General features: G+C 38.8%; 5 protein-coding genes across 9 annotated transcripts in view; 3 read left to right on the top strand and 2 right to left on the bottom strand.

The window, feature by feature from the left end:
* LOC148734842 (uncharacterized) overlaps positions 1-1719 on the top strand; it is a 2641-nt gene extending 922 nt beyond the window's left edge. Inside the window, exons 2-3 of the mRNA XM_088753217.1 lie at positions 147-244; positions 1012-1719. Of these exons, the coding sequence (XP_088609343.1) occupies positions 163-244; positions 1012-1460 (531 nt within the window). The 5' untranslated portion in view covers positions 147-162 and the 3' untranslated portion in view covers positions 1461-1719. The remainder of the gene's footprint in view (positions 1-146; positions 245-1011) is intronic.
* The window catches only part of LOC148734841 (uncharacterized), an 11496-nt gene extending 5051 nt beyond the window's left edge, over positions 1-6445 (bottom strand). Inside the window, exons 1-4 of one of the 3 annotated variants that reach the window (XM_088753218.1) lie at positions 6291-6444; positions 4332-4420; positions 2412-2568; positions 317-1380 (exon numbers count right to left, since the gene is read on the bottom strand). In XM_088753218.1, coding sequence (XP_088609344.1) covers positions 2464-2568; positions 4332-4420; positions 6291-6348 — 252 coding nt within the window. In that variant the 5' untranslated portion in view covers positions 6349-6444 and the 3' untranslated portion in view covers positions 317-1380; positions 2412-2463. Of the gene's footprint in view, positions 1-316; positions 1381-1412; positions 2215-2411; positions 2569-4331; positions 4421-6290 lie in introns of those variants that run through there. The other 2 variants (XM_088753219.1, XM_088753221.1) reach the window with 2 other exon arrangements.
* A 1526-nt stretch (positions 6446-7971) lies between these two features.
* On the bottom strand, positions 7972-8814 carry LOC111343143 (forkhead box protein D2-like). The gene has a single exon (XM_022950299.2). The coding sequence runs from the start codon at positions 8789-8791 to the stop codon at positions 8192-8194; it is 600 nt and encodes a 199-aa protein (XP_022806034.1). The 5' UTR covers positions 8792-8814; the 3' UTR covers positions 7972-8191.
* A 6788-nt stretch (positions 8815-15602) lies between these two features.
* On the top strand, positions 15603-30797 carry LOC111342821 (nose resistant to fluoxetine protein 6). The gene is made up of 15 exons (XM_088753216.1): positions 15603-15885; positions 17899-18059; positions 18827-18905; positions 19769-19868; positions 20324-20595; positions 21298-21471; positions 22134-22227; positions 23750-23842; positions 24635-24803; positions 25495-25574; positions 26729-26851; positions 27281-27422; positions 28143-28353; positions 29162-29304; positions 29943-30797. Exons 1-15 carry the CDS (start codon positions 15663-15665, stop codon positions 30069-30071), a joined length of 2193 nt encoding a protein of 730 aa, XP_088609342.1. The 5' UTR covers positions 15603-15662; the 3' UTR covers positions 30072-30797.
* A 5722-nt stretch (positions 30798-36519) lies between these two features.
* Positions 36520-69005, top strand: LOC148734840 (uncharacterized). Of its 3 annotated transcripts, none has more exons than XM_088754017.1 (36): positions 36520-36646; positions 39007-39171; positions 39587-39677; positions 39922-40160; positions 40835-41191; positions 41536-41858; positions 42367-42505; positions 44601-44914; positions 45291-45429; positions 47135-47460; positions 47877-48015; positions 48874-49199; positions 49662-49800; positions 50159-50490; positions 51260-51398; positions 51984-52309; positions 52529-52667; positions 53072-53397; positions 53697-53835; positions 54279-54604; positions 55112-55250; positions 55513-55838; positions 57014-57152; positions 59613-59944; positions 60088-60226; positions 60826-61154; positions 61467-61605; positions 61975-62300; positions 62607-62745; positions 62959-63284; positions 63624-63762; positions 64397-64498; positions 65744-65831; positions 66006-66047; positions 66455-66502; positions 68169-69005. In XM_088754017.1, the coding sequence occupies exons 1-36, from the start codon at positions 36589-36591 to the stop codon at positions 68200-68202; spliced, it is 7269 nt and encodes a 2422-aa protein (XP_088610143.1). In that variant the 5' UTR covers positions 36520-36588; the 3' UTR covers positions 68203-69005. The 3 variants fall into 3 exon arrangements, with proteins under 3 accessions (XP_088610143.1, XP_088610144.1, XP_088610142.1); XM_088754018.1 differs by lacking the exon at positions 68169-69005 and adding an exon at positions 67778-68154 and having other exon boundaries at positions 61975-62234; XM_088754016.1 differs by lacking the exon at positions 68169-69005 and adding an exon at positions 67778-68154.
* Positions 69006-71376: the final 2371 nt, after the last annotated feature.

Below are 71376 nucleotides of genomic sequence, written 5' to 3'. Positions count from 1 at the left end.
TGCTTGCCTGATTTGCGAGGAAGCCGTCACAAGGTTTTTGGGTAGAAAGCAAGAGTTTGTTATAGATTGACAAGCACTGAACCATGTGATAATGGACCGTGTCAGTCCACTAAAAATCCTACTTTGTCTTCTTGTCTTCTTTATAGTGATCCAAGCTTATTAATGAAGAATATCGCGTGGTGTATGACCGTTTTGGTCTCATGCATTCTAATAATTGCATCGAGCTCACGGCAGACTGATCATGGTAAGTGACAACGCAAAATGCTGCTTCTTTTCCTTGAATTCGAATGAAAACAATAACAGCCTGCCAACTGGCAATGATTATTCAAGAGTTTTAATGGCAAGACCTTGTTTCTAGAAACAGATCACAATGTATGCCTAAGATTAGTTAGCACTGAAATGACAAACGCAACACTGGTTACTACAAACAATAAGGGTCTCCATGAAAAGTTATGAAAAAAAGATCTAGGCCATTTTGCTACGTTAAAATGCTACTAATTGTAAAATACTGCCTTTCTTATAAATTGTTTTGAGGTCTATTGCAGTGACAGATATTCACTACGCTTACATTGATAGCACCAATTTTTTTGACGACAGGTGGAGTAGCAAGGGGTTTAGAGAAAACGAAACATACTTTTAGTTTTGTTAGTCGCCACAAAGTAACAATCGATATGCTCATTAGTATTCGTTGGTACTCGTTGGAGCAAGCTTTGTTTTTTTAAAAAATTTCAGAATCAAAACAGCAATTCTCTCTTTCAGTTCTTGCACATTTCCCTGTTAAGTTGGTAGAATTTGGGGTTACATCAACATAACACCATCTGGCTGATACGTTTATCTAACGCCGTCAACTTTTTACCGCACAATATACAGCAAGAGGGATAAAAGTTTAGAAAATTCACTTGCAGGAGTTCGAAGGCTGTCTTCTGCTCAGCTTTGGTACAAATCACATGTATGACTTTTTCTTATTTAACTTCGACTTTGTCCTGGACTGATCAAAGCTATTATTTGCAGAATTAAATGCTGGCGAGAAGATCGCAATTCGTGTTTTCAACCACAATTATCGAGCAACTGTGAATGATGTCCTCAGAAAACTGGAGACAGCACAACTCCAACGCAGGGGTTTCACCAGAACAGTCATCAACGAAACCGTCACAACAGCGGATGAAAGACCTGTTATTTCCACGGTACTTCACTTTTACAAAAAAATTCCCTGCAGGCAGTTGATGTACGTTGAGGAAGAGGTGCGGAGACTTTGGCCCGAGGCTTGGGGAGAGGAAGTTTCTAGACGCGTTGTCTCCGCCGCTACGCGAGCGATGCTTTTTGGCGGAAAAATATGCACGGCTGGCATAGAGGTTCATTTGCCGCCACGCGGAGATTGTGCTGCGAAAAGGGAGAAACGAGGCAGTAAAAAGTGTGAAAGATGGTGTCTATTTTGCTTCAGTGCTAATGCCGAAAACTGACACAATAGCAATTTATACTTATTTTTATAATTTAAATTTTACAGTTTTTTTTTTTTTTTTTTTTTTTTTTTTTTTTTTGCAGTTCAAGCGGATGTAAACTTAAAATAGAATTAATATTTAAATGAAGTGTCCTTACTGATAAAAACATTTCGTTGGCGGCAAGATGTTATGTTTAAGAAGAGAAGATTCGAATTATCAGCTAACTGTTAAAATATGTAAAAATATGGGAAGCAAAATAAATAAATAAAATTGAAACTGATTTAAATCTAGAGAAAATAAAGAAGACAAACTTCCCGATGTTCGTTGAAAGCATGGAAAGAAGAATCTCTAGTATTTTGGAAGTAAGAGAAATGACATTTTAGAGAACCGGGGATTCATTAAGTTTCACCGGCAACAAAGAAATATGAACTATCTACCTTGGATTATTAAAAAAGAATATCCTGCAACTGGGGAACTTACACTGCAGCATATAAGATAATGGAAAATGGTAATCTTGGTCATTTTGGGTTACATATAGGACGTTGTTGAATTGGTAGCATGAGACGTAGCATTGTTTTACTTTCAGGCTACAGCAATCCTGTTGAATTATGACTTGTTTCAAAAAAAAAAAGAAAGAAAAAAAAAAAGCTCTCTTTACGTCCCTCAGCCAATTGTTCAGTGCAGCAAAAAACAGGAACATTTAGTGGTTACAGGCAAGTTAGTATCACTGATAACAGACAGACGGAGTTCCTCTTCCGAAGAGAATCCTCCTTACCTATTTCAAGAAACAGAAATACAGTGTATCAGATCTCCCAGGGTTGATGTTCAGTACATGAAGCTCACAAGTTTGCATATCAATTGTTTTGGTGGAGAAAGAATGGCAGCTGCATATAGAGGGATGATCTCAGAAGTAAAACCTTCAGTCAATATTGGAGATCAAGACTATTAGATTGATCAAATCAGGTCATGTACCTTTCTCTTGAAATCCAACCAGCTACTACAAGTCAGTTTCCTCCTGCTCTTGTCAGCTGTGGTGGCTTTTGACTTTGCTACCAGCATATACAGTGTAAAACACAAAGTACAGTGACACAAGGACAGCAAGGATGACAAGTAGATATAATAGAACAATCTATAAAAGGGGAGACAGAGGAAAAAGAATGAGGCAATAAATTCCTGTGCAAGCTAAAGAAAAATAGAGTGTTGGTTTTGAATATAAAATTATTTGGGTACACAATTTAGCAAGGAGAGGATCTTTAATAACAGAGGGTCCTTATTAGGAATACTGTACGTGTGGTGAACTCTCACCATTTGGCTCAAAGTCAGTAACTAATCACCAGACAAATTCCTTAAAGCATAGCATGAAAGTATTAGGGGGAACCTTCTACGTCAAAGCACTCCATCTATGGTTAATTATTGTCAAAAAGTTTTGTATTATAACAAAGAAAGGAACAACAAAAACATCTGAAGGAAGATGGTAATATTAACAATATTGATGGTTCATATCTACCACGCCAGTGAATAGTCTTTTTTGCATATGTTGATTGGTTAGTTCAAAAGTGAATGGCAAGTGTACTACCCTGTTCACCTCTGAGCACCCAGTGAGATAAAATCATGCATCAAGAGTACATCAATTGATTAATATTTCAATATTATCTCTTCCACTGAAGTAAATAACTAAAATAGGATTTCTAAAAAAATTAAGAGTCGATGTTATTGACATGAAAAAATCATAATGCAACTACATAATGCAACTCTACTCAAATTAAGTAATAATAATAATAATAATAATAATAATAGCTTGTATTTATATAGCACTCATATTTTAAACTCATGGCACTCTACAACACTATACGGGGGACTTTACCATACTGCTAAGCAGTAATACAATCAATTCAAGGCAAACAACAGATGCCCCCTCTCCCCCAATTCCCGGTAACCAGGCCATACCACATCACAGTAATCTCGTGAAGTGGGTTCTTTAACGTCCCCTGCCTAACCAAATTAACTAATTAATAGATGCAGGAGACGGAGCCTCCATTTATTCATCCCTATCCCAGAAGACTAGAATATCTAACCATTTTTTCATTGATGTTATAGAAAGGTAGCATATTCTCAATTATCTTAAGACCCTGAGTGTTGGTCCGGCCAGGGCTCGAACCCTTGACCTCCCGCACAACAGTCTGGCGCTTAACCAATTGAGCTAACCGGGAGGCGGTTAAGTGCAATTATCAATTTGTTACCATCATTGTGACTACAGGATTATCATTTAACCAGGAAACTCAGAGATAAAAAATTATAGTTAAAAAACATTTTAATAAGGACAGTGTTTCACTGTTAGCATAATATCATTATCAAGTCAAAAATAAAAATGATGAAACAAAGAAAGCTGATTATATAGACAGGTGATAATAAGAGATAATAACAATGATGTTTTTAAAAATATGAAGATAAAAATATATGGTCGTAAAAAGGGGGGAAAAAGTCTAAATCACCATTAATCAACACTGAATCAAGGCAAAGTTGTGAGTATGTATAGTGGTTTGGGACAATATTTTTGTCTCCCACGAGTACAAAAGTGTCAATGCCAGCAGCAAATTATGTATACAGAGTTAGCAGGGGTTTCAATTACTTGTCCCATAAGTAGCTACCAATGGCTTAATAGGTGGCTGTGCCCTGTAAGGAGCTGTTAACCCAAACACAAGAGCCTGCTTGCAGCCTAAACAGACGGTGGTATGAGGTCTTACAGGCAGCCTATTAAGCAACCCCTTAAGCTTCTTTATGCCAGGGTAAGCAGTTTTCTGACAAGTGACTTCAGTACGCTGTATACAGTTTTTCATTATTTTAAAGTTTCTTTAATTCATAAACACAACCCAAGGGAGAGTGTATATTCACCTGAATAGTTCCTCTGGAATTCCTATTCTGAGCTTTGTCACGAATTGATAGGGTCTTCTTCTTGCTGCGACCTTTAAACTCCTGTTTTCCTGGTTTAAAAATGACAGAAAATTAATGTTAAAAACTTGCAAAATAAAAAAGAGACAAATGACTGTATTGAAAATACCAACTATTGGTAATTAAAGACAGCTAGTTTCTGTAAAATTCGACCTACCACTAAAATAAACTACAAATTATCGTCAACAAGACCATCCTTTCATTCACTATTAAATGAAAAAACAATCAAACAAATACATTTACAAACAAACCAAAGAGCATTTGCAGACAGTGCAGTCCCACAGTGCTACTTGAGACTTTAAACACTGTCTTCTAAGATGATGAATTTCTTGATAAGGTTTGTTAGTTCTACCATAAGTTCATAACCTCCAATGACTACACTGAGAAGCACTGTATGATCTAATCTGGAGGCCTGTAAATTCTAAGACTAATGCAACTAGGATATGTAGCAGAAAGCAACATTTATAAAGCAGAAAATGTAAATAGCCATTAAAACTAGGGGGTTACCGGTAATATTTTGCATTGAGGAACAAATGATACACCAAAATGTCAGCACATCTATACTTTTTCAGTGCAGAAAGGGTTCATTTGAGCCTATAAAGAGTAATTTCGTGTTATACACACTGTGGCAAGGTGTATGACTCTGTCAAACTTGAGCATTTACTCATTCAGGGTACTTAGTGAAACAGTGAAACAATCACAGAGACACTGTCGAGCCTTTAGAGATCCAACATTATTAGATCTACCACAAGTTAAGACCAAATGTGGACAGACCTCGTTTAAGTTTTCGGCTGCCAGTGCCTGGAACAAACTGCCAAGAAAGATTCGCGAGCTCACAACACTCACACAATTTAAAGGTAGAACTTTCACTTACCTCGTAAACATGGACAGCGTAAATCATATTCATACAAGTTAAATGTAATTTTTATCTATAATTTATACATTTTAGATTTGTAATTGTAATTCTTATTGCTTGTCATTCTTTTTAACTGGTCACCGATTAATACCAGTCGATCTATATCTTGATCGACTGACCGGTTTCTTATTAGGATAAATAAAAGTTGAGTCAGTTTGCTAGACATAACGTCTCGTAGTCACGTTCGACGCACTAAAAACTACTATAAAACGAATACAAGAATTGTAAAAACGTGTAAAATGGTATATAAAAAGTCACTTGTAAAAATGTAGCGGAATTCCGCTACATTTTTACAAGTGACTTTTTATATACCATTTTACACGTTTTTACAATTCTTGTATTCGTTTTATAGTAGTTTTTAGTGCGTCGAACGTGACTACGAGACGTTATGTCTAGCAAACTGACTCAATTATCGAACACGTTCCTGGCCTCGGCCCACAAAATTTCATCATAAATAAAAGTTATTATTATTATTATTATTATTATTATTATTATTATTATTATTATTATTATTATTATTCTCATGACCTGCTTACTAAATAATGTATCAAAATTGAGAAGAAATTTTAAATAATAGGTATAATGATATAAACACGTAGATCAACCAAAAAAATAATAATCATAACTCTGCATTTGTTGGACGGGAGCCTCTAACGGTCCCTAATCCCGTGTTCGACGGTCCTGTCTGGGAATCAATTTTCCAAACAAAATGGCCCTTGCCAGCTTATGCAGAAACAACAAATAAAGCCAACGTTTGCGTTCAATTTTCACATACCAAAAGTGACCATGAAATAATCGAGAACTAAAAATTAAGAGGAAATAAATATGGTTCAGTGGACTACCGCAAGGCTCTCATAGAATGTAAACTTCTCTCGAGTGACCACCGCTCTGCCGTATCGTCCATATCGACGAGGAAGATGTAGAGGGTCAACTCACTTCTTGACAGTCATTGAAAAAAATCACGCAAACAAAGAAAGAAGCCTCACCAATTGTCTTTCTGAATTTTTCTACATCCGATCTTCCCTCGGTGTCTTTGCGCCCCATTACATTAGACCTGCATGATCGACTAAAATCAGGGTTGATTTCGATATTCTACTACTACCCTCAACGCGCACTTTTATTTATGTTACGTGACGTGTCAGCGTCATTCCCAGTCTCCTGCGCGGGAAGGAGAAATTCCCAATCCTGGGGAGAGGCAAGCTCTCGCTGAATTGGAATATTGACAGGTGAGTAATAATAAACAAGTGGTGACTTGTTAAGGAGGTTCAAGCATTGAAAATGGATGAAATTCCTCTAGTCAGCATCTAGATGAGGACGTCTTTTCGGTTTTCCCTTTCTTGATTGCATTCGTCAACGGGTCTGCTGTGTGGTTCTACCACTCTTTTTTTTAATATTTTCTTCGCATATTGTGTTGTAATATTCTCGACTTGGCTGGCTAAGATCGAAATGCCACAACCTTTAATATTTTTTTAGAATGAAAAGAAGGTGCAGACTCGTTGAAGTCACAGGCAGGTATCTGGTAAAATTAATCGGCAAATATGTGTTTTTGAAGGGGAAGAGTTGAAACCAGGTAGTCTGATCTAGTCTAGCATCTCATCTGTCTGTTTATTCATTTTTTAATTACCAGAAATAGGAAAAAATCCGCGTGATAAGCGATTTAAGTACTGAAAGAGCTTCAGCTCAGTTATATGTCCCCTGTAAAACTGCCTCAACCGGAAAAATCAGCTATGAAATAACAGTGGCAGTGTCAGAAAAATTCCATTTGTCATAGTTTGAGTCTGTTGAGCTTCAAAACTTCAAACAGTGCACATAAAAAGGATGGAAGAAATGGCGCCCAGAACCACGCAAGTCACTTTACTTAAGAACACGATCACATGCATTTAGAGTAGTGTGTCAAGTCAGACCAAGCAGTTTCCCTCAGCCTCGTGTCCTCCCTTTCTTGCCATCACTTAAAAAAAAGTCTTTCAGTAATCGATCGCAACTCGAGACTGTCGCACAGCCCTGTAGGGGAATGATGAAGTGCCACTCTAATAAGGTCTTTCTCGTGTTTATATTCGTTACAATAAGCATACGTATCACAAAGCGCGTATCTTTAGTGAGCTGTATCCAACCGTAACGATGATTGTTTTTTCTTTGGGAGTCATCAGCGGTAGCATCCAAAGATTAGCTTTTTGGCTTTTTCATCTTTAACAAATCACAACCTGAACAGAAAAAGAAGTGTGGTTTTCCGCTGGCTGGGGGACGAAAGAAGTGGAAAACGTTTTTCTCACACGCAGCTGGGAGAATGGGTTCAAGTGTGTGGGGGCTCTCCAGGTCACATGGCGTTTCAAGGTTCAGTTGTTTTGTTGCCTTCCGCCATTGCCTGACCTTCCCCACCCACCCTCTATATGTTTTTAGGGATATAGGATTTCAAGTAGTGCCTTAGTTCCAGTTATTCGTGCATGTCAGTCTTCTGTATCTAGGCTTAGTTTCGGCTGTTTTGTTCGTGTTGTAACCCCAATGGTTCATCGTGTTGATATAATAAAGGTCGGGCTGCATGGTCGGCTTGGCATGGCTCCCAGTTGTGTGTGAGAACAGATCTTCAAACTTGAGGCGCAGCTAGTGAAACGCATGACACTTCAAAGAGATCGATGTTCCGTTTGTTAAACATAATGCGAACACATACAGTATCGGTAAAGTTTCGTTTAATTTAAAAATGTGCTTTTACAGATTTAATAAAGTACCTTCGAAAACCCACTTACGCGCACCTGCGATTATTAAGCTTGAAAATAAAACTATTTGAAGTCTATTTAACATTCTTAGTTTGTTTAATGTCTGCTAACACGTTTTTTTTATACACGCTTACGAGTTTGTTTGTTGCCATTCAAGTATGGAGGTCCATAGATTCTTAATACATACAATGGTCCCAAGAAAAAAAGGGATGCTGCCTGTACGGAGCGCATCCGTTTATTGCCCGAGTGCCATGAAACATCCCTTCGCCATACGATAAAAGTGAGGGAGATGGCTCACAAAAGTGGCAATGGAAGACTTGACTGGGTGTTGAGAAATTATCATCTTCGAAGTACGGATGTCTCCTTTGCATTTCAAACCGCGGAGTCGGAGCTGGAGGGCGTCTTGTAAAATCTCCTTGACTAAACCTGGGCAAGAATTTGGGATGAATCCGCCAGTAGCAACCACCCTTGTTATAGGCAACCTCACCTCGCTGAAAACATTCCTGAAGCGACAGATTATGGCGGACTGTGTTCTTCCATCGCACTCTGTTTTCAGTAAATTCGGGATAGTTGTGTTGAATGAAGCTGTAGATCTCGGACAAGGTTTTCTGTCTTCTTGGTGATCTGAGAATAGCATTGGCAATAACCTCGACGTAGGACAAACGGCAGGAGTTTCCCTTTCCGGGCTTTTCCTTCTTCATTTGTGCCGGGTAGGATACCTTTTTTTCCTCTCCTGGTACACTTGTTGACCAGGGAGCAATTTCCCTTTGATTCATTTTTTGAGCGCACTTCGTGATTCCTTAACGTTGCAGTCTCCACTGGATTAATTCAAACTTCCAACAACCTTAGAACTCCCCTGCACTTTGGACGAAAAACAAAAGGGCCCCGCAGTGTCGTTAACAGTGTCAGCCATTAATCATCTGTAAATAACATTTTTGCTCTTAACAAAAAGTCGATCCATTTGAACAATGGAAAATATTAAAAATTAAAGATGTGTTTCTGCAATTACCTTTTAGCTGTAACAACAAAGCTCATTAATTTTGCATACCTTTGTTTAAAAACTTTCTTTCTTTGTCACATTTTATAGCACACTACGTATCTTACACCAAAGGACGGAGTTATTTTTAAATTATTTTTTATACGGTTTTGTTTTTGAAAACAGATGACACGCTTGGATCTTTCAGCTGCTCAGAACGGTGACGACGATCTAGCCAGTACATAAACTTCGTCGACTAACCCCCATAAACCTTTTAACCGCCAGGTGTCCATAACACCATTGTCGTGGAAAACATTAAAGCCTTTTAAGAACATCCAAAACAACCTGTAACGTGTCAACGGGCTACGCTCCTAAAAGAAATATAGGTTTACCTTTTGCTAGAGTTAACTTGTGGTGAATTTCCACTGTTTCCTGTTCTTTTATTAGCTGTACGCTCTTAGGATAAAATTGACACATGGCATGAAGAACATGTGGTAAAAGTTGAACCAAATCTAAGATCTTCAGCATTCACTTTCAAAAGCTGGTCATTTATACATTGTCCGTTTCTCTTTTTTTTTTCTCAACCCAAAAAATTGCAGGCCTGTTAAAGTGCGTGGCGCTATCCGGAGCCGAACTGATCCACGCTTTAGGAAGAACGTCCACATAAGTTCCCATAGATGAACTGATAATTTTAACTTTGAAATCTAAAAAATATATAAAAAATATATATATATCGAGATCCCGCGACATCTATTGTATTAGAGCATCGTCATCATCATAAATTTTATTTCATCTCGAATTTTAGAGTAGCTTGTTGGAGCTAATATCTTCGAGAAAACATAAAATGGATATATATGGATATATTCATACATATATATATATATAAGTTCCCGTAGATGAACTGATAATTTTAACTTTGTAATCTAAAAAATATATATATATCGAGATCCCGCGACATCTATTGTATTAGAGCATCATCATCATCATAAACTTTATTTCACCTCGAATTTTAGAGTAGCTTGTTGGAGCTAATATCTTCGAGAAAACATAAAATGGATATATATGGATATATTCATACATATATATATATATATATATGAGGCCCAGAAGGCCGAAACAGTACTGTCTGCAGTTATATATATATATATATATACAAGATCTAAAATACTAACTATACTAAAATGTACTAAAAATACACAGTATTTAGAAATATAATTATATAACATATCAGTAGAAATTAACAGAAAAGTGAAGATAAGTGATGTAACATATCAGTAGAAATTAACAGAAAAGTGAAGATAAGCGGGAGCGACTATAAAAAGATACGGCCTTGGATTATCTTTCTAAAGTCTTTAAATGCACTCATGCGGATATAGTCAGGCAGTGTATTCCATAGCTTAGCTGAGAAGTATGAAAATGAATTAAGGCCATAACTAGTTGTTCTAGGTTTTCTAGGTGACAGTATGTAATTACCGCGAAGATTATAAGAAGAGGACCGAAGTGAAAACATACCTCTCATATAAGCTGGAAAATGAGTGAAAAAACAGGCTCTTGTACAATAAAATAAGGAAATTCTGGATACGCCCATTACATAAGGAACTAGTGTTGACCTTAATCAGAAGGCTATCATATGGCGACAAGTAATCCCTAAGTGTAAATCTAAGTATTCTGCTCTTATTCAGCGCCTCTAGTTTATCCGTATTCCGCGCCCCACAAAGGTGCCAAACTGAGGAACAATAATTAAAATGCAGTAAAATGTAAGCTTTGTAAGGCGTAAGTAAGGTGTCTCTCAATATCAGTTTTCGAAAGCGTAACATAACAATGAATTGATTATTGATCTTTTTACATATGTTGGATATGTGACTAGAGAAATCGAGCTTATCATCTATTTCCAGTCCGAATATCTCTAATGTGTCCTTTACAGGGAAGGAAAAACTATAGTCCGTTTCGCCAAGAACGAGACCCTGATGCTTGCTCTCGTTGAATAACATCCCATTTTCCTGTTACCAATGATTGGCTAACTTGACATTGTGAGATATGCATGCGTCTACTGTCGCTGGGTCGACGTGGGAATAGTATATCTGATGATCATCGGCGTAAGCGTTCAGCCTGGCGCCCTTGACGTAAAACAAGAGATCGTTGATAAAGAAGTTAAATAGCATTGGACCTAACACACTCCCCCTGCGGGACCCCACTGTTCAACGCTTTTCCAGGCGGAGAAGGTGCCGCCTATCTTGACTCTCTGAGATCTACCAGAGAGATAGTTCCTGAGTAGAGCGCCACTCTTGTCATCCATACCGTAGGCCTTGAGCTTGGAAAGAAGGAGCGGTTACTGAATAACGTCAAACGCTTTGGAGAGGTCCATAGAGACCACCGCAACGAGCTCACCTCTGTCGCGCATCATCCTCCAATCTTCCGTCAGCCTTAGCAATGAGGTCTCACAACTATGAAGCTTCCTGTAAGCGCTAATGAAATCTGAAAGCATTTCGAGATAAAATTCATGCATCTGCTCTGCTAGAAGCTTTTCAAAAATATTGTTCAGAACGGGGAGCACAGTTACAGGCCTATAGTTAACCTTACAAAACTCGTCGTCTTTTTTGAACAAGGGAGTGACAGTGCCCATCTTCCAATTTGCAGGATAAGAGCAGTTTTCAATGGAATGGTTAAAAATGTTTGTGAGAGGCTCAGCAATAACAGATGCAGCGTGTTTGACCAGCCGTGGTGGGATCATATCGTGACAGGCGATATACGTACATTGATCTCTTTCAATAAGCTTTCAACCTGAGATTTGCTTGTGCGATGAAAACTGAAGCAAGCAGGTTCGTCTTTGCCCCTGTTTTCAAAGATTACTTTGATACTCAGATGATTAGCAAAATCATTGCCATAATCCTCTTCCTCTCTCAAAGGTACATTATCAGCGATGTGTACAAAGTGTTCGTTAAATAATTCGGCAATTTCCTTTTTGTCAGTAATAATTCTGTCCTTTTCCTTTGAGATAATATCCAAAAGGATAATCCAAAAGGATTATAGGAACGTAACTGTCCTTTAGTCGTGCTGATTTAGACGTTTGACGAACACTCAGACGTAAGACTGAATCCACGGCATGCCTTTCAATACATCTATGAATACTTAGAAGGTAATGATTGCACGGTACCCCTTAAAATCTTAAATATCGGAAAAAGTTGATTTTAAAATTTTAGCTTTAAAAATGACTGCAAACCGTGAAGCTCTGACTGACAGCGGCTTCTATACTATTGTCATTCTTTAGCAATGTTATTAAACAAGAAATACTGATAGCTTAGAAACTTCTAAAATCTAGGCATATATCCAGCGGCGACAGGTAAACCTTTCAAAGTACCCGGTGGGTAAATTGAAACGTCTACAATACTCAGAGCTTATAATTAAGCTTGAAAACTTGTAATTATTTTTATAAAATCGCTAGCGCGAACCTGGCATCCTTAACCATCCACGTCCCTGTTTTATCGATTCGTCTCTTTTCATCTTATATTTTTACAGTTCCGCCAAATCAGTGTTGTAAATTGGGATAACACTTCATGAAACATGTATACACCACACATGCGCAGTAAATGACTCACCCTTATGAGTACAAGAAATGGGTATATCGGGTACTTCTTTTCACCTGCAAGCGAGTTGGCGTCGTTGACAGTTTTTTTTTTTTTCAAAGAAAAGATAAGGGAATTGAAATCCTGGTTGATTCCGTTCTCCATTATCTGATTCCGAAAATCAACGCTTTCTTCATTTTTTTTTTTCTGTTGGTGGATATTTGAACAACTTTCAGTTAGAACACTCACATTCATCACCCACGTCCTCGATGTATAATGGTCTGATCGTCTTCATGTTCAATTCCTTCCAAGTATTTGATGTCAAAACAAGATACAATATCCTATTAGGGAAAGAAGTTAAGCTGTAGAGCAGCCTGAGCTCTGAATCTAAATAATGTATCAAATGTCGAATCCCTTATATCGTTATTTATAAAATTCATTCTCTTCTTTCTTCCGATGGCACAGGTCTTTTATCGCAGCGGTTGTTTTGAATTGTTACGAAATAATTTAATCTTGATTACGCGTTCCGTGTTTAGCAAAAAGTTTCATATTGTTAAGGAACGTTAACGAGGAGGGCATTGGGATTTGCGGTTTTGGCTATTTTTTAGTTCGGTTTTTCGGTTTTTGCGCCAAAAAACGTCGGTTTTTCGGTTTTGTTGTTCATTGCGTTTTGTGGATTTTCCGTTTTCAACATTTGTTTTTCGGTTTTCATCAAAATTTTTGACGAGTACTCGGATTTGGTATCCGATGCATGTGCTTTTTCGGTTTTTTCAGATTTTTCAGATTAAGGTTCCGGTCTTCGATCTGAGCAGCAGCTATACACCTCTGCTGATCTCAAATAGCCGCGAAACTTATATATGTTGCTCCACTTGTAACCATGATATCAGATCGATTAGGATTTTGACAACTGAGATGCGCAAATTTATCGGTTTAGATGGTTTTGCGTGCAGTTTTCGGTTTTGATCGAGTTTTTTCGCGGTTTTGCGGTTTCTAATAGACCCTGATGCCCCCCTCGTTAACGTTAAGCCATGCCATCCTTGAAAGTTTGTCTTAGATCTCCTTGTGGGTCCGCATCACAAGCAAAGCTTTCTTGGGACTCCTCTCACGTTGCACCATGGATGATTTTGTTCCTGTTTACTTGCTAATAATATACATGAAAAAATTGCTCAGTTCTGATTAGTTAAGATAAATACAGTTTTCAGGTAATTCAGTGCAGAAAAGGGTTAATTCAGCGCAAAGAAAGTAACAAACCAGACATTCTGATTGGTCAGAATGATTGATCAACGTCAATGTCAAGGTCAATGTCACTTTCAGGGTTTGAATCAATTATTTTTGCACGTGATGCACACGCTTTTCTTCTGCATGGTTATAAAAGCTACCTCGTATTTTTTCATGTATATTATTAATAGGTAATCACATGATTTTCTCGTGCAATTTGGAATAAATAAGCACTTGTAAATTTTTTCAAAGACCACAAATTGCACTCGCCCTACGGCCAATTTTGTTAGTCTTTGAAAAAATTTACTCGTGCTTATTTATTCCAAATTGCACTCGAAATCGTGTGATTACCATTACAAATTAAGGTGGAAGTCACGGATACAAAAATTGATTGATTGATCGAAACGCAGAATTTCCTGAAGAACAATAATAATTTAACGCATGACATCTTCTGACATAGCCAAAAATAACATGGCTCATCTGTTTTCTATGACTGTGCAAGATTGAGAAAGCTATCAATCAATCGCTTGTCGACTCTTCCAGAAATGTAATTGCTATTTTCAACTGAGTGTACGTTTTACTGAGACACTGTAAAATTCCGACTTTATCGCATCGTTGTGCATTTCTACATAAAATCAGAAAGTAATGATACTTCATTGTGCTTTTTGTTATTTTTCTTGCAATCGGTGTGTATAATATATCGTAATTTCAAACCTGTTGTGAACATACAAAAAGCTTTCTTGTTAGTTACCCTCTTTCTTGGCCTTTCCTCCTGTTACATTTTTCTTGCAGTTACATCATGCTTTCGAAACCCAACTGGGTCGAAAGCAAGCTGTTTGCATGTATTGATGTATTAATGAACTCTGTAGTGCCGTTGGCGCGTCGAGTTTTAGAAAGTATTTCAATACAAGGAGTGATGAATTTTCTTCATCTAGAGCGTGGTTCTGTGGTTGTACTACTTTGTACTGTAGGTTTTCCACCAGTTTTAGAGACCTTAGGGGGTGGGCTGGCTGCGGGGAGGTCAGGATTTTTTACAGCCCTAGAATTATCCTTTCGACTGACATACTGTATGAATAAAATTTGATCCAATAGTGTTTTAATTCAAATCGTCACCAAGAAAAGCTTTCAAAGTAGCTATCTTAGGGAGAAATTCACCACAGCATAATCCGAAGACGCCGCATTTAGAAAAGTTAAAACATCATCAAACATGATTCGAGAAAATAAATTTATTCCGTATGAAATAAATCGATTCAAAAACAGTAGAGGCGGACAGAGGCCAGTGCAGGTCAATGGCCCTATTCGACGCTAATTACAGTTATGTTCCTACTCATGGTTAAACGGTTAAGAAAGCTTAACAACAGAGAGCAAACCTCAACAAATAATTTCAATGTCAGGTTCTTGAATTTTAAACACCAAAATGGGAATTGATGGCATGACTGATTCATTTAAATTTCACCACCCCCATTCCACGGGCAATTTTTAAAATGATATCATACGTCGTACTATATATATATTGTGTGTATTTTCTAATGTATTACGCAAAATCGAGTAAGCAGACGCTTAGTCATTTCCTTCACCGGAAAAAGACTGAGTACCACTACGAGCACTAGTCTTTAAGGGAGGGGTGGGAGAGACAACCCAATCATACTCACTTTTAGCAGACATTTTCTTGAAAAAATCAATTATATTTTACATTCACGTAAGCATTTTTAAAATTAATCTGTCTTTTTGTAATAACTAGACATCCCTTTGGATTCAACACAGAATCAAAGGCATTGCCCAAATATGCCAACTTACCCTACCCTACAAGAAAGTAAACTTGGGCATGGGTAATTTAAAGTTCTGTGGCACTACCAAATCAGTACATTTCAGCTGATTAAAGGAACGACAATGGTTCCAGCTTTCCTTCTTGGACTCTGTCTCCTTTTACAAATTGGTTTCACGAGCTCTTTGCGAGCGAGCACTGTTCGTGAACTAAGCGGATTGTATTCGAAGACGAAGTATTATTCATCTTCGCTAAATGCTGGCGCGGACGCCGCCATACCTCCAAAAATCTCTGCTACATGTCAGAAAGCCGTTAGAAATCTCCGCTCTTCAGGGTTAATTGGAAAATGTAAGTGAGAAATCTACAACTATTGGAAAGGTCATATTCGTATAGAAAGTTGAAATTTATTTTCCCAAAATAAATCTAAAATACTTGCAAACGTATTTCAAAGAGTGCTTTTATGCGTAGCTAGAAATTAAAATTATAATGATTTTATTTCGTAACTCAATTTTAGGAAACTCTTTGGTATCGTTTTAAAGTGTTGTTTGAGCTTTATAGCGTTTTTCTGACACACTTTGGAGTCTTTGAGGACTTTTCGAAACTGCCGGCGAAAAAAATCATCTCATCCGAACCCCGCCATCTGTTAACTAATTATGTTAGGGACCGAAAACACAGCACAGTGATCAGCATCTTGGTGCTGGCATATGGTCGTGGTTTATTCAGTTTGATCGTTAGTTATGAGAAATTCTCCACACCAATTGCCATACACTTCTTGTGATTCCAAATCAAAGAATGTCAGGTGTCTAATCAACACTATTTAAACAATAGAGTGTTTCTGTCGAGGAACTATCGGCTGATAGTTGCCCCACGGAAATTTGATGTTCTTAAAACAAATAATTTTTATTTGCCCGAGAAGCGAAGCTTCGAAGGCAAATATGCTAGTTTTAAGAACATCAAATTTCCAAGGGGCAACTATCAGAGCGATAGTTCCGATACATAAACACTCTATTGTTTTTATTGTTCACCACTAAATTTTCTTTCGCGTCTACAGCTTGTCACATTAATGTCAATAATTCGCAATCATACATTGGCTAAATAATACTTATACCTGTCAGAATTGAAAAGTCACTGTTTTTCCAATCTACCTAACTTTGTGGCCATCAAACTATTTAAAACTTTTCATGGATGAGTACTATCAATCCAGGTATTTTCCACAGATGGGCACTATCACTCCGGGTATTTTCCGCAGGCGAGCACTATGGGCTGATAGTGTCTCTCCACGGATGAACACTATCGCATCACGTGATCGATTTAAACCAATAAGAACCGGAGAAAATTTAGTGGTGAACTATAACCTCCTACAGTAGTTGATAGTTTACTTTCTTCTCGTTGTCTTTCTGCTTGAAAATGTATTGCAACTATATGGAGAAATTCCCCTTTGGTCGCTCCTGGGAGTGAGAGAGCTGTTACGCCCTTAGCTTTAAGTCCAGAATAAGTACCCCAGCATATTTTGTTTGTAAGTTAATATTTCCAAGAAACTTGGTAACATAAAGATCAATTCTGATAATTAGTAATTCAACCCCTTCAGATGACTGGCATGTCCATAGCTGAGAGATTGTCCAAAACAATGTAAATGTGAAATTTTGGAGACAATCTCTCAGCCAAGGACATTATCCAGCAACATTTCTGCAGGCCAGAAGGGGTTTTATTTATTTTATAACCCTTCCACTAATTTTGGTATCACACATTGACAGCAAAGTTTGCTGACTTTTTTGTACCTTCCAAAACCGCATTTTGGATCAGCTTTTTTATCTCACCATCACTGAACTCCACAAAACAAGCTCATTTTTACTTCCATAACTGTAGAGTATTAGAGACAGAAAGGTGACACTCTTACACTGGTATTTTTCCACTTGCTTTGTTTCTTTTCAGTGGAAATAATCCATACAGGGACAAATATCAGAATAAACACAGCTAGTTTATTGCAGTAGTACATGAAAAAATTACTGGGAGGGTTATAATAAGCAATTGCTGGATGAGGGTGAGCATGATATCATTAGTTATCAATGCTGAGGTCTTAGTTTTCAGCTGAAGCCAAATGCTGAGGTGATAATTCATGACATCATGGGAAAACTAAATTTATTGTAAATATGGAAAAGAAGACACTTCTTTCTGAGTTCGTAAAAGTTTGAGAACACTACATGAACTAGGGGCTTGGAAACAATCAGCTGTTGCAGATATTAGATCATCATGTCTACTTCACACACTATTGAATGTAACTGTATGCTTTTGACGAATCAGAGTTTTCTTAGTAAGTCTAATGTGTGCAGTAATTGCCTGATGTGTGTTCTTCATTGTCAGATATTGATGCAACAGGGAGACCAAACAGTGGTCTTACCCTGGGTAACCTGGTATGGCTTGGGTCTTATGAAACATGCAAAACTATTCCTGATGCACAGTACTGCCTGGCCCCAGGTGTCACATTCACAATAAACATTGAGGGAAATATTACAAAACTTCCGGTATATGGACATTTTGTTTGTGCAATAAGTAATGAACTGATTACAAATATCAGTTCTCTTACTAGCTACTTCCTGTTATGTATAGCAGGATTACATGTAAGGTGGAGAAAGTCTGTTCTGATGGTAGTTTAGGCCCACTAACCCTGAAAACTCCCAAGATCTGATTGTTAATTCTCCCCTCTTGCTGCCACATATTTTCTTATAATAAAAGTAGTTAGTTCACAACAACAAGTTCTACCCAATGAATCTGAATTTTCTTATTACCTCTCAATTTTCCCATCTGAAAGGACACTCTTGCCTTCCAAGAATGCCCTCTGTCTTCAATGGCTTCTGTCTTCTGTATCCAAGGAGGCCATTAAAAGAGCATCAATGTTATATGTAACAAAACCATCTCAAGAGTAACAATGTGAATAGGGTGAAGAATCTCTTGGAGAAAATGAAGTAAAGCACAAATTCCACCTACACCTGCAATTCAAGCTCAATTCCTTGTTCAGCAAAGTCTGTAGTACCAGGGCTCAACACTAACAGTTGCCAACTTAAGCCACAGATTAGTAGAAATTCAGTTTGGGCTAGTGGTTTTTGATTTCCGCTAGCCAGTTTGGTTAGTAAACAAACTGAATTTGTCATTAAACATCTTCTTAGATGTCACTAGCCACAAGGCTAGTAAGTTTAAAAGTTAGTGTCAAGACCTGAGTATCTTCATGAAGAAGTTTATATTGTGTTTACTGGCTGCAGTATATGATGATAATCTGTTTCTATTTGAAAAGTATATCTCGTGGGGTCTTTGTGTTCCATCTGCCTGTACTGAGGAGGACATTGCCATTGGGATTGGTACTATTGCTAAAGGTTAGTTCTATATCCTAACAGTGGAATCTGATTGGTAGAGCGGTTCCTTATGTGATGCTATATAAACCGCTCCACGCAGTTTATATAAATTGTTAAAATAAACTGTTAACAAATGTTACTCAAATGTTATGATTTAGAAATTTCTCTGTTGTTCAGCTCTGAAATTATACTATAAAACAATTATTCACCTCAGGTTCAGTGAATATTTTTGAATTATCCCCTGGACTTTGTCTCGGGGATTATTCGACAATATTCACCTCGCCTTCGGTGGATAATTGTTAATTATAAAAACAGACAACTTTAACTTTGGCTGTTGCTGTTATGGTTGAAAACTGCAGAAAGAGCTCTCACTTCCTATTCCAGAAAGTAAAACCATACCTCAAAGAGAGCTTTTTTAACCTAGTCATCAACTTTTACCATAGAAATTAAACTTAAGGTGTTCCTAAGCTAATGGTAAAAGTACAGTATGGTCACTGTCATAGGTTGCACAACAGGGAGGTCAGGGGGGCTGTAGCCCCCCCCTCCCCCAGAAAAAAAAATATATATATTGCTAGTGATTTTTCACAAATCTGCTTTTATTTGCATTGCACTTGGCAAAATAATCTTTTGTAAAACTTCTTTTTGAACAGCTCAGACCTGTGTTGGAAAAGCATATCAATGGCAGCAATTCCTCATTAAACGAGAGAGCAAGTCTAGGAAGTTATAGTAGATGTGATGTACAATCAAGGAAAATTGGAACCAGAAACACATTGAACTCACATTTAACATTACATCAGAGTATTGAGCCTGGCACACCTCTGAGCCAGATTATTACTTATGATAATTGTATCATTTCTTATATACTATTCTTTTTTGTGTTCTAGTTGTAATGCCAGATCTACCTTACCTTGGGGGGAACATCACCCTAAGTGGCGTATTCTGTGCACATAAATCCAAGTGGACTAATGGAGCCATAATAACACTGTGAGTTCTGTGCATTCAACTACTTGTTGTCAAAGATAAATTTTGCTTCCTGTTCATCTCAAAGCAATAGTCAAGGAGAGTTAAAGTGATAGCCAGTAAGTTTAATTTCAAAATTTGTCATCTAAATGGGAGAGAATCTTAATTAGCTTGCTTTTTCTTGGATGCATTCAATCATTCAAGAACAATCCTTTTCGTAGCATTCGGCCTTTTGACAAGTAATAATAACTAAAATAAATATTTTATTTTGAGTGATATTTTGACTCATTTCACCAAATTGGTTTTATGGAAGTCCTGTGTCAGGTACCAGTAATTCATCAGTATTTCAAATTTAATTTGAGCCAAATGTTATTGATTTCAAAATGTATATGTTGGTAATATCCTTAAAAAATTGATCTGTGTCAGATCTAGAATCTTTTTTACACTAACTCACTAGTCCTGTTGTTTTCTTGTGTTAGTGCACTCTGCATCATTATAGCAGCCTTGTGTTTGGTGGGGACTTTGGTTGACATGTTTGTGGTGCAGCAGGCGTGGAAATTTTGGGTTACATCTTCAGAATACAACATGGATAGTGTTGGTGGTTTAAATGAAAATGGAATCTTGCACACTGGGTCATCCCACCATCTGGAGACAGAAGAAGCACCATTACTCAGTTCTTATGGCACTTCTAGCCACAAGTCTATTAATCCCGCTATTGAGATAAGACGGCCCATTAAAACTGAAAATAGAGGTAACTTCATGAATTACAAGTAAAAGTGAAGAAGTATATCCCAGAAGCTTTATTAATTTTATTGCTGCCATTAAAATATTAATGTTTACATACATATACCTCTTACCCTGGTTTGAAATTCCAAAGAGTGACTTAAACTTCAGACAATTATCATCCATCTTCCAATGGGCTTCCAGTTCACTTTCCAAATATGAATGCTGCCATTTTGAAAACAACAAAAAATTGCATTTCTTTGCCAACCATACATGATATCAGATATCAACTTAAATGATGGAGACCTTTCTTCTGAGACAAAAACTTACTACCGGTATGTCAGTAGTGGCTCTTTTGTAGCTTCTAATCCCTCAAATAGAATGTTGCGAGATGGAAAAAAAGGTGTTGTCTTGTATTGTAGCTCTCTCACCCTTTGAATCCCTTGAGTGACCAAGTCAGAATTTCTCCTTACAATATCGATTTAATATCAAGCAGACAAGTGATGAGAATAAAGAAAGATTATCAATTAGGGGTCAGGGGTTATTAGTTGATCCAATACCAAATTCTCCCAAATGACATCATAAGAATTGTTTGACTGACAGTAGGAAGAATTGCTAATGAGATCTTGGGTAGTGAAAGGGTTGAGTAAGAAAAAAACTGTTTCAGGGTGCTCAGGTGTGATTTAACTTTACTATTGACTGGCCATATGTGTGTTTCTGTCTTTTAAAGGATTTGTGGTCAATTTCCTGGTTTGTTTCTCGATGATTCGGAACACTACAAAGATAATGAACTGTTCTGTGCCAGCTGGTGCTATTTCAGCTATCAATGGAATACGAGTGCTTAGCATGTGGTGGGTGATAATGGGCCACACCTATCTATGGCTTATAATTTACAGAACACTCAGTGAGTCAAGTTTCAACTTTCTCAGTAGAAATGATTTTGATAAGTATACTGTCTGGTAGTTGTAATGGTAATGGTAATGATAGTGATAATAGCTTAATTAATCCCACAAAAATGTATCGGTTAGTAAAACAAGGAAAAAGGTGTCGGTATTGATCCATACCGAGAAGTGTATGTGGCTAAGAGATAATTTTGGTAAAAAATAAATATAAATATGTAAAGAATAAGAGAGATGGTAAGTTTTGAGCTCGGTAAAGAAATGTAGAGATGTGTTTTCGTCTAGTCATCAGCAAGGGACAGAGAAAAAAATTCACGCGTCTTGCATACTGCTAGAATCGGCAATGTCGAAAGCGTCATGTTTTGTAAAGAATAAAGAAGATAGTAAGTGTGGGGACTCAGAATTATTTCGTTGTCCCACGCTTGTGACTGGATGAAAGAACATCTTTTCTATATTGCTTTACCGAGCTGTTGGTTCGTAATAAACCCGCGAGGTGATGATTCACCGTTTGTGAATATATGAAAATCATACATGTGAACTGCGGTTAAAGAAATGAGTATGAAAGCGATCTTGGCAGTGATGAACGCTACTTAAGCAGTGGTGAAAATAAGTAATTCTAACTAGTTTGAAACAATTTTCAATGTATCTGTTGTTTATTGTTTTGCAGATGATTTTGCCTTAGCATTAGACATTTCTCGCAGGTTTTCCTTCCAAGCTGTGAATAATGCTTTCTTCTCTGTTGACAGCTTTTTCGTTCTGAGGTAAGTAATTTCCTACAAATTTCCTATCCATACCATAACAAAAGATAATATAACGTCTCTCCCTTAGTGTCCACAAGCACTCATGACATGTAAAGTCATAAATAGATGTCTTTTATGATTTGATGAAGCGCATTTTACACGATGAGAATTTAGTTTCAGTTCATTTACAAGCCTCCGTAGAATATTGCAGTTGTTTGCTAATTTGTACTGATGGTAGTTTTCACGAAGCAGCCCACAATACCATATGTCTATTTTCCTCAATCTTGGATGTTATTGAGGCCTTGTTTACAAGCAAGGAGGGTAACCCCTGTGCTAGGGTTACCCTAGCAGGCGGGTCAAAGATAGCCCGGGTTTACAAGCAAAATTTCACAGGTAGGGTTACCCTACCACCCGGGACAACTTAACTATGCTTAGTAACCGCACGCATTGTTATCAATGTTCAAAGGGTCTGGAAACAAGTAAAAAGTTGTCCCGGGTAGGCGAGTTATCCCCAGCAGAGCGTTTACAAGGAAGCTAGGGTTACCCTAGCGCTAGGGTAACCCTAGCGCTCAGCTAGGGTTACCCTAGTGCTTGGGTAATCCTAGCTGCTTTGTAAACACGTCGATGAAAAAAAGAAGAAATGTGGGAGCGTTAGGGTAACCCTAGGGCTAGGGTTACCCTAGCTTCTAGTGCTAGGGTTACCCTACCTGCTTGTAAACAGGGCCTGAAACTATCTGACAAGGGTCAATCTCACATTGGGAATAAGTCTGCAAGTAGGCCACCTTTTTGGGAAGAACGAAAAGATACAACATTACTCTACAAGTGTCACGCAGAAACATACACGAAGGGGGTTGTTTCTCCGATTTCTAGCAATCGAGTGAATGGGTAAACTTACTTCTTTGTAAAACAAATATATGATTGTTTGATTTTGCTGATGCATTTGTGTACGGCGTTACAACCGCCAAGCTTTCCATTCCAAATTTTTGTGGAAAGGATGTGGCTTTCAGGTTTACTTTAATTTTCTTTGGATTCGAATCTCCCACTCCATTTGAAAGAATGTTCTTCTTGTCTGCGTAGACTTGGAACTAGTTTTACCCCTCCCTTTCAACCTTTTTTCAAAAACGAGTATCACTGTAACAGAGGATGTTAAGTATAGGTCCTGTTTAATCACTCTTGTACAGCCTTGCTCATGTCCACACCTACTTGTTTCCGTTTGTGATCACATTAATTTTGGAAAAATTATTACAACCACCAACGTGATCTAAAGCGGATGTTTCCCTGTTCCTCGCCTTCACCCTTTCTCAAGAACGATTATCGCTGCAGCACCAAATGTATAGTATTGATCCTGTTTAATCATATCTGTCCAGCCTCACTCATTTTTACACTACTTGTTTCCATTTTTAATTACATTAATATTCAATTGGAAAAAAATGTTGTATTGCAAAATAAAGATCTTATTTTGGCATGATTTGGGGAAAATTATGTGAGGGCCCACATCTTCTTTTCAGAGAGATCTAAAGTGTTAAATTTGTTCTTTTTGCAGTGGTTTGCTCGTGGCTTACCTTTCCTTTCGCCGCTTGGACAAGAATGACGGGAGATTACCATTATTTCAATTTTACTTTCACCGATTTTGGAGGTAATGTAAATATTCGTTGTAGGTGCAAAGACTCGCATCTTCAATCAGAACAAAGAGCGCTACTTCGAATTTCCGTCACCGAAGGAAGTTAGCGTTAAAGAAAGCGTCTTATCACTGGCCTTTGATCGAAAGTTCGATTAGGAAAAACAAAAGAATTCTCCGGCGCGACGTTTCATGTAATGAACACGGAAGGTTTCAGACGTTCGTGTCAACTGCGTTCGTTGTCCTTTTAGTAAAGCCCCGATAAGTTTGACAGCATGAACGTGGACAACGGAAAGAAAACAGGCTAATATGTATGAAGCACGTGGGACAGAAGTGTTCGACGAATTCAGGAAAGCGTTGAACAAAAGAGAACAATCGAATGGACGGCTGAACAGCTTAAATGGTTCATGCTGGAACCTCACCGTAGTTTGATCAATGCTCACACTTTCCTTTTTTTTTTATCATCGACAGTAGATAGTTTTAATTTGGATATATCAACAAAGTTGAAATGGTAAATTGGCCACCGTTACGATTACAAAAGCTGACGTTTCGAGCGTTAGCCCTTCGTTTGAGCGAATAGATAGTTTTAATTGCCTTATCGATTTCTGGGATTTTCTCAATGTCTCCTTTTCACTAAAACTAACCATTTGATCAATTACTGTATCAGTGAACGCACAACTTTCACTTAGTGTGTGCACGAAGCACATCAGGGGAGCCCCATACCTAAGAAAAATGGTAACACGTCAAATCGGGCTACTTTACTGAAATTTAAGACTAAATTACTCCCAACAAATTGCTTCTACATTGCAGGTTAACCCCAGCTTACATGTTTGTCATTTTGTTTTATGCCAATCTTACTCCATTTCTTGGCGAGGGACCGTTATGGTATGGTAGCCAAAAGGAAACACCGTGTCATGATTACTGGTGGACAAATCTTTTGTACATCAACAATTTCCATCCTAATTCCTTACTTAAGGAGGTGGGTAGGAGTGTTTTGTTGTCATACTTTGTCCGGGTGTTAAATTAATTGCAAATAAAATGTAAGAATAAAATCATATTATGAAAAGTTTGGAAATTATGAACTCTAGCTCTTTGACCTGGTGAATTTAAAACTTAGTTACTTAGTCTTGAAAAGCATAAGGTTTTTTAAATGTCGATGCCCACATGAAGCCGCAAGTAGCATGTTTACTCCACCTTGTTGGTATGCCAGTTCCTTGTATGTTACCCCTATGCATTTTTGTCAAGTTTTTTAGATAGGTAATTGGTGGTCATTTACACTCCTCTGTAGGCAGGGAGGGACGCAGTAAGAGTTGAGTTTCTTGCCCAACAACGTGACGCAGTAAACTGCCCAGAGCTTGTATCCATGCTGATGACTTGAGAGTCCAGCTAGCTTACCTACTCCCGTACTGAGTTTAACCACTTGCACTAGTCAACCAGAGTTCCATCAACATTCTAATGGAATTCGTTGGAAGAGGAAACTTAAAACTGCCACTCTTAAAGCTTTAACCTCGATAATGCATGAAAATGTAGAACTTTTTGTCATTTTGGTAAAAATAAATTTCAAACAAAGCAAGGCTCTTTGATTCATTTAGATGCACTCGTTGCATCTCGGCAGTTTTGGTTGTTGAGATGTCTCTAAGCAGTATTTGACTGTTTATTTCGTTCCACAGTGTCTGGGTTGGTCGTGGTACCTTGCTAACGACATGCAGTTTTATGTGATAAGTCCAATTTTAATCTACATCATCTACAGGTAAATTCCATTTCAATCTATGTAGATTTTTTTTCATTTTGAAAGTGCAGATGCAGTTTATATTGTGTGTTTTGATATTGTTTAGCCGTTTATTTGAATACAACACGGCACTATTTAGAACAGTAACATAACTTCCAGTACTAACATCATTTACCATACAAACTTCATAATACCATACATTAATTCAAAACAACGTAACATTCCATCCATGGAATTTGCATTCGTCAAATATACTCCCTTGTCCATCCATTCATTCATCCATTAATACATGCGGTCGGTCGGTGGTTCACTTTGAAGAGCAAAAATTCCAGCTTTTAACATTTCCATGGTACTTTTGTAGACAATAGAAACTAAGGAAAACGTTAACTTTTAAAAAAAATTGCGACCTGTTCCTCTTGGTTCAAAAACTCAGAAAAGGTCTTAATCACAAGATCTGTGTTTACTCTACAAAACCCATATGCTAACTTTTCAAAAGCGAAAGTATTTAATTCACAAGCTTACGAAACGTGCGCGCTGTTAGCCATTGTCAGGCCATTTTCTTTATTAAGGCTGAGAGTTTCTAAGGAAACTGTGTTGCTACGTCGGTGGGGGTAACAAGGTGATTGGTTATATCAACTAAGTTGAAATAGTAAATTGACCACCGTAACGAATAAAAAAGCTGACGTTTCGAGCGTTAGCCCTTCGTCAGAGCTATCATTTCTTTATTGTCTGGCCGCCAGAAATGCTTGGTCGATTCAAATTTAGCGCAGGTCACGCACGAAAGTCCCGGATGATGTCTCATTCTGTGCGATGGGGTCATTCATCAAGTCAGTTAGAAAGAGAGTCATTTAGGCAGCTGAGTCATTTGTGACGAATTTGCAAAAAGAAAAAAAAACAGTCGGAGTTGCTTAGATACTGCGACCAGCTTCTTTTGTTTGCTTCTGCTGGATTCGAAAGTTTGACCTGATTTGGTCGAATCAAAATATTTCCTACGAACATTACGTGTTATTTCATTTATTCATTGTCATTCATTCGTTCAATTCATTCTATTTTTCTTCAACTTCTCCCTTTTCAGTTTAACTCTCCTTCCTTTGTTTCCCTCTTTTCCTTCCTTCAATATTTGGTATTTTCGGTGTGTGCCTTGTATCTTGTAATATCTCTAATCACGTCGTCAGATTCCAGTTCCGAGGGCTCCTCACAGGCGTGGGCACTCTACTGTTAGCAAGTTTGGTTGTCACTGCTGTGATTATTGGAGTTTATAACACGGATGTACTTGAATCTGGTGAAATTCAACAAGGGTAAGGCAATCACTGATAAGCACATTCGTTTTGGTACAAGTTTGATGGGTAAAAACCTCAGGAAAACATGAAAGTTTGTTCAGTAATAACTTAAATTTCCTAACAGAACGTTTGATGGTACAAATGTTGTTGAAAATTCGTAAAAATGACTCGGCACGAAGTGTTAAGAAGCGACTCCATTCAAAAATATGATTGAGTCGCAAAATTTAACGTCCTGTTCCGTCCCTGACGAGGCCGGATTCTGTTATTTTCGTGGCAGAAATATAACCGTAGGGGTTACCCACGTTCTCACGTACACGCCCTCGTGTTACGTCCCTTATAATTAAAAAAGGCTCAGTTCTCGTCGTCGCAGCGTGACTGTGAGTACCGAATAACTTCTATAGTTTCGCTTTCAGCGGTCTAACAAATGTGTTACGGTATTCTTATTAGGTTTAAACAGAAACAAGGCAGAGGTAGCTATTCTGACCTTGTTTATATTAAGCCGTATTGCCGGATTGCACCGTACCTCGTGGGGATTGCTCTGGGATACTTGATTCATGTTGATAAAAAGACTCCGGGCAAAAACCCGTTGGTAAGTAGCCGGGGTCGAGAAGGAAATACAGGGCCGTAGCCAGACTTCAGAACAAGACGAAGCAAGTTTCGGGTCTGGCATGCCCGCCGCCGCCGCCGCCGCCCCCCCCCCCAGAAAAATTTGAAATCTGGTTGCTCAAAAACACGCTTTTAAGCATTTTCTGTGGCATTTTTCTTCAGATAAGTCAATTTTGGGTAAGTGTAGAAGTTCACTTTCTTATTGCTGAGCGATACTGGTCCCAAAAAAAAGAAAAAGCCAAACTCAAGAAAAGGCAATGGCCTCGTGTCTTGCCTCATGCTAGCTACGGCCCTGAAATAGCATTGAAGATGAAAACGCAGAAACTGTAAGGAACAATCCTAGCAAAGTAGCTGTAACAAAAACCTGAAAAAAGACTGAATCTCCCTTTTATATTTATCGGAACCATATAGAGCGCATTTGGGTTGACTGGCGTTGAACCAAAACCGAAGTAATCGGTTAACCAAGTAGATGCCTTGAAGCGCGGGAAAATGCGCCATTGGTTTTCATTTTGGATCTGATTGGTTGAGAAAGTGACATGAATTTTCTGGACCAATCGCAGCGAAATGAGCCAAAACTAAAGCAATCACGGATTACTTTCGACACTCAGTTGGAAAATATTCCATATCTAAGATCCCGAAGAATTAGAAAAGAACTCATCTGCTGCTTTCAAATTTGCGAACGTTGTTTTGTTATGTCTTTCAGAGCAAGTTACCAAGGCGGGTAGAGTGCCTTGTCGGATGGTTTCTCAGCATTGCACTGGGTGTTTCAGTTGTATACGGTGTGTATACATATTACAAAGAAGACGGCCGGCCTTTCACCCGGGCTGAGAATATCATTTATGGCACCTTCAGTCGCTTTGTGTGGGGTCTGGCCCTAGCTTGGGTTATCTATGCGTGTAACAAAGGTTATGGAAGTAAGTGTTTGACATGTTTTCCAGTTATCAAAAATAGGTCCACGCTGCGTACTTGTGTGACGAATTTGAGAACATGTGAAGGATCTGGAAATGTATGAACAGCATCAAGAGGAAGTACTGAAAAACTATTGGCAGAACAGTTATGAGTTTTGTCACAAAAAAAGAGACCGAAATGTTTTCATCATTCTTTGTTTTAATGATTTATATCCGTCAAAGTCATTGGTATCTCTTACGTTACCTACATCAAGTCGGCCATCCCAGTCGGCCATACCAGTCGGCCATGCCAGTCGGCCATGCCAGTCGGCCATGCCGGTCGGCCATGCCGGTCGGCCATGCCATTCGGCCATACCTTATAAAGAATAACGATAATGATGAAACTAAAATAGCAATGGAAAGTAATGGATATAGACCACTTTCATAAATGGCTGCCGGATTAATATTCTTTTGTTTAAATTTAAACTAGCCCTTGTGGCCTCGTCCTCCAGTACAAAATTCAAAAGAATACATTATCTCAAGCAAGGCCAGAGAGGCTAATTTAAATTTAAACAAAAGAATAGTAATCCGGCAGCCATTTATGAAAGTGGTCTATTTGGCACGGATTCAAGCACTGTTTCGCTTGCGAAAAGGGTAATCCATCATCGCCAAAACAAACAAACAAAAAAAAGATCTTAATTTTTCTCGGTGTTTTCAGTCACGAAAAACACCGATTAAGTTGTGGTTGACAGACAGCCGGAGACAGGCTGATTGGATAACGAAGGGGCGTATCAATTGACTAATTTGATTGATTGTTGTTTTTTTTTTTATGTAGGTTTGGTGAACAAGTTTCTGTCGGCGTCATATTGGATTCCCCTCAGCCGCTTGACGTACAGTGCGTATCTTCTACATCCTATCGTTCTCGCCGTCTACTTTGGATCTTTCCAACACACTACTGAGTACAGCGATAAGAATTTCGTAAGTCCCGTTTAACTGTTGGCCATGTAACAGAATTAAATCTTGAAATAATGTCCAAAACGTGTCCAATATGGGGGCTTTTTAAAGAGGGAACATACCGTCTGACTAAAGTTGGATCGAAGGAGAAAACGTTTGGTTGATGGCGCTAGGTCCGCACATCTTGGCGAAAAAAAGGTAGTCTGTATTCGAGCCAAGTGTCCCACCTAGCCGGAGGTTATCCCGGTTTCCTTGGCATCCAGCCATAAGAAGTATTACCACCACCAAACCCCCCCCCCCCCATGGGATGTTAATCCATCGCATGGTGACTCCCTGACAAATCCCCAGTACGCTTTTGTACTTCCAGGTGGAGAGAAGCACTGTGAGAGTTAAGTATCTTTCCCAAGAACACAACACTTCCCGCATTGACCCGGCCAAGGGCACGTTTCGAAGGTTCCTGTAACTTAACGGGTCCGTAAGGCTGTTCTGTTTTCATTCAAGATGAGGGTTTCAAAACTTTTGAAAATCGTGCAATAAAACTATCAGGTTGAGGAGCCCAGAATCTGCTTCTCGACCCGGAGTCCAGTGCACTGATCATTAGATCACTACGTCTCCCTCCGCTCATCTTCATCTCGAGCTTATTATAAATTTTCTATTTTCAGGCATTTTATTATGTTGCCGTGGTAGTCATGTCGTATGCAGCAGCTTTCATTCTCGCCATTGGCGTAGAATTTCCCACAATGCAGTTAGAAAATGTGTTGTTCTTCCGATGCACGAAGTCACGGGACTGACACGTACGAATGGCAACCCACTGGGCTTGAAGATCGGGGATATGGAGATGGTTAATTGGACTTCATTTTTTATGTGATAGGGGTTTTATGAACTTCATTTTTAGTTTAATGTTTTAAATTCCAATGACGAAACCGATATTTAGAAAGCTAACAATACAATACAATGCAATGCAATGAAGTTCATTTTTAGCTTAATTTTTTGAATTCCAATGACGAAACCAATATTTAGATAGCTAACAATACAATGCAATGTAAGATACAATACTTAGAGTATTGCTACTAATTACGATACCTTACAATTGTTTTAGTTACGAGACGTCAGTTACACCACCTAGTACGTTGCGTTACCAACAAGTAGTTACGTTACATTACTTGTAATGTTACTGATTACGGTACTATACATTGACAATCGACGCTACTTACTCTAATAATTCTTACGTTATAATATTATGTGGCGTAAAAAAACACATTTTCACTACTAACTCTACACCGTAACACCTCCTACATTACACTCCTTTCCAGAATCTCATTCAAAAAAAAGGTACACGGTTATGTCGTAATTACTTAAGCTGTTTTTAAAGTATTTCGTCACAATGATAACACAATACGAAAATATTTGACCCTAAGTGCTTTCACACATTGTACAAAATTGTGAATTTGGTAATTTTTTTTTACCCATGTATGGCACAAATTTGACAGTATTAAAAAAGATAATTTTTTACCAAACTTTGCTTTCTTATTGGTTATGCATACACTTGGCAACAGCCTTTCCATTGCCATGATCTGTTACGTAAAGGTCAGAATGAGCCCAAAAGAAAAATGTGGGGTCTAAATGGTCATTTGTTAAAATAACACTTTTCAGCTCAGAATAAAGAAAATAAACTGTGTCTTAACAACTTCAAATGCTAACACTTGTGGTTGGAGGGGAAGACAGAATGCCTTCAGTCCACCGCTTAGAGCTAAACCTCGCTCTAGCGGGAATATGAAGTCGAGGACTTCGATAGTGAAGCAGGAATAGACACAAAGGTGGGAGGAGGGGTCTACAGGCACCGTGGGACCCCCCCTTACACGCCTGAACATCCCCCTAACCGACCGCGCCCCTCTTTATGGTGTGTATACGCGGGCAACGTTCATTAGCGCGCGCAGTTTCATTCGGTACGATCACAGTAACATGACATCACAATGAAAGAAAAAGAGATCTTTAGAGCTCGTCTGAGAGATTTTGCACGAAGCAGCCATGGTTTCCGTTCTCAAGTCACACCTGGCCAAAAAGCAAAAGCCGATGAACTTCTGATCACAGTACCTGTTTCCCTACTTTCCATTGACTGCCGCAAGAAAAAGGGATGGAAAAAAGTATTTTAAATCGTCAATCTATCCTTTTTTGCGGAGAAGAAGAAATTCAAAATTTAACCGTAACAAAAAGATCAAGCACAAATGCAAGTTTGCTTTCTATTAAATTAATCAATGCAAAAAAAAATGGAATGACCCGAGGGACTTTTTTTGCTGTTGAGTTAGAAAGTGAGTTGAATCCGATTTTGGGTGTTTGATACAACGCGAGACCAGAGAAACACAAGGAAGCGAAAGGTTCGTTTATCAAATGGAGAATAGCTGGCCTTATGAAGTTGCAAGACTCGGTAGAGGGAAAAAAGTAAGGTGAAAAGCCCCTCCTATCATACACAGGCCATCCAGCCAGGCAAGGTTTAGGAACATTTTTTCAATTTTGATCTTGATTTAGATGACGACGGGTTAAACGTTACTGATTCATACAAATTAGTTACGTGAACACACGCATTACTTTAGTTTGCGGATGATATTAATATCACCGCTGATGTTGGACTATCGCAAAGACAGAATAAAGGCTGATCGTTTCTTAAGAAACTGTTTGGGGCTGTGTCGGGGGGGGGTAACGAAATAATTTGGATATATCAACAAAGTTGAAGCGGTAAATTGGCCACCGTAACGATTACAAAAGCTGACGTTTCGAGTGTTAGCCCTTCGTCGGAGCGAATAGAGGAATTGTGGGTTGTGTGTGCTTTTAAAAGCAGAAAATGGAGCTAAGTTATTGGTGGGAACATGGCAACGAGAAAAACACGAATAAATTAGTGGAATGAAAAGCGTTCGTTGATCCCTGTGGGATTTAGACTGCCGGTTTGAAAGATGAGCTTTTGTGCAAGAGTTTTACGGCTTTCCGTGCTACCTTAGTGTAAGGAAAGACCGCAGATTGCAAAGAGAAAGAGACTGAGACACAGTCAGTATAATGTCATTTTATGCTCAGAACATATCTGGACCAAAATTTTTGACTTGATTGACTGATAGATCTCTGACTCAATGCTTTGAATAAGTTAGTATTGGAATCGCCAACCTGGGCCTAAAAAAGAAAAAAAAATGGAAATTAATTATCAATAACTTTTTAGATCTTATTTGTATGATGATCTTTCTGACACAATGACTGGTAAGCGACTAGACGTGAAAGTGCGCCGTAGGCCAGAAGCGAAAAAAACTGTTTTCTACAAGCCGGGCGTAACAACTGGAATTAGAGACAGACATTACTGGACGCGAAGGGTGATCAGAAGGAAAGAGCAATTGCTTCGAGTTCATTTTGGTGTTAATCAATCTATTGAAAATTCACATTTTCCATCAAACACAACGGGAAAAAAAACTGTGTCCAGCGCCAAATACCTAACTTAACCTTGAGCTGTGGTCCACGTCTCTTGATTTTTTTTTTACGCGGCGGCTATAAGGCGGAGATCAGGCAAGCTTATTGAGTTGCTACTCTTCCCCTGATAATTGTTAATTTCCGATTTCCGAATTACCTATAACTTCTTTTTCAAAGCGAGGGCTGTTGCTTATCATTTGATATAATTGTAGGTTTTCGCTAAAAAGCGAATTTAACTGTCTTTCATACTAATGGTTGAGCACCAGGCCTCATTTTGAAAAGGAGGCCATGAGTAAGTCGGAAACGGCCGATTACTTTTGGCCTATTTTTGAAGCGAGTCCAGTCGAGAACTTAAAACATTTTGAAAGCAAACAATGAAACGTGTTATAATGGAAAAGAAGTCCATCTTTTTCCTTTTAACTTGAGAACGACACACCGAGCAATCCAAACCGTGGTATGTCACTCGGGCTGCCGCAGGCATCCCACGTGACTCTTGACAAGAGCTCCTCCCCGTATTCCGCTCGTGTACCGCGTGTCCATACGATATTTATTTTTATGACAGATATCTCAATTATTAGAGGGGATATCTTTACCGCGTGTTGAGGTGATTAAATCTTATAGCCATTCGTTTCGCCAACACGCAGGAGATAATATCAACACTCCAAGACAAAATTTGTATCCAAGCGCGGTCAAGTATATCCTTTATTTTATTTTCCGCGAGTTTAGTGCGATCAATGCAGCCCTAAAGTCTCCTACCATAGGTTTGATTTTAGTATACGTCGGGCGCCGTTGAGACAAATTAAGAATGGAATACGTTTCTTCTGGTAAAATTAAAACATCAAATTTCGACTTTAGTGTTAAACTTAATCATAAATGCCATAACCGAATGAGCCTCTCCAGTTATGACAGCTATGAATTGTGAACGCGTATTTCAACTGAAGAAATCAAGATTGACCATTTGACATCCGTCTGGTGCGTGTAATACGATTTGACCTCTGTTCATGACAAAATAAAAAAAGCTGAAGGGGTTTGGGTACCAAAGTTTCATTTCCAATTTCCTTATCGCTTGCGTAGCAACATCTTCAATGAGGAATCCGGGATGTCGCTGTGGAAAGCTTTATGCCTGATCAATCTGCTCACCAGTTTTGCATCGTCAGGTAAGGGTTTAGAAGAGTCAATGAAGACTGTCAATCGAGATCGAGTACCTTTCTCGTGGAATAATGTTTGTAACATACGACCTAGTCTCCTATCTCTTGCAACCGATTCTTCAGCTGAAAAACTGAACTTCGTCACCCTTCCCCAAGATTCAAAAAACAAATAGACTGCATCGCATCAATATGTGTTTCGATTGGGGTTCGAAAACAAACTTAGCGTAAGAGTTTTATTGCACCGTGACAAATTGTGTAACATCCCAAGCTCTCTGGGATACCCCTTAGCTCTATCATTTTTCCTCTGCAAAACAGTTTCATACCCCGGTGTTTGAAGAAGGAAACTTACTGTTCTGTGCTAGACTATAGCAGAAAGAGAAGCGTAGATCTAACGGTATGGTGAAAACCTTACGGCTAAGCGCTTTTTGAGTGCATAAACGGAATCTGAGTAACGCTGGCTTCTGGCCAAGTCCAAACGCGTCCATGGATTTTTCTGTTAGGTCTTGTGTAAAAGCGTGGATCAAATAACCTTTAAAAGACCCCCCTCGACCTATCTTCATTGTTGATGCTTTGCAGAGTTATTTTTGGCACGAGGCAGGAACAAGAGGGGTGTTACGAAAACGAAGACCCTCGAAAACGAAGACCTAAGACCCGGTCTTCGTTTTCGTAGTACGAAAACGAAGACCCTGTAAACAGAGAACCGTAGAAATTACAACAGACATTAAACAGCAACAACGCTTAGTACATTACTCTTCACGCGTTTCTTCCCATTATACTGCTCGTATTATTATACTGTCCGTATTATTATACTGCCCGTATTATCATACTGCCCGTATTATTATACGGCCCGTCTTGTCTGTTCTGTTTCGCTATGCGAGCCAATTTGATGTTCATATTCTTGAGGGTTTCCTCGGGTAAACTTACCACACATATTATTATTCTGGAACAGCAGGCAGAATTCCATCGCCAGCTGTCTTTGATTTATATTTAGCATTGCGTGACAGAATAACAGAGAAAGCGTTCTTTACAGGGAAAATGACTCTTGGGTTCTGTCAAAAATAATCGATTTCTACTGTATTTCGTAGCTAAAATATATTCTGACGGTCGTTAAGCTTTCTCTGCTGGAAAATTCTCGTTAAAAAATAAGCAATTCTTTTGGCTAATGCAGAGTCTTCGTTTTCGTAGTACGAAAACGAAAACCCTTGGTCTTTGTTTTCGTAATACGAAAACGAACTACGTGAAATAAAAAAAGCTGAAGGGGTTTGGGTACCAAAGTTTCATTTCCAATTTCCTTATCGCTTGCGTAGCAACATCTTCAATGAGGAATCCAGGATGTCGTTGTGGAAAGCTTTATGCCTGATCAATCTGCTCACCAGTTTTGTATCGTCAGGTAAGGGTTTAGAAGAGTCAATGAAGACTGTCAATCGAGATCGAGTACCTTTCTCGTGGAATAATGTTTGTAACATACGACCTAGTCCCCTATCTCTTGCAACCGATTCTTCAGCTGAAAAACTGAACTTCGTCTCCCTTCCTCAAGATTCAAAAAACAAATAGACTGCATCGCATCAATATGTGTTTCCATTGCGGTTCGAAAACAAACTTAGCGTAAGAGTTTTATTGCACCGTGACAAATTGTGTAACATCCCAAGCTCTCTGGGATACCCCTTAGCTCCATCATTTTTCCTCTGCAAAACAGTTTCATACCCCGGTGTTTGAAGAAGGAAACTTCCTGTTCTATGCTAGACTATAGCAGAAAGAGAAGCGTAGATCTAACGGTATGGTGAAAACCTTACGGCTAAGCGCTTTTTGAGTGCATAAACGGAATCTGAGTAACGCTGGCTTCTGGCCAAGTGCAAACGCGTCCATGGATTTTCCTGTTAGGTCTTGTGTAAAAGCGTGGATCAAATAACCTTTAAAAGACCCCCCTCGACCTATCTTCATTGTTGATGCTTTGCAGAGTTATTTTTGGCACGAGGCAGGAACAAGAGGGGTGTTACGAAAACGAAGACCCTCGAAAACGAAGACCTAAGACCCGGTCTTCGTTTTCGTAGTACGAAAACGAAGACCCTGTAAACAGAGAACCGTAGAAATTACAACAGACATTAAACAGCAACAACGCTTAGTACATTACTCTTCACGCGTTTCTTCCCATTATACTGCTCGTATTATTATACTGTCCGTATTATTATACTGCCCGTATTATCATACTGCCCGTATTATTATACGGCCCGTCTTGTCTGTTCTGTTTCGCTATGCGAGCCAATTTGATGTTCATATTCTTGAGGGTTTCCTCGGGTAAACTTACCACACATATTATTATTCTGGAACAGCAGGCAGAATTCCATCGCCAGCTGTCTTTGATTTATATTTAGCATTGCGTGACAGAATAACAGAGAAAGCGTTCTTTACAGGGAAAATGACTCTTGGGTTCTGTCAAAAATAATCGATTTCTACTGTATTTCGTAGCTAAAATAGATTCTGACGGTCGTTAAGCTTTCTCTGCTGGAAAATTCTCGTTAAAAAATAAGCAATTCTTTTGGCTAATGCAGAGTCTTCGTTTTCGTAGTACGAAAACGAAAACCCTTGGTCTTTGTTTTCGTAATACGAAAACGAACTACGTGAAATAAAAAAAGCTGAAGGGGTTTGGGTACCAAAGTTTCATTTCCAATTTCCTTATCGCTTGCGTAGCAACATCTTCAATGAGGAATCCAGGATGTCGTTGTGGAAAGCTTTATGCCTGATCAATCTGCTCACCAGTTTTGTATCGTCAGGTAAGGGTTTAGAAGAGTCAATGAAGACTGTCAATCGAGATCGAGTACCTTTCTCGTGGAATAATGTTTGTAACATACGACCTAGTCCCCTATCTCTTGCAACCGATTCTTCAGCTGAAAAACTGAACTTCGTCTCCCTTCCTCAAGATTCAAAAAACAAATAGACTGCATCGCATCAATATGTGTTTCCATTGCGGTTCGAAAACAAACTTAGCGTAAGAGTTTTATTGCACCGTGACAAATTGTGTAACATCCCAAGCTCTCTGGGATACCCCTTAGCTCCATCATTTTTCCTCTGCAAAACAGTTTCATACCCCGGTGTTTGAAGAAGGAAACTTACTGTTCTGTGCTAGACTATAGCAGAAAGAGAAGCGTAGATCTAACGGTATGGTGAAAACCTTACGGCTAAGCGCTTTTTGAGTGCATAAACGGAATCTGAGTAACGCTGGCTTCTGGCCAAGTCCAAACGCGTCCATAGATTTTCCTGTTAGGTCTTGTGTAAAAGCGTGGATCAAATAACCTTTAAAAGACCCCCCTCGACCTATCTTCATTGTTGATGCTTTGCAGAGTTATTATTGGCACGAGGCAGGAACAAGAGGGGTGTTACGAAAACGAAGACCCTCGAAAACGAAGACCTAAGACCCGGTCTTCGTTTTCGTAGTACGAAAACGAAGACCCTGTAAACAGAGAACCGTAGAAATTACAAGTTAAACAGACATTAAACAGCAACAACGCTTAGTACATTACACTTCACGCGTTTCTTCCCATTATACTGCTCGTATTATTATACTGTCCGTATTATTATACTGCCCGTATTATCATACTGCCCGTATTATTATACGGCCCGTCTTGTCTGTTCTGTTTCGCTATGCGAGCCAATTTGATGTTCATATTCTTGAGGGTTTCCTCGGGTAAACTTACCACACATATTATTATTCTGGAACAGCAGGCAGAATTCCATCGCCAGCTGTCTTTGATTTATATTTAGCATTGCGTGACAGAATAACAGAGAAAGCGTTCTTTACAGGAAAAATGACTCTTGGGCTCTGTCAATAAATAATCGATTTCTACTGTATTTCGTAGCTAAAATAGATTCTGACGGTCGTTAAGCTTTCTCTGCTGGAAAATTCTCGTTAAAAAATAGGCAATTCTTTTGCCTAACGCAGGGTCTTCGTTTTCGTAGTACGAAAACGAAAACCCCCGGTCTTTGTTTTCGTAGTACGAAAACGAACTACGTTGGTCATCGGTACCCACTGTTCCTCTGGTCCTCTGTGCCTGCTGGTCCTCTGTACCCACTGTTCCTCTGGTCTTTTGTGCCCACTATTCCTCTGTTCCCACTGTTCCTCTGGTCCTCTGTGCCTACTTACCCTCTGTTCCCACTGGTCCTCTGTACCCACTGTTCCCCTGGTCCTTTGTACCCACTGTTCCACTGGTCCTCAGAGCCCACTATGCCCACTGTTCCACTGGTCCTCAGAGTTCACTGTGCCCACTGTTCCACTAGCCCTCTGTGCCCACTGTTCCCCTGGTCCTCTGTACCCACTGTTCCTCTGGTCCTTTGTACCCACTGGTCGTCTGTGCCCACTATTCCATTGGTCATCTCTGCCCACTGTTCCTCTGGTCTTCTGTACCTTCTGTTCCACTGGTCATTTGTACCCACTGCTCCACTATTCCTACTGTTCCTCTGGTCCTCTTTAGTTACTGGTCCGCTGTGCCCACCGTTCCTCTGGTCCTCTGAGCTTACTGTTCACTGAGCCTCTGTACCGATTCACTTTACCCTTCTGGTACAACCATCTGTTAATTATTAGTTATTTCAGAACCCGGTATATGAGAGACCAGCCCAAGTTTTCGTATTAGTCTTACCATTTCTTACTCCTGTTCTTATCACATTGGGTCGCAACTACACAGGTGGTAAGGGTTTTTAGAAAATTGGACATTCGAGTTTGTGTTAAAAGACACTTTGCTTCTTAGAAGTTCCTTTTTACCCCTGGCATAATCACTGAGTTTACTAAGTAAACAGATGACCGTCAACATGTAAGACTTAGAATTGAGAATGTGTTTCACTACATTGAAGAGTGATGAAATGGCCATTTTTCGCTACTTGCTATTGTTGCTTCATGAGATGAAGCCATTTTCATTTGAGCGTTGATAGCAATTCAAGATCGCTTTGCTTTTGCTCGAACCCCAGTCTCTCAACTAATCAGATCACAGAATGATAAAACCAACCGTGTCATCGTTGGTCGTGTTTCTCCCGCGCAATTGGCAGTCTACGAGTACATGTGTCCACTCTGGATTCTCATTGTAATATTTTCCTATATTTTGATTGGCCGTTGTGACTAAACTGACTGTTCGGTCTGTTGTAGCTTTTGTTGCAGCTCCCACTATAGAAGTTTACATTAGAAGCGAAGGTTTTGATGATAGAGGAAAGACACCAAACACAGGTGGAATTGCGTATATCAAGGTGAACGGCAAGGATTACTCTCGTCACGGCAGAGGGCATAACATTGTCGTTGTGGATGGTGCAACAGGTATGTGAACCCTTGTGATCATTTAACTTCTAAATCTTAATTTTTTAATAGTGAATGCTCGATAAGAATGACAAGCAAAGAGCTCCTGAAAAATGTTAACTATATGGTTACTCTTGATTCACGCACGATCTGAATAGCTTTGGGAGCTTCTTAGGAACTCATTATTTCTTGTTAGAATTATAGGCCAAAGTGTAAATATTGTCGAAAGATCCACGAAGAGACTTCTGAGACAATATGCGTTCCCTCGATCAGTTACAATTGAATCTTCGCTTTACTTCCTCGGCTTGAATGAGTCTCTAACAGGCTGAGTCCAATTTTTGTCCAAGACCTTTGCACTTTCTTGATTTGATTCGGGTACAATTGCCGGTTCTCAAACTAGACATGGGTTTTTATAATTTTTTTTCTTTCTATTCAGGTGTTATTCTTGATTCAAAAGTATTCGACACCTATAGGGATAGTTCTGCCGGTAATAACCTGAGGGACTACCTCAACAGCATTAAAGGAAAGTATGTAATTTTATCTCAAGTTTTTAACCGTACAGTTCTTTCACTTAGCTTAACCCAGTCATACCTTTAAAATGATGCTCAACTATGTAACAAACAGATTCCATGTTGCCGTGTCTCTTCAGTAACTGAACGCAGATAACGTCAAAACAAACAGCTGACCTTTTTGTCCCACCTTTCAAACCTTAACTACTATCTTTTATTGCTGTTTTTCCTTTCCTTTTCAAACCTTTTTTCCTCGTTTAAGCAAAATCGTTTTGGTCGGCGTTCAAGACGAAGGTTCGAGATATGCTTCATCAGCGGTCAGCGCTCTTAAGAGACTGGGGGCTCGGGATCCTGTCTTAGGAAGCATGCGGTCCTCCTTTGCCTTTGCTGGATACGCGGGCACAGTACAACCAGCCTGGATGAAACAACAGAAGATACAACAGTGGAAACCGAGACATCGTGGGCCCAGTGAAATAACTCCGAAGATTTCCCTCTCATCAAGTATGTCAACTCAGTATAGCTCATTGCACTTATAATGTATCAAGTAAATCTTTGAGATATCTTCGCCATTCTATCTTATTACAAGATACCCATGTACATATTTCGTGGAGGCGCGGTGGCCTCATGGTTAGTGCGCTCGACTCCGGATCGAGTGGTCCGGGTTCGAGCCACGGCCGGGACATTGTGTTGTGTTCTTAGGCAAGACACTTTACTCTTACAGTGCCTCTCTCCACCCAGGTGTATAAATGGGTACCGGCAATTTAATTTTGGGGGATAACACTGCGATGGACTAGCATCCCATCCAGGGGGGAGTAGAAATACTCTTAGTCGCTTCATGCTACAGAAACCGGAGTTAAGCACCGGCCTAATTGTCCACTAGGCTCGTAAACAGACTTTACTTTGCTTTTCACTATGTACATATTTCAGGGAAACGAGTATGATATTTGAGTTTCTTACTTGATCGACTGGGATTAAAAAAAAGGCGTGTTAGTTAAAATCAGCGCTCTTACTTAAACTGGGTGAGTATTGATTGAGAGAGGAGCAAAAAGGTGAGACAGAACAATTTTCATTAGCTGCTAGAATGGACAAAACCACACGCAGTTGAGGAAACTTGTGACAATCTTTTTGTGCCCCTCGTCTTAATCATAGGCAAAATAACTTTGTCTAACTTGCAGGAGGCTACAAATGTCAAAACCTAACTTTACAAGGACAAAAAGGCATTATTTACTCACCTAGCTATCCAGAAAGATATCCAGATGAGCAATACTGCACGTGGAAAATCATAGTGCATGCATCTTTTCAAGTGGCTTTGATGATCACGAGCTTCAGTCTACAATCTGAAAACAACACGGATGCTGTTTATGTGTACGATAACCAAACAGGGGTGGTGTTAGGAGTGTTCTATGGTGGTCAGCCTCCCCCCAGGAATGGAATTTATTCCTCGTCAAACAGCCTTTTTGTAATATTCAAATCAGATAAGAATGGTTCTTTCTATGGATTCCAAGCCTCTTATAGTGCAGTTAAGTGTTCTGGTAAGAGTCTGTTGATTGACAGTATTACAAAAATTACTGTGCACAATTTGAAAGTTGGAGATTTATCTTCCAAAACATATTGATACGAGAACGAAACTCGATCAAGCAATAACCCCTAGTATCGATGAGTTAATCTAATCAAGACCTGTCCTATAATGTTAAAGGCGAAGTAGAGATCAAAGCTACCTAAAATATGTGAAGAATTATGTGGCTCCGCTAAGACTTTGTCAATGAAAGGGTCGTAAATGTCATTTTGCTTTCAAAGACAGGGTTGTTGATCAGAATTTGATGCTAAAAATCAGATGTACATGCTGCTTGACCTCTTCTGTTTGTTAAATTGGTAGGAGACCTTGGAATGGAGAGTGGCGTGATTTCTGATGCCCAAATAACTGCTTCTTCGCGAATGAATAACAACAGCACACCAAGGCAGGCGAGACTGAACTTCATTGAACAGGGCAGCAAGCAAGGGGGATGGTCGTCCCTTGTAAATGATCGTAACCAATGGCTTCAGGTGGATCTTGGCAGTTACACCACGGTGACAGCTGTGGCGACTCAGGGGAGGAATTCAACAAAATTGCAACAGTGGATAACAACTTTCACATTACAGTTTAGTTTTGACGGAGTGATCTTCCAGTTATACAAAGAGCCTGGGAAAATGTCAGCGAAGGTAACATCTCTTTGGATTATCATTTAACAAATTTATTCTGTCTGAAACCTTCTCTGAATGAATTTCCCTTACAACTCTCTTTCCGAGAGGTCATAAAGGAGAAAATATTCCCTTGGAACTCCGTCACATGTACAATGACCCACTAATTTAACGTCTTTTGACTTTTCTAGCATTGCATCGATAAATTAACACAAAGTAAACGTCAACATGTGTTAACACTATTGTGTCTGGGGCGGAATTGGATGACTTCTTTAAAATCTAAAGATGCGAAAAGATAAACTCGTTTTTGAAGATTACCTCCATTTTTGTTTGGCAAAAAGTTGGTGGCAGCATGACGAGTCTTTGAGCTCTCGTGGTAATCTGATAAACCTCCACAATTACGATGTATGCATAGGACTAACTCTCACTCGTTTTAATTTATCAGTCTTTTCAGAGTTTGTGTATATTCACCGTTGTGAGGGGGTGAGGTATCTGTTTGACCGCAGTTAGTTTTGGTTTTAACTATTAGATACTCCACGCCAATCAAGACAGTAATACAGTTGTATACAACAAGTTGATTTCACCAATCACAGCTCGTTACATCAGGTTATGGCCAGCCACGTGGCACAACCATATATCACTCAGAATGGAGCTTTATGGGTGTCGAGGTATTTTATGAAATTATGGTCTTTTAATCAGAGAATGTTTAGAAATACATTTGATAATAAAAATTAACGGTAAAAAACTACGACGTTTCGAAGTCTGCATGACCTCATTATCAAGTAAAATGTTAAAACTGATGTAAAATTGTAGCTCAGAGATTATATACAAATAAAATGTGATAACTTCATTAGAATAATGAGCGTTCATTGTTATTGGTGTTTAGCATGTCAGATCGTGCAGTATATGTTTAAATAAATACTTTTGCACGTATTGAGTCAGACTGCGTGTTTAGCTTTGGTTTTTGTTCGCGAATGAATAACATTTCGTGAATTAGGCAGTCCATTTTCCCGCGGCATTTCTTGAGAACGGCTCGCCCCTGGGACCCCTTATGGCAAACGCTTTCCTGTGCTCCATTGAAGAACAACTGGATCGCAACAACAAGTTACCAAGTTTCTACAAAAGGTACGTCGATGACACATTAGCCACGATGCCAAATATTCAAGCCGCAACAGCTTTCCTTTCAACATTGAACGAATGCCATCCTGCCATACAGTTCACAATGGAAATTGCTGAAAACAACAAGCTTCCATTCCTCGGTATGATGATTGAGAAAAACGGTTGCCACCCGACAACAAGCGTATATCATAAACCAACTGATACAGGACTGCTCTTACATTACCAGAGCCATGTCGATCAGCGTTACAAAAGATCTCTGCTGAATACAATGCTGAACCGAGCTTACCGCCTGTCATCAACGAAAGAATCTTTTACGAAGGAATGCCAGCATCTCAAGCGGATGTTTACTAAGCTTAAGTACCCAGTGAAACTCATCAACTCAGCTATCGCCTGGTACACGAGTTCTACGATCCAAAGCCGTCACGAAACCCCAACTGAACTTGACGCGGCTACACAAAAACCTGTCAGAATAACTTTACCATTTAAAGACCAAAAATCGGCCGACACAGTAAGACATCAGCTGAAAGATCTTGGCCGGAAAATCGGAACTGACCTACGAGTCACGAGTCGTAAGATCGAGGGAAAGCTCAAGATACAAGAAGAGAAGCCCGCTTTAATTAACCACCAATGCGTTGTTTACACTTTTAAATGTGATTCGTGCGATGCGGATTATATCGGTTATACCACACGCCATCTTCATCAACGCATAGAAGAACATAAAGCCTCAGTCATTGGCAAGCATCTGAAAGAAGCCCACAGTGTAGCGTCCACTAGCCTAGAGAAAATGTTTTCCGTTCTCAAGAAATGCCGCGGGAAAATGGACTGCCTAATTCACGAAATGTTATTCATTCGCGAACAAAAACCAAAGCTAAACACGCAGTCTGACTCAATACGTGCAAAAGTATTTATTTAAACATATACTGCACGATCTGACATGCTAAACACCAATAACAATGAACGCTCATTATTCTAATGAAGTTATCACATTTTATTTGTATATAATCTCTGAGCTACAATTTTACATCAGTTTTAACATTTTACTTGATAATGAGGTCATGCAGACTTCGAAACGTCGTAGTTTTTTACCGTTAATTTTTATGGTCTTTTAGTTAGAAAAAAACTGCGCTTAAAATTGTAAAAGAAAGAGCTTTTGGGAGACAATAAGATAGGTGTGGAACACTTTCGGACCTAGAGAGGGAAATTTACTATGCAAACAAACAGCGAATAAAGGAAAGAGGCAGGGAAAGAGAAAAAAACGCACTTAGAGGAATTTTTTTGCAAAACTGATCAAGAAGAGAAAACCTCCTTAGAGCAAAAATGTCCGAATTCACGTTAAACCTCCTTTCAAGTTTCTTCCAAATTATTCTCATCTCAAAATGAGAGAAGAGAACCTTAGTATCTCATTTTAATCTCGCTTAAAATATACATCTTTTGCAAAGGGGAATGCAAGTTTTTGAAGGAGTTTAGAGTGCTGATTCTTCATAATTTTTAGCACTAACGTGTGATCTTTGATGATGCAAGAAATGCCTCTAAAACTTAAGCCCGACTTATCTCCATCGATACTGAAGATTTTAGTGAAGCGTTCTCGTTTTGAAAGTGACAGTCAAGCACTTTTTTGTTTCTTTTCCAATTAAACCCATTCAGGTTGTTCTTCACCACTTGGCATGGAAAGTCAGGTTATCACCGACGCCCAAATCACAGCCTCCACCCAATGGAATAATAACAGTCCTGCGAAATCTGCACGGTTGAAGTTGGGCGGATGGGTGGCTAGGGCAGTTGATCCTAAACAATGGCTTCAGGTCGATCTTGGAACTTACTCAACTGTGACAGCTGTTGCAACTCAAGGAGTGAACTTACAAGGCTGGCAGAAAAGCTGGACAGCCAGTTACCATCTACAATACAGCGATGATGGAGTAACCTTTCATTTTTACAAGGAACCTGGAGAAACTCTTCCTAAGGTATACACAGAAAGTAACATCAAATCAAATTTGAAACGTTCATATCTCACTTTACAAAACGTATTTGCATCCTCATGTTATTGTTGCAGTCTGAGCTGGGTTTCCTGAGAGAAGTTTATAACTATGTTATTACCTCTGGCGTCATGCCATGAAGAAACCTTTTAATTTTCGTAGTCACTTACGCAGTCGTCACGGCAGTTATGGGTGCATGCATGCTTCGCTTTAGTAGGAAAGAGAGCACTTTTCTTCTGTTCTTTCTATTTTTCTTCTACTAGTAGGGAACCCAGTAAGAGTTAAGTCTTTATGTTATCAATAGTCCTAAGAAATGCAAAAGTCGATTGAGGTCTCTTAGGTAACATCATACTTTATTTCACAGGTGCTTGGTGGAAATCGAGCCGTCTGGTCAGTTGTGTACAACAAACTGAGGCAACCAATCACAGCCCGTTACATTCGATTCAAACCTTTACTCTGGAATTATCGAATAGGAATGCGAACCGAGATATATGGTTGTCTAGGTATTGCCCAAATATCATTTTATTTAGGATATGTTGTAGGAAATAGATCTTTCTTATGGGGAGGGAGAACTCTCAACAAATTTGAGGCTTAACGAGAAGAGACCCTGTTAAAACGTTTGTATTTCATAATTGTCACATGTATAATAATGTAACTGAAAAAGTTTCACTCGTCTGATTGCCTAGAAATGATTGCATTTTTTATGTTACACGAGTGGAAAGTTGTAAAACAAATGCAAATTTTGTTTTCTTTGAAAAATTTACTCGTGCTCATTAACACCAAATACCATCATCACCGAGCAATTCAAAACGTGGTATGTCACTCGGGCTGCCACAGGCATCCCACGTCACCCTTGACAAGAGCTCCTCCCCGTATTCCGCTCGTGTACCGCGTGTCCATACATATTTATTTTTATGACAGATATCTCAATGATTAGAGGGGATATCCTTAACGCGTGTCTTGGTGATTAAATCTTATAACCATTCGTTTCGCCAACACGCAGGAGATAATATCAACACTCCAAAACAAAATTTGTGTCCAAGCGCGATCAAGTATATCCTTTATTTTATTTTCCACGAGTTTAGTGCGATCAATGCAGCCCTAAAATCTCCTTTCATAGGTTGGATTTTACTATACGTCAGGCGCCTTTGAGACAAATTAAAAAAGTTTCACTCGTCTGATTGCCTAGAAATGATTGCATTTTTTATGTTACACGAGTGGAAAGTTGTAAAACAAATGCAAATTTTGTTTTCTTTGAAAAATTTACTCGTGCTCATTAACACCAAATACCATCAAGTCAGTTATTAAACATCCATTTTTGCACCTTTAAAATTTATTTCTAGTGTAATGAACAAATACTTGACATCTTGATTATTTGTCTGGAAAGAATGGATTAAAATTGCCTTTTTCCTCACTAAAGAAAGGTTCCTTCAATTTTAGTATCCTTTACCTGTCACAGCAATTTTCTGTGGATGCACGTATTTGTAACAATGATCGCGTGATGTGATCATGAAAATTGTGCCTAACTTTGAAAAATCCTCCAGCGAGTTAGGACATATTCTTACAAAGTATTAAAACGTGTATTACCTTTTTTTTATCTTACTGTAGGCGGGATATAGAAATTTCGGTCTTTGTAGTTCCCCCAGTTGTTTGAAGGGTGGATATTGTTAACCGCTGAACAAGTCTCTGTCCAGTGGATAAAGCGCGCGGTGCGTTTTGTTAACACTTATCTACCGGAGAGCGATTTCTCCGCTGGATAGCGTTATCCACCCTTTTGACAACTGGGCCCTGGAAGCTGGATTGTAGTTTCATAATTAGAAGCTTCTTTTCTAATAACTGAAAGAATAATATCAAAACTCACTTATTGCAGATGATTATGTTGTGCGGGAGGTCGAGGGTTCGAGCCCCGGCCGGACAAATACTCATGGTCTTAAAATAACTGAGGAGAATTTACTACCTTTCTATAATATCAAGAAATGGATAGATATTCTGGTCTTCTCGGATAAGGACAAATAAACCGTTGGCCCCGTCTCCTGCAGGGTTAGGAGGGGTAGGAGACGTTAATTTCTCATGCATGAGATTACTGTGTGGTGGATGTCCTCCCCTGGCGTGGGATGGGTGGGTGTTTTCACAGGGTCCCATTAAAACCAGCTATTTGCTGAACTGGGCTACCCTGTCTAAATATTCGTAAATACAAATACATTGCAGAATGCGCAGTCCCTCTTGGCATGGAAAGTAGGTCAATATCTGATGTGCAAATCACCGCCTCCTCGCAATTGGATGGAAATCACTCCGCAGTGCAGGGCAGGTTGCATTTTCAGGCCAAGGGAAACAAAGCTGGAGGGTGGTCAACCCCAACAAATGATACCAACCAATGGCTTCAAGTGGATTTTGGTAGTTATACTCGAGTGACACAAGTGGCGACCCAGGGGATGAACGGAGCTGATGAATGGGTGACCAGATACAAGTTACAGTACAGTGATAATGGAGTGACTTTCAAGTTCTACCAAAAAACTGGGGACACTTCGGTCACGGTATCGTTTTTCCTCATTTTAGAGCTTTAATCAACTGAGCTAACTTCTAATCACGGACACAACTATTTTCATCAGTGAAAATATACATCTGCAATTACTTTAAATTTAATACTTGCTCGACAGTTTGAACAGGACATAACCACCTGCGGATAGGAGACCACGGAAGCACTCTGCTGATGTGCCACTACAAAATGATGTATTTATTTCATTAGTTATTCATGATCACCTGCTATTTTAAGTGAAATTCTAAAAGTAAAGCTGGCAAAAGAAACAAACAGTAAAGTAACTCGTCACGATCAGATCAACAAACCCTTCAGTATCTGTAGTAAACGCTCTCTCCACCTATGGAAAACCTCTATGGTATTCAGACATGAAATCAGATCTTAATTGATTGTAACATTTATGACGATTTTCAGGAGTTAAAGGGAAACCAAGACCGTGACGAGGTTGTGTACAATACACTTCGTCCGCCACTCAAAGCACGCTTCGTCCGCCTACTCCCAACACAGTGGAACAAAAATATATCCATGAGGATAGAGCTCTTTGGATGTCCAGGTGATCAAAAACGATTCTTGGCTTTTAAAGCATTTTCGTGTTAGGCTTGCTTACTGGTGTTTTTCATCCGGAGGAGAAGCAGGAGGCAATATGGCTAAAATAATTTCCCATCTTTATTGATTCTATAACTTGTTGTGTGTGTTTGTAACTGTTAACCTTTTAGAAATATTAATTCGAATTCTCCTTCGTATTTGCCATGTATTGTAAAGCAAAATTACTTGATAGCGAAAAGGTTACTTTAAGTGTTAACTCACATCTCTAACGGCTATTTGTTGTTAACTTCTACGGGGACTAAATGACGGTAAAATTGTCGTTTACACCAGAAGAAGGAAACATCGACATTCTTCAACGACGCAAATAAGCTGATTTAGACAATCCGCCATCGACAAAATAATTCATAGGACGGCTGCCTAAAAGTGACAATTGTTAAGTTATTTCACTTGAAAATAAAGGAATTAGCAAAGTTCCTGAAACAAAGAGGTATATCCACATACAAATAGACTACTTTCATGAATGGCTGCCGTATAAATATTCTTTTGTTGAAATTTAAATTAGCCCTACTGGCCTCGCTTGAGATAATATATTCTTTTGAATTTTGTACTGGAGAACGAGGCCAGTAGGGCTAATTTAAATTTAAACAAAAGAATATTAATCCGGCAGCCATTTATGAAAGTGGTGTATAAATAACACCAAAAATTTTAGTTAAGAAAAACAGCAGGGAAAGAAAGGAAAGCTGTCTTCAGCACTTTGTCGAAAACTATGACTCTACAATGAAAAACAGCTAACTACAAATCATGTACCCAGGCTGAGAGTCTCACTAAGTAAAAAAGTGGGGATTTTTTGCGTTTTCTCCTTTAGATTGTATCTCACCAGTCGGTATGGAGAATGGATTGATCTCCGATGGTCAAATCAGTGCATCATCTAAACTGGATGATAATCATGGGCCACAGCGTGCCAGACTGAATACCAAGATAAGTGGAATAAAACAGGGCGGTTGGCTTCCTCTTACAAATGACCGTGATCAATGGCTTCAAGTGGATCTTGGTAGTTACACTCGAGTAACACGAGTGGCGACCCAAGGAAGGGATGGCTATGACCAGTGGGTGACTTCCTTTCAGTTAGAGTACAGTATTGACGAAATCACTTTCAAATCTTATATGGAAATTGGTGGAGGCAACCCAAAGGTATGCAATGCCAACTAATTCAATGCGCAAGCAGACCTGCCTCAAGAATTATTGGTATCGTTTAAAAACTTCAGTCAGACATAAATTCAAATTAGAAATTTTAGAGCTCTATTAATTAATGTTTATTTGCATATGCAATCAGGCTCAAAGCAGTCCTAAGAAAAAAATAAATAGAACAACCCAAGCGGTTTTGATTTTCTCGCTAAAATTGCATCAAATTTGAATCAAGTTAAGAAAAGTAGCTTTCTTACCCGGTGAGAGCAAATGATCTCAAGGGCAAGGATCCAGTTGAGAACTTCTCTAAAAATCGAATATTTTCCTATGCCGTTCTAGCCTCCACTAGAGTGTATCATTTAAGTATATCATAAAAGGCAAACGAATAGGTATTTTATTTCATTGTTGATCTTCGGCGAGCTTTATGCATCATTTTTCCGTAATTCTTTCTGTGTTTTTCTCGGTTAGATATTCACCGGAAACGGCGACAGTGAAACTGCTGTTTACAACATCCTTAACCCTCCAATCACAGCACGATACATAAGGATCTTACCCATAGCGTGGCATACAAACATAGCGATGAGAATAGAGATCTACGGTTGTACAGGTAACGTTTTAATTGTAACTTATAATGCCGATAAAAAATTGAAATAGGGCTGCCTTTTACATACTTTTTAACACATGGTATGACGTAAGTTATGTTTAAAGGTTTTATTATGGAAGGAAAATTCACTCGCTTAATCAATCACTCGTTCACAAGACACTTCCGACATTGCTGATCCTAACAGCGTGCGGGACTGTCATATCAGTAAAAGGCGTAGCTCACAACACAGTTCCCTGGAGCGAGATAGGCGGGGTCCTGGGACTCGATTCTTTCAACAGGACCCAGATCTTTCCTTTTTTTTCCAAGCTTCTGACGAGACGAATGTCATCTTGCTCAATAAATTCACGTTCGCTAATTTCAGTGTGCAGTACACCTCTCGGAATGGAAAGTGGAGCAATCAAGGATGCACAAATAACTGCCTCTACACAGTGGGATGACAATCATGCCACATCAAGGGCCAGGCTGAATTTAAAATTGACCGGAGTAAAGAGAGGAGCCTGGTCAACACGTGTAGTAGATCCCAGACAGTGGCTTCAAGTGGATCTTCTCAGCTTAACCATTGTGACTGGTGTCGCAACTCAGGGAAGGAATGCACCCCGACTCCAGCAGTGGGTGACCAAGTACAGGTTGCAATACAGTAATGCTGGAGTGAACTTCCATTTTTACAAAGAAAAGGGTGACAATTCATTCAAGGTATTTTCGTCGTTCCTCTTGTTTCTCATGTTCGTTAACAGAGGTAGGTGATAAAGAGTGCGAAGGCCAGCATGGGAATGATATTGTAGAATTTCAACCGATGCCCACAAAAAATTTATCCCATAGACCACTTTCATAAATGGCTGCCGGATTAATATTCTTTTGTTTAAATTTAAATTAGCCCTACTGGCCTCGTACTCCAGTACAAAATTCAAAAGAATACATTATCTCAAGCGAGGCCAGAAGGGCTAATTTAAATTTCAACAAAAGAATATTTATACGGCAGCCATTTATGAAAGTGGTCTGCTGCAAATAACGATACGTTTTCCAGAAGCGCAAGACCACATTTAACATTGTGAAAACATCCGAAAAGAGAAAACCAATTATTTTGGACTGGAATAAAGAACGGAGATAGCGTTTGGGAAAAGAATCAAAAGCCAACTTTAGAAATCATGGCGAACTATGGAAGCAAGTTCCGGCGGGTTATACTTTGTGGTTTTTCACCAAAATAAAGCCCCACCCAAGCATATCCTGCGAAACATCCGTATTTCAAAAGCTTACCAAATTTCCCCTTTGGTCACCTTCGATAAAAAAAAAAGGCGGAAGAATTAATTTTTCAGAGCAAATCTACTCAGATTCGTAACCAGTTAAACTTCATTCGTCTTCTGACAAATTAATTTGTCATGGAAGATTTCTTCTCGGCGTGAGTCAGCGTAAATCTTCTTGTAACAATGTCTCTAAGGAAAAAAGATGATGATATTCTTTTCAGGTATTTGATGGTAATCAAGACAGAGACAGCATTGTATACCACAAATTGGTACGGCAAATTACGACACGTTACATCCGCTTCATTCCGGTGGAATGGCGTGGTCACATCTCTATGAGAGTAGAAATCTATGGCTGTACAGGTATTACATCGGGATCTATTTCAGTACTATTATTTCAGGAGTGGTACAGATTGGAACTTATTTAATATTGATTGGAATCTTCTTTTTTTTTTAATTGTCATTCGCTCCAGCTTTTATAAAGTAATTTATGATGTAAACGTAATAACACAAAAATTAAAAGTTAAAAAAGAACTCTGGATAAAAATTACAGCTGAAAAGTATACCCTAATTAAATACATGTAGTTGAGAATTTGAACAAATACTAGAACTGGTCAATGCAGAAAGGAAAGCTCTTATAGACCACAACTTATGCTTATGTCTGTCGACTAGAGCAGATTTTAATCGATTACATCGAAAGTGATCCTGGACTTCTTTGGTGTTATTTCTCTTCGCGCTGTGATTGGTCCACAAAACTCACGCCACCATCGCAGCCAATCAAATGGAAAACTAAAACCATTCCCAACTTTGTCACTCTCGTTTTCCCGCGCTTTAAGCAGGTTGGCTGTTCGCCAAATCGAAGATTGGTTGGCTCATCCCAGAAAATAGATAGAGCACCCCATTCTTTTCTCTTATCATCCCTTTATTTTTTTATTTTAAAAAATCAAGTATGCTTTGCACCGCTTGGTATGGAGGATGGAAGGATCACTGATGTCCAAGTCAGTTCTTCTTCGCGACTGGATGACAATCATTCACCAAGTCAGGCCCGATTGAATTTTAAAGAGGAAGGATTTAAGGCTGGGGGATGGTCAGCTCAGACAAACGATAAAAACCAATGGTTGCAGGTAGATCTTGGCATATATACCAGGGTAACGCGCGTGGCGACCCAAGGGTTGAATGCCAACGACGAGTGGGTGACCAAGTACAGGTTACAGTACAGTGACGATGGAAGAAACTTCCAGTACTACAAGCAACAGGGTGACAACAAATGGACGGTATGTCTTCGTTAGATATCCTATCCGTGTGATAGACAAGAGCAATATCCAAGGCCACTTAAGGCTACTTTTCAATCCATACTCTTTTCAAACAAGACAATATTTTAGAAAGATGCATATACTGGGCAGTACTTTCTTGAATGTTTTCTGTGACGCATACAAATTTAAGGTCTGTGTATGTGTCTTTCAAGAATCCTCCATGCTTCTTACAATTTACAGGTGCTGAATGGGAATAAAGGAAGTGATACCAATGCGTATAACAATCTGAATCCTCCTCTCACAGCGCGTTTTATACGGTTTTTACCAAACGGTTGGCACAATAGGATCTCCATGAGGACAGAGATCTATGGTTGTCCAGGTATGTTGAATATTAATCTGAAGTTCTGAATCCAGTGGCCGAAAGATCATTAGAAAATTATCAACTAGATAAGAAGCTTAATAAGACTTCATAGGCAGCTGGAAGTTTTGGGGCCAGTCTTTCAGCCTCAAGAAAAATCTTCTGATATACAGAAATGGTTCAGAAAATATAGGGCAAAGAATCAATAAGTTTAATCGAACTCACTCTTTCAACGTTTTATGACTTTCTTTTCCTGTTCTACTTAAGTTTGAATCTTTATCCTTTGTTTCCTCTCGTCCTCATACTCCGAGTTGGAGATGCGATAAAGTGAATGCGTGGGTTATAATTTTCATATTCCATGAAATTTTCGTGTCAAGTTTGGGTAGTATCTACATCTGACACTGATCTTTTAACAACAAATGCAGCGTGTGTGACGGCTCTTGGAATGGAAAGTCAGACAATAGAAGATGCTCAGATAAGCGCTTCCTCGCAAGTAGATGGTAACTATTCTGCAATACAAGGCAGACTACACCTTAAGAGAAATGGTCAAAAGCAAGGTGGCTGGTCGGCTCTCACAAATGATCTTAATCAATGGCTACAAGTGGATCTTAACACTTTTGCTCGGGTAACAGTAGTGGCGACCCAGGGAAGAGATGGATTCAAAGAATGGGTCACCAAATACAATTTGCAGTACAGCGATGATGGTGTGACCTTCGCTTTCTACAAGGAGTTTGACAGCAGCTCAGAAAAGGTGTGGTAACAATTTCACAGGTAAAACCTCACCTGATAGCCCTATACTTTATATTCTTCCACGAAGAAGTAAATCATTTTAGAGCAAATCATTTAAAAAAAAAGATTACTACCGTGGATTTTCACATTTAGTTCATTAAAACATGAGGGATCTCTTCCCTTATCTACTACCTTCTGCGCTAAAGATGTGTATGAAATATCAACCACGAAGTGTCTTGAAAGGAGAAATAGATGAAAGGGTCCTCAAACAATATTTAAACCATAGAATACTTCTTTAAAATCTTCATTCGTTCTACTTAGGTGTTTGATGGAAACCGAGATTCAGACACTGTCGTATACAACAAATTGACTTCACCAATAACTACTCGGTACATACGCCTAATACCAGTGGCGTGGAATAACCAGATCTCCATGAGAATGGAATTGTATGGCTGCCCAGGTAGTTTGAAATCCTTATACTGAGGACTCCCACAACATTTTCAAACGTAATTTGCAATAAAAAGACCGATTTAAGCACTAAGAAAGCAATTCAGGTGTCATTGTAGAGTTTAAAAGGGCTCTGTGTGTGTCACGCCTGTGTAACTTGACAGTGAAGGCCAATTAAGTGTGCTACTGTATCGACTCTTGGGCCACTTCCTCCTGAAAAAATTATCGACTGTTTTTTACTCATAAATACTTTTAACCGATGATCCTTCTGGTCCTCGAATATTGCCACAGTTTTGATGAATTGGTAACATACGTTTGTGTCACTCAAGTTTGTCTATATCATACTCTTAATTAGGAACTTGTATCCTTACAAAACCAATTGAACCTAGCCCCTGTCGATTACCATTAGTCTTGGGAAATTTTCTTAAAAGACATCTTTACTGATTTTTAATCTAGGCTGTATGTCACCGTATGGTATGGAAAATGGTAAAATTTTGGATGCTCAACTGAAGTCGTCTACTCAACTGGATGAAAATCATTCCGCAAAGTATTCCAGGTTACATTCAAAGGCAAATGGGGAGAATGGAGGAAGCTGGTCAGCGCTTACAAATGACGTAAACCAATGGCTTCATGTGGACCTTGGTACTTACTTAAGGGTTACGGGCATTGCTACCCAAGGGAGGAATGGGCACGACGAGTGGGTGACCAAGTTCAGGCTGCAATACGGCGAAGATGAGGACATCCTTCATTTTTTTGAGGATCCAGGACATTTTGCTGCGAAGGTTTGTATCATGAACCAGTTTTTCTCAGATTTCAGTGATGAAACGTCTGATATTGTTGATGCTATAGACATTAAAAAATAAAGCTCGTTTCATCTCTAGTTATCTAAGTTCATCGAGGCCGTATTTCAACATTCCATCGTCAACTTTGCAGGAATCCAGCGAATATACATAAAATTCTCAGTAGCATAGCAACCAAAATTTGTTTGCTTTTAACCTCATTTGAGAATAGAAAAACTTAGATCAATTTTATATGTCGTAATGTTATCAGAAAGAAAATTTTCACGAGCTCTTCTTTTGTGCATTATGGCTTAAACATTTGTGGTTATGGAGATCGAAGTAAATCAAATTTATGGTAGACGATCTTTATCAGAAGGTTCCTAATTTAAAACGAACTCTAAGAAACTAGAACTGTGGCATTTCATTCTTAGGCGTTGAGAAAAATCAATTCCAAACAAGAACTTGAGTCATCATCTTTGTTGTTAAAGTATCTTTTGTTTTTGTATCAAGGTTTTCAAAGGAAATACAGACAGTGACACTGTTGTGTACCACACACTGACTCCACCAATTATAACGCGTTATATTCGATTCAAACCCGCTGAGTGGCACAATCGAATATCAATGAGGGTCGAGATCTATGGCTGTCCAGGTATCTAGAATGATTTTATTTACCTTGTAAAGACGATTCAAATACCAAAGCTTGACTTTCTTTTTGAGCTTCTTTACAGACGACAAATTGCATTTCTTGTTTTCGATGTTAATCACTCGTGGGAAGGCTGTTTGTGGCACTCTGCGTGTGGTGAATGATAATATCTCTAACTATGATTCTTAGTAGAGGAACAGGTAGCCATTCTTAATCAAAAGATGGCGTCTATTATTAACTGTCACCATTCTATTTCTGTCAAACTAAGGTTGCATAAATCCTCTTGGAATGGCATTTGGATCCATATCTGATATTCAGATAACAGCATCATCACAATTGGATGGCAATCATTCTGCATCACAGGCCAGGTTACATTTCCAAGCAGATGGTTACAAAGTTGGAGGTTGGTCAGCTCTCACTAATGATGTTAACCAATGGCTTCAAGTGGACTTGGGTAGTTATACAAAAGTGACGCGCCTAGCAACTCAGGGGATGGATGGCTACAATCAGTGGGTGACTAAATACATGTTACAATACAGTGATGATGGCATAAACTTCCACCTCTACAAGGAAGCTACATCCAGCTCTGCAAAGGTACCAGATATCCTAAGCTTTTATTTTCTCTACTAAGTTACAGACTTTTGCTAACAGATATCGTGCAGCTGTCATTCGTTGCTGCTTTATAAAAATGTAAAACTGACAAAAAAATTCAGAAGAAAGAGAAACATGGTCGAGAAAGAAAGATCCTCCATCTATTCATCCATCCATTTCTCTTTCGCTCCCACTCTTCCCTCCATCCATTCATAAATCCCTTTAGTCACCGCAACTACTCCATGCATTCGCTCAATCCATTTATTTGTCCATGCGCTCATCCGTCCACTTATCCATTTATTCATCCATGAAGCATTCTGTTCCTTCCTTTAACCTGATTAGTGTTGCTCAGTCAATTGTTGAACCATTCTTTGATTATTAAAGCATAGGATAACATCAGTGGACGTCTCACTGAAAAAATTTATATGTTACAAAGTCTTGCTGCACGTGTAATCACCTCACTACTACCGGTTATCTACTAAGGAATTACTGAGTATGCTCGGCTTGTCACATCTCAAGGAGAGAAGAAACGAACAAAAAGCTCTAATGATGTTTAAAATCATGAGTGATATGACCCCAGCCTAGTTAGAAGATATCTTCTGCATTGATAACGGAAAATCGGTGTGTAATCTTAGAACCTCTAGTAGGAATCTACTTTTACCGGTTGTTAAAACAGACTACTAAAGGACAAGTTTTGCTTACATTAGGACGAAAGTTTTGAATACGCTATCAAACGAACTTTGACAAGTACATTTAGGCTTTTAAGAACAAAACAACTTTTCTTTGATCGAAGTTACCGCGGTTAAATAAAGATTTCTATCTATTTTTCTATTCCTCCAACCATCTATGCATCTCGTACATTTGCTCAATCCACCTACCTATCCCTCCATCCTTCTATACACTCGCCCAGTCCATCCATCTATCTTTCCATCCGTCCACTGATTCATCCATCCTTCTGTCTATCCGTCCATTAATTCCTTTATCCATCCGCCCTTCCTTCCTATCCATTTGCTCAATCTATCGATTCATCGTTTATTTGTCGGTTCAACTCACCATTTACGCATCAGAACTGGTGCATTTATCTTCTCAGCATCAGTCAGACCCCAAGTCTGGTTGAGCGAACCCAAGTAGTGTTCAAAATTTTCGTTTCCTTTTCTATTTCTTTGTCTATTCTCTAGGTGTTCGATGGAAATCAAGACCAAAAGACTGTTGTTTATAACGTATTGAGCCCACCAATAACCACACGTTACATCCAACTGAAGCCAATAGCCTGGAACGACCACATATCGATGAGAATGGAGATCTACGGATGCCCAGGTACACCTCTTGTTGGCATCAGCCCGGCATGGGCGACGCAGTAGAAACGGTTTGACAAAACCTTTACAACAACTAAAACCCACAAAATCTATCAGACTATCTTTAAAGATTTTACTATATATATATATTTAGTATAATTTCAGAACTGAACAAAGAGTTTCCAGCAATCTGATTGGTCGAGCGGTTCCTTATATGACGCTATATAAACAGCTTCGCGCGGTTTATATAAAATGTTAAACTAAAATGTTAATAAATGTTACTAAAATGTTATGATTTTAGAAATTTCTCTGTCGTTCACCTCTGAAATTATACTAGAACAGTTGTTCGCCTCAGGTTCGGTGAATATTGTCGAATAATCCCCTCGACTTCGTCTCGGGGATTATTCGACGATATTCACCTCGCCTTCGGCGAATAATTGTTAAATATATATATAGAAATGAATAAAGGCTGATAGTCTCGAAAGAAACTGTTTGGGGCTGCGTCGGTGGGAGTAACGACATAATTTGGATATATCAACAAAGTTGAAGTGGTAAATTGGCCACCATAACGATTCCAAAAGCTGACGTTTCGAGTGTTAGCCCTTCGTCGGAGCGAATAGAGGAATTGTGGGTTGTGTGTTGCTTTAAAGGCAGAAAATGGAGCTACGTTATTGGTGGGAACATGGCAAGGAGAAAAACAATAATAAATTAGTGGAATGAAAAGCGTTCGTTGATCCCTGTGGGATTTAGACTGCCGGTTTCAAAGATGAGCTTTTGTTCAAGATTTTTACGGCTTTCCGAAAAGGAATGACAAGGACACATCGAAACCAGTCGCTAGACATTTTAATTTACCTAATCATTCTAAGCAACATATGGCAATCTGCGGTCTTTCCTTACACTTAGGTAGCACCGAAAGCCGTAAAAATCTTGAACAAAAGCTCATCTTTCAAACCGGTAGTCTAAATCCCACAGGGATCAACGAACGCTTTTCATTCCACTAATTTATTATTGTTTTTCTCGATGCCATTTTCCCACCAATAACGTAGCTCCATTCTCTGCCTTTAAAAGCACACACAACCCACAATTCCTCTAGTCGCTCCGACGAAGGGCTAACGCTCGAAACGTCAGCTTTTGCAATCGTTACGGTGGCCAATTTACCACATCAACTTTGTTGATATATCCAAATTATATATATATATATAGAAAGTTTAAAAAATTGCGTGGATGGACAACTTCTGACGTAAAAAATATAAAAAATATTGATAATAAACGTCTCGGTCAGAGACCTTCTGCAGTTATTTACAACTTTTGAAATTAAAAAAGAGCATTAAATAGGATCGAAGTGCTAATGATTACGTAATTACAGATAACGACTTATGAACTGGAGCTAATAAACAAAAAACCTAATTACAAAGAAAGCAATGGACAAAATACAAGAAACACCCTAAAAACTAAGAGATAAGAATACTAAATATGTTAATATGAGTGGCGTAATCAACTGCAAAGAAGCAATGCGGCGAGCATTAAAAAAGGGAAGGCCCACTTTTTACTACAACTGTAAACCGTAACAAAATCCCAAAACAAGGACTTTGGAGCCCGAAAGGGCAAATTAGCAACAAAATCCGTGGAGGGGCCCTTAAATAATACTAATCATATAAGATCCCTTGGCAGGGCCTCTGAGTCCAATCCACACCTAAAGGGCCGACAAAATCCAAGAAAAGGGCCTAAACAATTGCAAAGAAGCAATAGGCAAATTTGCTACAATTAATTTTCCATCTTATATTAGGCGCTACTAATTGATCGTTCAATATTAACGTATTTAGTATTCTTATCTCTTAGTTTTTAGAGTTTGTTTCTTGTATTTTGTCCATTGCTTTCTTTGTAATTAGGTTTTTTGTTTATTAGCACCAATTCATAAGTCGTTATCTGTAATTACGTCATCATTAGCACTTCGATCCTATTTAATGCTCTTTTTTTATTTCAAAAGTTGTAAATAACTGAAGAAGGTCTCTGACCGAAACCTTTTTTATTAAAATTTTTTATTTTTTTTACGTCAGAAGTTGTCCATCCTCGCAATTTTTTAAACTTTATATATATATATATATATATATATATATAGTAAAATTTTTAAAGATAGTCTATGATAGATTTTATGGGTTTTAGTTGTTGCAATTTTTTAAACTTTCAACGTTGGTGTTGACTGTGAGGTTTGGACCGTGAATCTTTATTGATCCTCCTGGCGCGGTGCACCTTTGTCGGCCTGAGAGTTCCATTAACGACTATGTATATATATATAGATATATATATATATATATATCTATATATATATATCTTGGAAGCCGGATGAGAAACGTTCCGATTTATTAACTTTTGAAAGCGTAAACTAACAGAACAAACGTATCACACTCCACTCAAACGAAGACCTTAACTGTTTGAAGAGGGATTCGCCTTCCACTTTCTTGTTCTCTTTCAATACAAACAGGTTGTGTAGCACCACTTGGCATGGACAGCGGAGCAATCACCGATGCACAGATAAGTGCTTCTTCACAGTGGGATGATAATCATGCGGCCAGGCAAGGAAGGTTGCATTTTAAGAGAGTTTTCGGCACCTCCGGTAGTTGGTCATCACGTAGAAATGATTTAAACCAATGGTTTCAAGTGGATCTTGATCAATATACTACAGTAACTGGTATAGCGACCCAAGGCAGAAATCATCCATGGATAGACCAGTACGTGACAGCATATAAGTTACAGTATAGTGACGATGGAGTATCTTTTCAGTTTTACAAGGAGACGCCACTCGAAGCTGAGAAGGTATACCTTTATAGTCACATTGATTCTACCTTTATTCTGTCTTCCAGGAAGCTTAATTGTTTGGGGGGAAGGGTGAGGGTGAGGTCTTTAGAAATGTTCTGATGAAGAGCTCACTTTTCACCGATCTCAATAATTTTAAATAGGTCTTCCGTGGAAATAAAGACAGAGAGACCGTCCTCTATAACGAAATACGCCAACCAATCAGAGCACGCTATATACGAGTTAGACCAGTGAGTTGGAACCGACACATATCCATGAGGGTTGAGATCTATGGCTGTCCAGGTAATTCCCATATTCCTTATTATCATTATTATTATTATTATTATCATTATTATTATTATTATTATTAGTATGTTGTGTTATCATCACAATAATTACTGTCATTATCATTATCACTATTGTCATCGACATCATCACTAGGATGGACTGCTCGTAGTCTATTATTTCCAGGTTATGCATTTGTTTTTGTAAGTCTCACTTGTACAAAAAGTATTGGAAGTGCTAATTAGGAAAGTGGTAAAAATTACCCGAATGGTGAGGGTGAGCTCAAAAAATTCGTACGGATGACCTGTTGTCATCCTAACGTTGACAAAGATGAGTTTTAGTTTGATACGGCGATTAAGTTGCCTTGAAAAATTCACTTTCTTCGTAAACTGAACATTTTTAAAACTTGCAAGTCCCGCTGTGCAATACTTCGTTAGGAAATAACTACCTTCTGAAGGTATGGCCTCAACTTTGAGTTTGATAGGTTAAGTGGGCAGTATAGCATGAAAGTGCATTTTGAAAGCGATTCCAAATGTTATGTGCCGCAATATCACTACTAAGCATTTTTCAACCTTTTTTAACCTATACCTGCGATTTGTTTCTTTCGACATACTCAGGCTGTGTTGTCCCCCTCGGTATGGAAAGTAAATCAATCTCTGATGCACAAATATCTGCCTCCTCACAACTCGATGATGATCATGCTCCAGAGCAGGCCAGGTTGCACATTCAAGCAGCCATTAATAGTAGAAATGGGGGGTGGTCTGCTCGCAAGAACGATCTTTATCAATGGTTTCAGGTGGACCTTGGAAGTAAAACAATTGTGACGCGTGTAGCAACACAAGGGATAGATGGACTGGATGAATGGGTGACCAAATACAGAATACAATATAGCTACTCCGGGATTAACTTCCAATTCTACAAGAAAGCAGAACATAGTTCTGCACAGGTATGCTCTTACCGCTCTATTCTAAATATGAAGTTAGGATAAATTGACACTATTTAATATTTACTTTACGACGTTACAGATTGATCAATCTGACGCCTGTGTAAGTAAATGAGAAAATTCTTAGCCCAGTTTTGCTAATTTGAATATTCAAAATGAGTGTTTGATGGAAGAAGGGATGTCTTAATGGATGGTTAGGTGGGTGAATGAGTTTGTAAGCGGTGTAAGTTCTAAGGTCACTTTATATTGACTCACCGAGAATACCAAGGGAAACCAAATGTTAAATACAATTCTTTTTTAAACTTTCTTTTAAAGGTTTTCGACGGAAATGAAGACAGTGCAACAGTTGTAGTTAACAAACTGACCGACGAAATCAGAGCGCGTTTCATCCGCCTATTGCCAATAGAGTGGCACAAACACATATCAATGAGAATTGAGATTTACGGATGCCCAGGTATAATCAATTATTTCCGACGTCTTTGTCTATCACGTCTGAAAAGTGTCTTCTTTAGTAACATGACCACGGACATTTGGAAAAACGGCGGGTTTAGAAGAATCTTAGCACTGACTTGTGGTAAGGTTCTTCAACTTAGTTTAGGTGATTAGTCAAAAAGAGGCAGTTTTAGGTCTATCCAGCCAAACGCGTGATCATTTTCATCCAAGAACTGGCCTTTTTTTACCTGATGATGAAAAAGACCATAGCAATACGTTTAAGTCCTCTAGATTGGAAACAAAGATTACATTTTACTTTTGTAAATTAGGTCTCACCGATTCCTCGAAGGAAACTGCATTTACTTCCTGATCCTTGTCTTGTATCTCCTAGACTGCATTGCACCTCTTGGTATGGAAAGCGGAAACATCGCTGACTCCAAGATAACTACATCCTCGATTTTGAATGACGATAGCCGTGCAAGTCAGGGCAGGTTGAATTATAAAGCGGATGGTGGCTTAGGGGGAGGTTGGTCATCCCACACGAATGATGCTAACCAATGGCTTCAAGTCGATCTTAGTATTTACACAAGAGTGACACGTGTTGCCACTCAAGGAAGGAATGGGTACGATCAATGGGTGACCAAGTTTAAGGTGGAGTACAGTGAAGATGGCCAAAGTTTCCAGCTTTACAAATCATCAAATGCCAGCGTAGCGAGGGTATATTAAATCATTTTAAGACCGGTCATCTGAAACTTGAGAAAGGTGATCTTCCTAGTGACTTCAGTAGCTAAGCCTCGGAAAAAGTGCAACTAAAGGAAACGAATATTGTATGTCTACTCCTTAACAGTGACAAATATTGATGAAATACACCCAGCTCAGCTCCATGATTACGCTTTTTATAACTGATATGAAGAACACTCCTTTTCTGTGACAAATTTTCCATCCGATGTTACTACGGGATGACAGTATTAGGGTTTCTTGCATGCAAGATAATAACATCTATCTTTATCATTCTCTTAAAAGGTTTTTACTGGAAATCAAATTAGCGATGCAGTGGTTTACAACAGTATGAGCCCACCAATCACAACAAGGTTTATACGGCTTATACCAGTGGAGTGGCACAATCATATCTCAATGAGAATAGAGATCTATGGCTGTCCAGGTGCTTTAAAAGAACATTACCACTAATTTTCTCTAAATAGGGTTACTTAATTACAAAAGACGCCTTACATTTTACAGATGCGGGTCCTTACATGATGAAATGTAACAATCCAAGCTAAGCAGAATCTTGTTCTCGAAAGGTTACACGAGTTTATTGCCACAGTGAAAGGATCAAAATTATTTGTCTTAAAAAATTCTTTATTTTCGAATACAGGATGCGTTACAGCACTTGGTATGGAGAATAGAGAAATACCTGATGCCAACATTAGGGTATCTTCACAACTGGACGGGGACCATAGCGCAAAAGAGGCAAGGTTAAACTCGAAAGCAGACGGGGACAAGGGAGGGGGATGGTCAGCCTTGAACAATAACTTCAATCAGTGGCTTCAAGTGGATATTGGTGGCAACTCTCGAGTAACAGGTGTTGCGACTCAGGGGATGAATGGAAATGACCAGTGGGTGTCCAGATATCGGATACAGTATAGCAGTGACGGAGTGACTTTTGAATTTTACAATGCAACGGAAGACAGTTCAGCAAAGGTATGATAATGCTGAAGAGAGCAAAGAGGTTAGCTGTTAGACCTTCTTTTTGTTCAAGTGCTAATTTTAAACATATCAGTTAATTGTTGGGCCGTAAAATGCTAAAAAAAATCAGATCCCTTCTATGGGCCTTATTCATGCACCTGGACCCAGTTTTTCAAAGGGCGAATAAATCGCTATTCAGCGGATAAGTGATATCAAAGCCTTCCCGTTATCCACTGGATTAAGATATATCCAGTTGATAGCGTTATCCATACTTCGAAAAAACGGGCCAGAACGTTACCCAGCAAACTGATCATTTTTGGCTTCTGTTTGAGTCCTTTACTATCTCAACATCAGGTATTCTATGGAAATCAGAACGGTGATACGGTTGTAAAAAACATGCTAAGTCCACCAATAACAACACGCTACATTCGCCTGATGCCTGTTGAGTGGCACAATCACATATCGATGAGGGTGGAAATCTACGGCTGCTCAGGTAGAGTAACTTCCCTTTATTGATGAACGGAGACGCTTCTGATCGAAGAGAGATATTGGGTGCGATACCTGCGAGGGTACACAATGAGAAATTAGTCTGCCAAATAGTTTCAAAATGCGCACAATTTCACAGAGGAGAGTAGTCTGACTAGAGCTCAAATCGTACGAGCGTGCAGCATGTGATCGATTGGGAATAACTAATTATGATTTTAGACTAAGCTTGCATTACACGAATGTTAACTGTCCCTCTTTCATTTCTTACATTACCTTTTCCCCTACAATTTGATTTATTACAGTGCACAATTTCAAGCCTTGACAGACGGTTTTTTCTGTTTTCGTGTTTCATTCAGAAAAAAAAAAACTATTGTGAAAACCCTGAATGCACAATACTGCCGAGGGCCAGTAAGATTGCAAGGATCATCAGTGATTCTAAACAGGATGTAGTAACAATCAAAACGCAGCTCATTCCTCCCTTTCAAATATCAGTTTGTTTTTCTATAAAAAAAATTGGCCCGAATTAGCAATGATTCATTTGATTCCCTCTGCGTCGTGTTGTTACTGCGCATGTTTTGATTTATTTCGTAAGCTAGAGAAAAGCCTAAAGCCTAAATTTTAAACTTTCTTTTACCTCCTAGTGTTTACCGATTCGCCAACCGTACCATCACCAGAAATGACGACAGAAGCTAACAGAGAAGAGGGAAGACTCGCTGCGAATAAAGGAAGCAGGAAAACAGAAGGTGCTACTGAAACTTTAGGCTAATCGCTGTGTCGTCTCGTCTGCAGACGCCGACGACACAGCCCGTTACGAATGGCGACCCAAAAACCATTGCAAAGGAAATTATTGAAACTGGGCAGCATAATTTAAAAATATTTCTCTCTCCTACTATTGCTTAGGGGTTCACCAATTTAATCATCATCGTGAAATGTTTTTTTTAGAGTTTATTTCAATTCAAAAACAAGTTAGGGTTATGTCGAATAAGGTAACAAAGGATCAATTAGACTATGATCGCACCAAGTGTATGCGAATGGTTAAGCTAAGATGGGTGTTGGACGAATGTAAAATTATAGCTACAGCTGGAACTATAAGAGGCTCTTTACATTACCCCTGGGTTGCCTAAGAGCCCGGGTTGAATCACCGTGAAGAGTGAACCTTCTGTGGTAAAATGTTTGAAAGCAGTAAGTGGGCCGGGCTAGCCCCTCTTACCAAGTAGCCCTTGTTGAGACCCAGGTTGACTTTGCCAAAAAAGTCAATATGTCTTCCATTTTTACGTTCAAGCACCGTTCCAAGAACATGCCTAGGTTGTTGTCACTCATATAACTGTTTTTTTTTTTTTATTTTCGTTTTCGTCTTAAGTCATCACCCACTGCATTTTTTCATAATAGACTTTGCAGGCGCGTAGCGTCCTATACGCATATACGCACGTGCGTACTTAAGGTGACTACAAAATTTTAAAGACGTTGTTGTGTTTGCGCTAAGTTTGCTCAAAATAAAGGCAAGACGCTTTGTTCTTTGCTTGTATTCACACAACTATTTCGAACAAGAACTAAAGAACGCACCATTTTTCGCTCAGTTTACTCAGGTTTCTAGATCACATGTACTTGTGCGTACTTGAAAAACTGACCACGCTACGTGCCTGCTTTGTAATTTTTTCAGTTTCTTGCCTTTCACCTTTGTAGCCGATAGTTTCGGAATTTTGATCAACAAGAGGGCTGATCCGGGTCAGAAAACCACACCTCAGCGAAGACTAATTACCTACGTTTGAGTAACACGAGTACTGCCCATTTTTCAAGATAAGTCAAGGTGGACTATAACTCAACTGAGGTCATGTGAAGAGGCCCGATAATACCTCCCTATCCTACTTTTGTGTCAAGACGAAAAGAATACATCTTTTTAGCTCTTTTAATTTGTTTTTAAAATGTGAGGAAGATCAATTTCATCAAATTGATAGTTTTACCGAAGGATGCTTTTCATCCTTTGATAGGTGTCAATGTACTTGCTGTGGTGTTACCCGTGGTATTAAGCATTTTGATCGCTGCCGTAGCATTGGGTGTATTCTTCTACTGGAAAAGGTGAGAACAAAGCCCTACTTAACGGGAAAACTTGCTATGTATAACGACTGTAATAATTTCCATTATCATGGTACCAAAAAATGTATAGGTTTCATTTGAATAAAAATACTAAAATGATATGAACATCGTTCTTTTCCTTTGATGTAAACTAATAAACTTGTTTTAAAATGGAAGAGGTCAAAGGAATCTGGACATCAACTCAGTTGCATATCAGACGTGAGTAAAAATCACATTTAGTTTGTTTCTTTGTTTTGTTTGTTTCCAACGACAAACTTCTCAACCAAATACTTCTTAACAGACTGAATCATTGACTATTAATTCCAGTTCAATACCATGTATGCCAGATCTTTTTAGTACTTTGGTCTTCACAACAATGTATTGATCAACTCATCAAATGCGCAGATCTCTACTTGCATATTGTTTACTTGTTTTTTTCTGGACTTAGTGTCTACTTTTGATTGTTTGGTCATGATTATTAACTCTTTGAACGAACACTGCTGCTGACTTATTAGGTCTTCTGTTATGCAGCTGTAAACCTGCTTTTTACGGAGTCGTTATCTCGGTTATTCACGTATGTTATCTATGCATTTTTTTCTCTTGTTTTGTTTTGTTTTTTTGTCCAGGGGAACCAATGAATTAAACTATGCAGTGAACAAAATATATGATGATCGGTAAATATCTAATTTAAAACATTGAGAATTGTGGCATTCTGGTATAAATGTTTACCCTGGTCCCTCTTGCCTACACTCCATTGCAAAAACGTTGAGACGTAAAAGACAACGAACGATGAGACCCAACAACTTTATGGGTACACAAAAACATGATAACGACCATTCTTTGCACGTGGTATATGATAGAAGCCATCCACACTTTCCTGACAGGAAATAATTATTATACACCAAGATTTGCCATGGATAATGGAAATTATGAAACATTTCCCATAAAACCGTTCGGTATCATCTTTCATGGGCCATGCTTTTCAGATGTTAGCGTTTCTTGCAATCGAGTATATACCACGTACAATACGTACACCGACCCTTACTTCTTTCTTAACAATCTTTGGCTCAGTTCTTCACTTATGATTGATATTCTACAGAGTTTGCACAACGTGACGAGCATCCTCTCGGTATTTCCTTTGATGCTGATGCTTTCTTGTAAATTGTCATCAAATGTTATTTTAAAACAATAGCATATAATACGTTGAATTCTTCGTCGTATTTTAACGAATTGACAATGGTAAATTATGTACTTGTCAGAAACTCTTACAGACATAATATATTTACTTGTTTCTGTAATCTTAAAGGTAGTCGGACGTTTACCGTAAGGGCAATCAAAGAATGAAACATGCTTAATGTGAACCCAAAGCTCATTAAATCAACTCAAGTTAATCAAATTCTTGTGCAATTATTCACGTAAATTAATTTTAAACAGTTTTAAACCAGTTTCAAGTAATCAAATTTTAATGTAACTATGTGAACGTTTATCGTTCTTGCTATTACTACTATTCTTTTATTTCGATTTCCATTCATTCTAAGGGTCATGAGTTCATCAGTTTAATTACTGTCAATTGTTACCCTCGTTAAACAACGTCCATTACTACTACTTCATTAAATAAGTAGACTCCAAGTAACCTTAGAGCTGTTCATCACGATGGATCTCATATGACGTCAAAATGTGTCAACTCACTTTTTTTGTTATCACATTTTGACATCCATTTTGTCTCGATGAATAACTTCGAGCCAATATTGATCTGGCCCCGTTTGTTTCAAGAGTAGATAACGCTCTACGCTGGGTAAATCTCTTTTCGGTGGATAGTGCAGTACTTTTTATAATCAGTTATCCGCTGAAGAGCGATCTATTTGTTGAATGGCGTTATCCACCCCATCAGCAACGGGGCCTAGATCCAAGTAACAAATTTACTTCCTGATTTCCTTCTTTCGCTTCAGTAAATCCTCCGGTTATCAACTCCTCAGCGAAAAACACTTAAATTGATGAGAATAGGTAATTGTAATCGTAAGAATAATGCGCATGCGCATTTCGACTGAGAGTCGTAAAGCCAAAAGCAAATTAAGTAATACAATAGCCAATCAGAAGAGAGTAAAATATCACAAGCAGCCAATAAGAGGTCAAAGTAACCAGGCGAACTGCCTGAAACGTGAGAATTTAGTAGGTTAGGAGGATGGCAAGAACAAACCAACCCAGGGCTACTCCCGACACTCACCTGGCTTTCGCTCTGTCTATTATCACTCGAAAAACTTAAAAAGTCCCAGAACTGCATTTGTGAAGATAAACCAAAGCGTTGATCATAAACAGTGTTATTTTTTTTCTTTCTGATAGGGATGCGGTGGTACTCCAGGATTCTAAAAATTGAAAAACTTCAGCACCAAGGATGCGTTTTAGCCTCTTACTTTTTTAAAAGAAATTTAATTAAAACAAAAAGAAGTGGATAAGTAGGTGTCAAGATAGTCAAAGTAAAGAACGCTAAAAGAATTCATCAGGCAACCTTTTTCCTATTAGTTAAACGATGATAAGTAAGTTAACCAGTTTTTCAATGTGCAACTCTGAAACAATTTAACTTCGCTAGTGTGTAGATGATATAAGTTTTTAACAGTTGATGATTACTGGCTCGTAGAGCGTTATTTTGATTTAGTGTCAGTGAACCGAAGCAAGCTGGAGAAAGCGCGGGAAAACGCGACTGACCAAGTCGCGATTGCCTTTAGTTTTGCATCTGATTGGTTGAGAGAGTGGCACGAGTTCTTCGGACCAATCATAAAGCGGAGTGAAGCAAATCTAAAGCGATCCCAGATTATTTTCGACACTCAATTGAATACTACTCTGATCTGAAAATCACACTAGCAACAACTCGTTGTTCAACTGAAAAACATGGCTCGCAAGCTTTCATTAAACCCACACTCTAGACCAATGGATGATTATCATAATATGATTATCTTGATTAAATTTTTTACTCTCTTGTGGATATGATTTATTGAAAAATACCTTTGTCCCAAGTCTGATTAGTTGTCAACGATTTCAGGGAGTGTGTCACTGCCGTGAATAAACTTCATTATAATTTATCTTGACAGTAAGAGTAATCTGACTCCAAACATTCAAAAACGTGACTGTCTCACAATCCAAAAACAATCAGTTTTGAAAAAAAAATCTATCTTCCTTGAATCCAACTCCTCTTGCCTGTAAAAGTAGTTCACGCGGCTGCTTTTTCTACCAGTTAGAGATAACTATAATAGACCGGTTTTACAAATTAATGAAATCAATCTTATTTTGACATGCAATTAAAGCAGTGGCAAAACATGAATCCTGAAGAAATGGAGGCTTGCCGGTGCTCGAACATTTAGTGAATGCTGTCACCAACATGGAAACGAAGCCACATGTAAACAGCGAGGCAAATATTACTGCGCTCTTTGTTCCGGCCTTTAAGAAACTTGGTCATAAAATTATGAAATAATTATAGTTGAACGGTTTCCTAGCAGGTGACATATTTAACAAGGTCACATTTCTTTCGATGTTTTTAAACAAAAGACATAAAAAACAAGGTGAAACAAAATACGACAAAACAACACAACACAAAAAGTCGCAAGGCTTGCAACAGGCCAGTCTCCTTGAAAGAAAATTTGTAAAAAAAAAGGTAAAAACATCCTATCAACAAGGAAAATGCTTGGTCATATGATATTACAAAAAAAATACATTTGGTTTTGTACCAAAGCGGCCGACCTTCTTTAGTAGGAAAACGACCAATGCAGATTTCATGCAAAGAACCACAGGTTTTCCCTAACCACTTACAAAGTCAGAACAAAAATTAAGAAAATGAGAATAACCGCGCACGCTTGGAAAAGTGCAGGATGATCGAGAGAGTCTAGAAAAGTAGAAGCTCAAGCAACTAAACGAGAGAATAGGGACCTTAAGCAACCACGACGGCGACAGCAACGAGCGCGTGCAAAAACAAGAGATCTAATTGGCAGAACAATAACTCAGCACGTGCATTTTGAAACTTTGTACATTTCTTAGCCGTCCTATGCAAAACAACAACGTGAAATCGCCAAAATTTACGTCGTCTGCGAACCGAAACCGCGACGGCAAATTATTTTAATTTCCATTTGGAACTCAACGTTACTTTTATACGTCATGCTAAAGTTGAGCTGTGGCGCCGTATGAGACAGTAAGCTCATGCAGCCATTTTTGAAATTTTAACTAAGAGTAGAAATTAATTTTTTCATCGAAGTCTTCCTTAACGTTGCCGTCCTGACTGCTTAAGGTCCCCAATGAAAACAATGGCAGTACAATTTTTTAGTAACAGTAGACTATGTAAAGTGCTGATAAAATGGGGTTAGTTAGTTTGCTCGCGCTAAGTTTCAACTTAGGCACAAAAGTGCTCTCATTTGCGCGACAAAAATTGAATGTGTGAACTGGCCTTTAGATTAGCAACAATGTTTGCAAAAATGACTTTTTTTTAATCTCAAAGGAAAGCTATTGAACTGGTCATGAGACAATTTTCAAAACCATTGTTCTAGAAATTGGCAGTTGTACAATACGAAATCAGCCTCTGAATTTTCTCTAAAAATTTACCACAGCCTCCTTGGATTGACCTGAATATCAGTGTCTCATTACCAACGCCAGTCAATCTTTTCGTTGCTCATACGTTTACCACCCGTTCTGAAAAATTTTCTTCTTGGTAGTCCACTTCGCTTGTGAAAACAACCACCAGTTTCATAGTTTACTTGATGTAGCTGCTGACGAGCTTGTTGAAACTTTCTTAGCTTTTATAAAACATCTTCCCCTTCACAAACGGAAGATAAAAAGCTAATCGAGTGTCCATTTTCAAAGAAACATTTTCAGGGAGTAAGTATTCAGTGTTCATTTTCATGATGTTTTGTTTTATTTGCGCAATATCCACACGTAAGCGTCTTCATTGTCTCCACGTCCTTTTATTGTGGAATGCATAACTTCTTTGAAAAGGCTTCTGTTTCTGAAAAGCTGTCAAGTACCTTGAAATAATTTGTACCGCCTACGCACCTTGCAGCCAAGTTGATTTATGAATTCCTTTGAAGAAAATTGCTCTTTTATCGATGCCAATGTAAAATGGACCTATACCTGCCTAAATCATTAAGTGCTGCTTGAATGTCGATAAGGGGGAAATGTGTTGGCCCCTAAAGATCCTTTAAGCTGCTTTAACTCGCTCCACAATATCAAGGAACGGTAAAACGACGCCCAACATCTTAATTTATCTTTTTTTCTGCCTCTAATTATAATAGCTTTACAAGTACGTACACGACAGTATTGATGCTTTCTGTAGACACGTGAGAGACTAGGTAATAAAAAAAAATGATACAATGTAAAATAATATGAGGCACGCCGGACAACTTACTCTGGTAATTACACGCAAATGAAACAACGGATAATTCAAATGAACAGTTATTGGTGAAAATGTTCTTCTCAAAATGTGTTTTACACTTTGGAAGCGAACTTGAATCTTCTCAATCAGCCCGTGACCTACAGACCATGTTGAATCAGGATCTGGACAGGCTAGCTC

Source organism: Stylophora pistillata, chromosome 3 (assembly GCF_964205215.1).
Source record: "Stylophora pistillata chromosome 3, jaStyPist1.2, whole genome shotgun sequence".
NCBI lineage: Eukaryota > Metazoa > Cnidaria > Anthozoa > Scleractinia > Pocilloporidae > Stylophora > Stylophora pistillata.
The sequence above is the reverse complement of the archived record's forward strand: the minus strand, read 5'-3'. Positions and strand labels throughout refer to the sequence as shown.

Bases quoted from the DNA above. Each gene is read 5' to 3' on its own strand.
- LOC148734840 (XM_088754016.1), top strand. From the start codon at position 36,589: ATGTCGTTGTGGAAAGCTTTATGCCTGATCAATCTGCTCACCAGTTTT. The intron at 59,945-60,087 runs GTATACCTTTAT...AATTTTAAATAG, and splicing joins CGCCACTCGAAGCTGAGAAG to GTCTTCCGTGGAAATAAAGA. The intron at 66,503-67,777 runs GTAAATATCTAA...CTTTCGCTTCAG, and splicing joins AACAAAATATATGATGATCG to TAAATCCTCCGGTTATCAAC.
- LOC111342821 (XM_088753216.1), top strand. From the start codon at position 15,663: ATGGTTCCAGCTTTCCTTCTTGGACTCTGTCTCCTTTTACAAATTGGT. The intron at 15,886-17,898 runs GTAAGTGAGAAA...CTTCATTGTCAG, and splicing joins TTCAGGGTTAATTGGAAAAT to ATATTGATGCAACAGGGAGA. The intron at 20,596-21,297 runs GTAACTTCATGA...TGTCTTTTAAAG, and splicing joins CATTAAAACTGAAAATAGAG to GATTTGTGGTCAATTTCCTG.
- LOC111343143 (XM_022950299.2), bottom strand. From the start codon at position 8,791: ATGAATCAAAGGGAAATTGCTCCCTGGTCAACAAGTGTACCAGGAGAG.